We start from the raw sequence: 66,500 nt of genomic DNA, 5'->3' as shown, positions 1-66,500 counted from the left end.
TGGCTAAGGTGGCTAGGACTAGAAAGCCATCTAGATGGCAAAAGGGAGAAACTGTATGCAAACACTCATTTTCATCTATATCTGAAAGTGTGCTTGAGGCCCTAAATGATCAGTGATGAGGTCTGACCTCTAGGTGGGCAGCCAGTGCCAGGCACTATGGGTATCAGTCAGTGTGCATGGAACTGAAGAGGCTGGGGAGGGGAAGAACACGGAGGAGGAAGGACAGGCTCTTCATTAGGAAGCAAACCAGAGCAGAATATCAGGATGGAAGGAAAAGAATTAGTAAGATTTGTGAGAAGGATTCAGAATGGCAAAGAGAAATTTCCTTTTTATTCAGTGCTACTCTGGACAGCCCAAGGCCAGGTACTTTTCCTGTGCTCTTATGGTCGCATCCTGTAATGTTAGCACTGTCATCCGCCCTTTGATGGAATTAGAGAGGTTGAAGACATAGCTCAAGGTTGTATAGTGAGCAAAGCTGAGGAAAGCAGACAAAGGACTGGACCCAGGAAAGACTAAGACAGGCATAGGGGGCTGCAAGGGACACTGTCTAAAAGATATGGTGAACAGCTGGGCGGTGGTGGCGCCCGCCTTTAATCCCAGCCCTCGGGAGGCAGAGGCAGGCGGATCTCTGAGTTCGAGGCCAGCCTGGTCTATAGAGCAAGTTCCAGGACAGTCAGAGCTGCACAGAGAAACCTTGTCTCAAACAAACAAACAAAAAGGTATGGTGAGGAAAAGATCTTCATATGACATAGGTTAACAAGGAGGTTGGCCTGAAGTCATGAAGTGTTTGGGATTTAAAAAAATAAAATGACGAGTTGCTTGAGTAGAGATGCCCTTGAAGATTTCTAGTAGAAGGCAGACATGATCCACCTAGTACTCTGATGGACAAACCTGCCCCAGTAAGTGCATTATCAAAAAGAAAGCAGAGGGGAATGAGACCAAATGGGGACCCATTCAGAGGCACAGATGTGGCACGTGTCTGACCTACAACAGTGGTGGAGAGAACAGAGAGAACCTGGGCCTGATGCAAGCCCTACAACATGAGTGGAGTGGATGGAGCATGAACCCAGTTTGGGACTTTCCAAGGCTGAGGTGAGACGACACACATCCCAGACGATCTGAAGCCCCAGACGATCTGAAGCCCGGTGCTGTGAATTCAGAGGCCCAAGGATCTTTTTATAAGCAGACACTGGCAGCTCTAGTTTGGGGCTATCTTTGCTTTCACTTCTCTCAAGGCATTCCTCACCTCCTCTGTCTATGTCTTCCCTGACATACCCCTAAATCCAAGCTCCTAATAGCATTTAATCTGGCAAACCCAGGGTTTTCCCATGAGAGGAATCCTAATGAAGCAGAATGGAGAGATGCCGAGGCAGAGAACGAACTTGGAGACCCTAAGCCCATCTAAAAACCACACACAGCCCTAGTACAGGTGGGTCTCCTTTCTTTTTGTGGGTTTGTGTGTCCACATGTGTATGCACAGATATGGGTGCATAGTCCTATGGGTGTATGTGTAGAGGCAAGAGGTGTCTGGTGTCTGGTGTCTTCTGCTGTGGCTCTCTTTTTTTTTTTTTTTAATTTTTTGACTCTGTGTGTGTGTGTGTGTGTGTGTGTGTGTGTGTGTGTGTGTGTGTTGCTTGTACACATGCATGTGCACCACGTGCAGATCCCTGGAACTAGAGTTACAGACAGTTGTGAGATGCAGTGTGGGTACCAGGAATCCAACCCAGGTCCTCTGCAAAAGCAGCAAGTGCTCTTAACCATGGAGTCAAGTCTCTAGCCCTCTATCTTACTTTTGGAGAAGGGTATCTCACTGAACTGTAGCTCACTGAAAGACTAAGTTGGCTGACTAGCAAGCTCTAGGACCTTCCCATGCCCACCTCACAAGACTGCTATTAGCCGTGGCTACGGGTGCTGGAAATCCAAACTCCTATCCTCCTGTTCACACAGCCAGCACTCTGCCCACTCTGTCCACTGAGCTTTGCCCCCAACCACCCTCCTCTAAGTTAAAATAGCTTAATGCAATGTTGTAACCAAAACCGTCTAATTAGGTAAAACTGACTTCTTAGGAAAGAGAAGCATAGCATTTGAGGGCTATTTGCCTTAAGGACCTTGTATACACTTATAAGAAGCTTGGACTGCATCCTGTTGAAAACTATAGCTACTTAAAGTGTTATGTTTAAATATGCTTGGCTGAAAGTATCCTTTGAAATAAGTTCCTTTTTACAGAGGTAGCAACTGAGGTTCTTCAAAGTGAAATAACTTGTCTAAGATTATACAAGGGGCAAGTGTCTAGGCCAGGATTTGGACTAAGAAGAATAAATTGCAATATAATAAAAATTGCTCTAATGGAATTGTGGAGAGGTTGCTGAAGGGTGGTCAAATGTTCCGAGGGGCCGCACTACCAACTTTCAGGCCTGGTGACACTTGTACAGGGAATTGTTCGAGTGAGTGGAGGCAGGAAGGAGGGGGACGTTCTGAATGGGCAGAGCATCTTAAGCCATGGGTCAGCACCCACCTCAATGTCCTGATGGCTACAGCCCAGAGTATTTATAGCAGGTGATGAGAATGGGAGAGGCTGCCATGACCCAGTGTCTGAGGAACAGTGGCCAGTGTGAAGGGAGGGACAAGCACGGGACTGTGGAGCTCTTGCTCTGATACACAGTAATTCAGTTCAGCCCGACCTGTGCTTTGGAAGCACAGACAATTGAAGCAGAGGCTTATCTCAGCTGCATGGAGAAGAGTCTGAGTGGTGAAGAGCCCCCTTTAGGGGCAGAAGACTGAAACTGAGTTGTTAGCTGGTTGGGACAGGGACAAGACATCACTAGAAACAATGAAAAAGAACATCTTAGGTGAGGGAGCTTGTTCAATGATACAATTTAAGACCAAACTGGGGCCTAAGAGAAGAGCATAAGCTAAGTGGGAAGAAATAAATCACAAAAGTAGATACAAAATTGGTTCCCAGTATCAGGCAACCCAGTGTAAAAATGTGCCATTGCTAGCTCTGGAGTTGCTAAGGAGACCCTGGGAATGAAGCTTACACAAAGGGCGTCTCTGAGGGCAGCTCTCAGGCATAAGTGCAGGAGTGGCAGGAGGAAGAGCTTATGGCCTCCTAGAGGGATTGCTCAGTCATTTATTCAAGTCACTTCAGGGAGCAAGTTTCTAGCTAGGAATAGCTAAGATGTATCAAGGTTCTCCTATCAGTCAGGCATTGTTTGAAACAACCCTCTAGAATATCTACAGGAATAAGGAAATAGAGCACAAATATTTTGATGTCCCAGCACTATATAACTAGTAAGCAGCTAGGCTAGGATTTAAATCCAAGCAACATGACACTACAAATATATTCCAATGCACAAATATATATATTTGTAGTTCTTATTTGTTTGTTTGTTTAAGACAGTCTTGCTGTGTAGCCCTGGCTGGTCTAGAACTTACAGCAATCCTCCTGCCTCTGTCTCCTGAGTGCTATAATTATTGGCATGCACCACCATGCACTCCAAAGTTATTACATATTACCACTCCAAAACCAAATCATAATAGAAATAATAGCAACACTTCTGTAGGTAGTGTTTATGATGGGCCACATGCTATGGGACACCAGAAATACATTATCTTCTCAAAGACCATATAGTCCTCAGGTGGAAAAACTGTGACTCAAACTCTGACAGTTCGGGGTGCTTGAACTTGAAGGGCAATAAAGTGCAGCAGGAGCTAGAAGACATTTGTACAAAGTACAGATGTGAAGCATCAAAGTGGAGGGAACTGACCTCTCTTGATGGGAGTGGCACTGAATTGTGGACAGGCTGAGATGCTGGAAAGCCTCACAGAGAGATGACATGAGAGTCCAGTCTTAAAACTTGATTGGAGTTTGGTGATTAGGAGGCTGAGGCAGGAGGATTACCAAGAGTTCTAGGCCAGCCTAGGCTAGATGAGATGCTGCTTAATCCCTTCCCCGACAAAAAATATGGTTTACTATTTATCAGACAGGATAATAAAGCAAGGTAGTAGGGGAAAATGGAGGCTGGAAAGAACTGATCACACTAGACCATTTGTATGGCTTTTGGAATCGAGTAGGTAGCAAATCAACAAGATGAGCCAGAAAGCAGGCAACGAGGTCAAAGAGATTTCCTTGCCTTTCCACAAAATGGGAGCCATTTTTAAATAGCCCAGGAAGTCTGGTTTCCTTGAAATCTATTTTCTCCTAATAATGACTGCCTGGCTGGGCCTGTTAGTACAGGTTGTTAATCCCAGCTGCTTGGGAGGTTGAAGCAGGAGGATCCCAAGTTCAAGGCCAGTCTGGGCAACTTAGTGAAACCCTGTCCCAAAATCTCACACACACACACACACACACACACACACACACACACTGGATTTGCATTTCATTTTAAATTACCCTCAAGAAAAATGAAAATCCCAGGATGGTTTTGCCCTATGGCTTTTAAGCCTGAAACACTGACCCTACCAACTTGCTAGATGTGTGAACCTCAGTTTGAGAAATATAGGGAGTGAACTGTCAAAAAGATTTTAAGCAAGGGAGTAATAGGATCAGTTCTGCAGTCTGGAAAAATCTGGCAGCTTTTAGGTAGAGAAGCTGGAGTTTCCAGATGTGGAGGTAGGGAGACTGAATAATATCTTCACCGAGTGGCTCAGAGGCTCAACTGAGTGCAGATGGGTTAGGGGCTGGGGAGACAGACAGACAGGGCTTGGCATTGGACTGCTCATAGGGGAGGTAGCTGAGAACATGTGGGAGAAATAGTTTAGGGTGCTCCCATGTCCCTGACTTAGGTAATACCCAAGAAAACCAGAAAAAAACAAGCATGCAGCGAGAAAGATGACTGGATTTGGACACCTGGAGCCTATGGTAACTGTGGGTCAAATGGACCAGAGACATCTAAATAGCAACCTGCAATTCAGCAGAGATTTGAGCTGAAAACTAAATTTGTTTAAGTTGTGCACAAAAGAATGGTGGTCATGTGGAAGGCAGCTAGCTTAAGAGAGGGGTTAAGACCAAGCTGAGAATAACATCAGTCAAGGAGGCAGAGGGGCAGAAGTCAGGAGCTGCTGAGAACTAGCCAGCGAGGTGGGAGAGCAAGGAGAGGTGTGGCAGAAGCCAGCGAAGGAAAGAGACTTAAAGGAAATGGTCAGCGTTGCTGAGTGCTATGGAGTGGTTAAGTACCGTAAGAACAGAGCCAGAGGAAGGGCATAAGAGCCAAGAAATATTTCTACTAAGGAAGACTTCAAACATCATTAACCAGGCCGTGAAAACAGTTGTACTCCAGAGAAATTAGCATAAAGAATAAAAGATGGTCTCCATAGAGGGTGTGAGCAAAACACAGCAATCCAAAGGGCCACACATTAGGAACTAGTGTGAACAGGAGGCAGTGGAGAGGCAAAGTAGAAAGGGACCCACTCAGGCTGCTTTGTATTTGGTTCAGGAGGTAGTTACTGCCATATGGGGAGGTGGCTGGGAATGTGTAAGAAAATGGTTTAGGATGCTCCCATATTCCTGGCTTACATTATCTCCAGGAAAACTAAAAAACAGGTATGAAAGGAAGCATGACTGAGTCTAGACATCCAAAGCCTGTGGTAACTATGGGCTAAATAGGCAGGGATATCAAAATTACACAAAGTATAATTTTCTGGACTGAAAAAATCTCTCCATACATTTATCTCGTCCAGAGGAGACAGACGTTTGAGAGTGGGAGGTTAACTTCAACTCCACAGCCACCTCACCACCTCATTTGTTTGTTTGTAGACATGGTCTCACTATGTAGCTCTGGCTATCCTAGAACTCACTCTGTAGACCAGGCTGGCCTCAAACTCAGAGATCCACCTGCCTCTGCCTACCGGGTGCTGGGATTATTAAAAGCATGAGTCACCACACCGGCTACCTCACCCTCTTTGATCCATATTCATGAGAAAGGCAGCAAAGCTAGAAAACAGTACCAGGGACATGGTCTAGAGCAGCAGTTCTTAACTTATGGGTCAAGACCTCTTTGGGGGTCAAACAATCCTTTCATGGGGGCCACCTAAGACCATTAGAAAACACAGATATTTACATGGTTCTTCATAGTAGCAAAATTACAGTTATGAAGTAGCAACAAAAATAATTTTATGGTTGGAAGTCACCACCACATGAGGAACTGTATTAAAGGGTCAGAGCATTAGGAAGGTTGAGAACCATTGTTCTAGATGAAGGTTCATGACAGAGAATGTTAGGAGCTGTTAGGGATTTTCAGCATTTGGGAAATCTGCCCTATTCAAGTAATAGAGCTATGCAGTAAGGAAAACAAAAAAGAATGCCCTTGGGAGTCAATGTCAGACTGCCAGGCTGGAAAGGTCACTGGGGTCATTCAGGTGAGTTAAGGGAGGCCCAAGGAACTCAACAGCCTTGGTCTATGCCATGTTTAGGAAGTAGAAGTGTCCAAGCAGTGGTTCACATTCTCAGGGTATGTGACTCTTAACAAGAGACCACATTAGAGGAACCCAGGCTCTGCCTCAGTGACACATGGGATCCAGGATCAAGAGAGGCAGATTGTTAAAGAAGTTTGTCCTGTGGAACAGAGCACGTGTTGATGTCCATGTGACATGAGGAGCACCATGGCCTACCAGGCAAGTCACTCCCTGTCCCTATCATTTTCCAAGCGCTAGCCCCTGCGCATTCCAGACTTTGAAGATAGAATCACATTAAACCTCTACAAGTTGGTGCTTAACGCTCAGGGCAGACCAGAAAAGGAAGCACAAATCCTGGTCATACTACTGGCCAGTGACAAGCCACAGAAGGCTCTGCTGCCCCTCCAGTCTGGAGCACACAGGAACAAATGTCTAACCCTTAGTAGTTCCACTGGACATCAATCGGGGCTGAGCAGGGTGGGCGTTTGGAAGGCTTCAGCCTCTGTCCAGCCTAGTGCTGGGATCAGCGCACACGGCTCCTGTGTCCACAGGACACAGAGAATACATTGTCCATAAGGAGGATTATTCTGTACAAGAAACTCAGACAAAGGGAGAGGCTGTTTCCAGCTGCTTGGGGGAGGGGGGTAGGGGGTGGAGAAGGGCTCGACCTCACATTGGGCATTCTTGCCGAGTTCAGCTTCTTCCCTTCAGCAGCAGGGTAAAAGATGGGCAACCACATCCTCTCTAGCCTGTACCTAGCTAGTGCTGGCAATCCACAGGGCTACAACGAACATTTGGCTACAACTGACCTACCTTAGCCATTGTCCCCCAAAGGCACAGTTGAGTGTGGTGAGCCAGCTAAGTAGGACAGCAGTTCACACTGGAAGAAGAGAAGGAACAGGTGACCAAGGCAATCAGCAATGGCTGAATCCCAGCCTCAGGGCAGAACCAGAGAGAGAGGTCTTAGGCAACCCTGCTGGGCTTGACGTTGATTCCATAAGCTCCCACCTTCAGTGGGATGAACCGCTGTGGGAAGACTTCAAGTGTCACACTGCTGCTGCTTTCTCTATCCCAGAACCCGGGAGACAAGGGAGCAGACCTCTGTCCACCTGATCCCCTTGTGCAAGGGCCCCAAATGCAGCGGAAAGGACAATCCCCAAGCAGAAAATGATCAGAAACAGGAATGGTGAAGTAGTGCTGTCACCTACAAACCCCAAATCTAAGGAGTAAACAGTTGTCTTTTTCACAGGCAACTCCACACACATTGCTCCTGAAAGATGAAGCAGTAGGGGTTCCAGACATCCTTGCTATCGTGGGGTGAATTGGTGTATGAGCCCCCGAGAGGGAGATCAGCAGATGTGTATGCTGAGATGTCTGGCGCTCTGGAGGGAGGAGGTGCTAGAAATGACAGCATGTGCTACCTGAGCAACTAACAGAGGTGTGGGTGCCTTCACCACTCAAGTGTTTGCTTAAGGGCATGAAATGCAGGTGAGGGCCTGAATGCTCCTCCTGCAGCAGGAAGATATTCCTGTTCTTGGAGGACAAGGAAGCCATTTCAATAGCGTGGTGGCAGTGAAGTCAGTTCATCTGGGACAGCGAAGACTTGGGGTTGGTTACAGGTGGAGTAAAGGACAGCAATCACCGAAAGATACTCTGAGAGTCCGCAAAAGTCCAGCTAGAGCTCTAGTCAATACCCAAGTTAGCGTTGACATTTAGTGGGAAGGGAGGAGATGAGAAGATAAACAACACCTGGATGGGCTAATGGGCCAGCCCTTTTAAGTGGGGGAAAGGTTTGCCATTGCCTCAGAGCAGATGACAGGACTCCCCTGGTGCAGTGTGTTGTGGTCAATTAGCTTGTCAACACCACTCCCGGCTCCACAGACCAGCAACAGAGGACCACTTTTCCAGGCCTTTGCTGCCCCAGCCTGGTAGAATGCTGTTTAACAAGGACCAAAGACCAAAGCACTAGTGTGTGACAGAAGAGAACTCACATAGTGTAGCCAGAAGGAAGTCTTCGGGTTTTTAAATAAAGGAAAAATTAAAGATAAGGAAATACTTTAAGGAGAACAGATTAAAATTGCCTTGTACACTGTTCATAAATTTCAATCAGACAACCCTGAGCCAGTGAACATCAATTTAAATAACTTTATTGAACAAAGAAACCCTTTGGCCCACTTCTGCTGACTCAATCCCTGCCCTTGCCCACAAAAGAACGCTGAGAAAGGCAACATGGCTGCCTGTCCACAAATTCAGTTCTTCAACTCTACGAAAGCAGGAAAGGAGAATGGGGCTGTTGCCCTTCCCACTTTCAATCTGGATCTTACCTGAGCCACATTGTTTAGTGAGATGGAAGAGGGCAGAAACAGGGAGTAGTTACTGTGAGGACAAATAAGGCCCGTGAGTGACAACGTGAAGCCTAACTCCTCTCCAAGGAGGAAGACGTACTTTATCTGTGCTATTGCCTGACAGGGCCTATCCTAAGCAATCTCCCACCAGCTGCTCCCTAGACATCTTCATAACAGTAGGGTAAAGATGGGTACTGTTACCTATTTCCCAGGTAAAAGCTGAACTGCTTTCATCAGACCTGTAGGTGGACAGTGTCCCAGCCTAGAAACCTCTTCGCCTGTAGCTTGGATGGAGCCAGCAAGATGGAACCTGGGCAGAAGAGCCTACAGAAACAATACACTGCCAAGACATACAGGCTGCCATGGTTCCTGGATTACTTGATCCCGTATCCATTAGCTCACCACTGTCATGGAGCTTTACCAATCACAGTAAGTTCTGGGTGCCGGACAGCGAATAGCAGGGTGGAAAAGTAAGAAACTATCATTTATTCAAGACCCAGTATTTCATATACCATGCTAAGTGTTTTACATTCGTTTTCTCATTTTAATCCTCACAACAACCTTATGAGGTAGGTATTATCACCATTTACAAATAAGAACCCAGGCTCAGAAAAATGAGGTCACTTTCCCAAGGTCGCACAGCTATTCACAGCGGAGCTGAGATTTGTCTGTTGCTGAAAGCCTGTGTTCTTTTCATTGTCCCCATCTATGTAAGCCTTGAGCAAAAGACACTTTCACTGCCCAACTCAGCACAGGTCACCTGAGAGTGGGGGCTGCTGTCCACACTCACCGCTGGTAGGGATGCATTGAAGCTGACTTGATGTTGGTTTTTATTCCACTTGGCATTTTCCCTAAAAGGAACACAAAGAAAGGCATCTGATCAATTTTCACAATAAAGGAGAAATGCAGCTCTCAGATTCCTGTCATCTCCTGGCCCTCAGAACCTCTGTGGCTTCTGACTCTGGGTAGCAGAGGTCACAGGTGCGCTGCTGCCTCACTCGGCTCCCTCACGGAAGGTATCTAGGAGGAAAGGGTGTTCTAGAAAGAGAAGAGGGGTCTGAACAGTCCCCGCAATGGACTTCTGCTCATCTACCTCTGGAAGACAGGCATATGGCTTATGTGGCCCTGTTTAGTGTCACAGGTAAAGAGTAGTGTGTTCTCTGTTGTTTTATTTGTCCTTTTCCCTAAACAGCCTGAAGAGATACCCATGCAGCTGCCCCTGTGAACGCCTCCAGACTGCTCTCACAGGAAGTAAAAATGAGCCTGAGAAAGGGCAGGAAGCCAAGACTAAGGGACAGGGTGAGAGGAAAGAATCCAGGCAGACCCAAAAAACTACCAGCTTGTTGATTATCCACCGAATGGTCTTGATTATCTACCAAATGGTCTTGATCAAGGTTCACTCACTTATTTCTCTACCTAAGAGACACACAGTACCATCCAGAATAACAGGACAGTGGAGACAAAAGTCTGAGACGAATGTAAAAGATAACAACAGCTCCTGCTAGTCAAGGGCCTTCTCTGGTACCTGTTGCGGGGCTTCTGACTGTCTTTTGAGTGACCATGCAAAGGAGGAAAATCTCCAGGTCTGGGGTTGATGGGGGCTTAATCTAGCTCATTCTCACACTCCTGCAGTCAGTCCATGTCACCCTACCTGGCTGACCTGCTTGAGCCATCTGGACTCCACTGAGCATTGTCTGCGGCTGGTTTGGAGCACCCGCCATCTGAACTTGCTGTAATCCTGAGGTTCCTGCAAGGATTGTACCAGCTCCTGGCTGGCCAGGTTGGCCAGGACCACTGCTACCTGAAGGTCTCCAATTAGACAGCCCCTTCCCAAAGGCAACAGCTGCCACTAAAGCATTAGTGTCTGCAGGGTTGAAAGTCTGCTTGTTTGACCGGAGACCTGGAAAAAAGAAAAAAAAAAAAAAAAAAAAAAAAAAAAGCAAGAACACTGAAGTGTGTGTTCAATTCTAGACTAAACCCAGCAGTCGGGAGGCCAGTGATGACCACCAGGCTTACAGTTCTGATTGCAGAAACATCTAGAACCTCTCCAGCCCCATCAAAGAGCTCGAAGTCCCCAAACCTGTCTTTAATTTTCACTTTGTCCATTTCCTGCATTTGCTTTCAGGCTAGTCTTAAACACAGAGCACTAACAGGATACAGACCTCTCCTTGCCAGTTCACGCTTCTTTTCTAAAACCACACTGACTTATTTTGTGTGTGGTGGTCAGAGGACAGCCTTTTGGTTCTTCCCTCCACCACAGAGGTCACAGGGATCAAACTTAGGTCAGGCCTGGCAGCAGGTGCCTTTGCCCACGGAGCCATCTTGGCAGCCCCAGCAGCTCCTTCTTAGGTCCTCACTTCACTATCAGGCAGACTACCGTTCCCGCTCTAGCCATCTCATACAGCTCTCCTGTTTGCCAACCTCCCCTCCTTACCTCCACTCTCTGACTCTCGTTCCTCTTTGCTGATTTTCTCCAAAAGGTTTGAGCACATTTTATTCAAGCTCTGGATCTGCTTCTGTAACACACATGAATCGATGTAGTGATTAGTAATGACTCTCGTGAAGCATCTTTCTTATGCTCTTCCAGAGGCAGCCCAGCTTAACCAACTCCCACTACACAGGCTTGGTAAAGTCTTGCTTCTTATGAAGGGATGGGGATGGGGCAGCAGGGCAGTGACTCAGTCCAACCTGAGCTGCATCAGCACCAATTCTGGCAGCATCTGTTGTCAGCTGCTTCTCTTGCTCTTCAACTTCAGGGTCAGGCTTGGTTCTCAAATGGTCAGGGACAACCTCATGGCTGAAAACAGGCACTCGTCCCTCAGTCTGACGCTGCAACACAGAGAGTATTGATCCTATTGTGCGATCCAACTAAGTTGATTCTAACCCAGTTTCCTTTCCACAGGCAACTGCATTTTCAGAGACAACACAACCTGAGGCACAAATGTAGCTTTCTGTGGCACTGTCTTTTCACACACACACTCCATCAGCACTAGGGCAAATTAAATTCCACCCTCCACAGCCACATTGTAATTTTCTTTTTGTTGTTGTTTCTGTTTTGTTTGGGATTTTTTTTTATTCCTCACCCCCACCCCATTCTGGGGACCAAACCAGGACTTTGCTCTACCACTGAGCTAAATTCCCAACCCCACATTTTAAAGACTGATCAGACAAAGTCACAGGCAGACAGAACTGACTTTTTTTGGGGGGGGGGGGTAGAAAGGTCATGGACTTGGTGATATGGGCCTTGGTAATCACAGCATTATTTAAGTGTGACTCCAGCCTCCAGAAGGATGAAAAAGCAAGTCTTCCAGATGGCAGCCCTTACTTTTCATTGCTATACAGAGGATCCAATCAACAACTGTGCTCTAGACTTTCATTTAAGGACTTGATTTCCCAAGTTCAATCCTTTCTTCTTACCATGAGGTCTTCATCTCGATCTGGGGACAGCACCAGGGGGATGATGACCTGGTTACGGAACAGTGGTGTCTTCTCATGCTTTAAGACCTTGTTCAGAGTGTTCAACTGTCCAGACAGCAGTGCAAAGCTGTCCAGGACAGAAGGCCTGGGGGTGGTAAGAAGTCATCAGAACTATTTTTCCCTATAAGTAATCTCTGTAAGTCCCCAATGCTGGAACACCCAGACTCACCCCCAGAAGACTCACAGCCCTATGGCTAGCCTAGGCAAGAACCAAATTTGCTAGCAGAGAGGATGGAGTTGGGAAAGAGGAACACACTTTCAATTTCTGACACAGACATAGAAAAAAAAAAAGCAACTCATTGCTTGAATGGGATTGGGAGTAGTGGAAAACAGAGACTGTGGTTATACTATGGTAATCTTAAAGTGGATAAAAGCCTCCTTTCTAGTCTAGTAACAGAATCCATCATTCCAAAGTAGGTTGTATCTTAGGTTGAGCCCCATCTGTGGAAGGAGATCCGGTATGAATGTAGCTATAATTGTCCTCCACTGGGGGAATACCTCCTCACCAAAGAAGTCAAGCGTAAGAATTAAAACCTAGAAACAACCAGGGTTGGGAAACTGGGTACTTCTCTACTTCCTTGCCATGGAGGCTTTAAGCCAAACTATACTTGTCAGTGTTGGGCAACCTAGTTCTTTCCAAACCAAAAAGAATATTTGCAAACTGATAAATAGTTACATCACTGGAGATGTCCTGTCAGCCAGGGGGCTTGGCCCCACCACCCATGGATCCCTCTCCAGCTTGTCCTGGCAATCCTTACCAGGTCAGCCGGTCATACTCGTTTTCCAACTTGTAAATGAAACTCCCCAGCGAATTCTTCAGATCAGCCACTTGATTCAGCAGGGCATCTAATGATGCCTCAAGCTGCTTCTCCTCCCTCTGCATCAGTAGGATGTTTGGTTACTCAGATACAAGTGAGTGTGACACATACGGAAAAGCTCAATTGTTTTCTGTCTTGGTATTTGGGTTACAGACAGCATCAACCCTTAGACCTTTCAACCTGTTCACCTGGCCTAAAGTCCTCCTACTAACTGATTCCTTTTATCATCCTCCTACACCACGGTACTTCAACAGGAACATTGCACCAGACCTAATTCCCTTCTGCTTATGACTTCATGGTTTTTTTTTGTCTTCATAACAAAACTGGCTTAGAGCTGTATCATTTCTCCTCCCAGCTCAAAAGGTTTGCCTCTCTTAAAAGCCCACCTTCTCTTAGATCTGCAGCAGGGTTAACAAGACCATGCTCAAGCCGGAGCACAGGCTTCTTTGTAAGTCTAGCCCTTTTCTGGAAAATAGACATAGCCTGCCTACCACCCTCCTGCCTGCTGTCATGACTCTGCTTCCCTTGGGCATATGGAGAATCCTTGGATTGTGTCACTCTGTGGGGTTGGTGTTGCCCCATTTCTTTCAGAAAGTTCAGTACATTTTAGAAAGGTTTGCCATGATAGCAGGGGTGCTGTCAGCACTTAAGGCCAGAAGGAATTCCTGAAGTTCATTATCTCACGGGTACCTCTGTAGTACATATGCGTACATCATGATCCTCTGCCTTGTGAGCGCAGCTACTGTCAACAACACAGTCTGGAGAATCTCACATTTTGCCTTTATGTGTGAGGCTTTCTCTGAATACCAGCTCTGCGGTCCCCATCCCCAACTGGTCGTTTATCCTTGGCATTTGCTGAGTCAATGTGTACTCATGGATCTCTCTCTGCCAGTATTCCAGTCTCTTTTGTAAGCTCGGGTGACCCATAAACACTCGCTGTAGGACTACCAGGTGCAACAGACTAAATGAGTAATGAATGACAAAGGCGAGGAAACCAACATTGTTTCTGAACGTTAGACAATTCTAAATGCTGAGTCTGCAGAGGGTTTCCGCTTGACCATCTGTGCTCTATTTACTCCACTTCTCCGCCCTTAGCAACTGGGTACAAGCCGGGAAGAATGTTACAAAGTTGATTTGCAAACCCGACACTGACTGATGGGGTTAAATACTAGGTTCCGCCCACACCTCGGATTACAAACAGCTTAGTTTTCGCCCTTGGCAGCCCACAATCCCTTCAGACTTCTGAAGCCTTGTTATGCCTGTGTCCAAGAGCCTGGTGCCAGCCCACTACTTTCTCGAGCCTTCCCAAATGCCAACTCGATCCTTTCACACAATCAAGCAAGTCGGCCGTGCCTCCCCGCAGGCCTCTGACCCGGTCGCGTTAGCGGGCTCAATCCCCGCGCCTCCCGGAGCTGTCCTCGTCTCTCCCCGGTTCGCCGCCTTTCCCCCAAACTGCCGAGGCCTCTGCCCTCTCCTCACATCCCTAACTTCCCAGAGTCCTCCGCCCGCCCACCCTCCGGCCGGCGGCTAGAGGATGGAAGGCCCAGGCCGCTTCTCACCTGCATTGCCACGGCCCGGCTGGCGCAACCACTTCCTCTTCCGGTTTCTCGCTCCGCCAGCTGTGCTCACCAATCAGAAAGCGCAGAACGCGGCCATCCCCACGACTTCCGGTTCCTGCCGGTGCCGAGCTAGCTGGGTCAGAGGTCAGGAGTGGAGCAGCCTTCCTGGCCCGGGCCGGCGCGGGAGGGCTGTGTGATGGCCTCGGAGCGCCCGGAGCCAGAGGTGAGGGGCGGGCGGGTGCGGGGCCCAGGCCCGAGGGCAGGCGTGTGGCGGCCTCCAGCCTCCGGAGCCTCGAGGAGTCTGTAGCTGTTTTGTTTACTCAGATGCCATCCTGGTCCTCGTCTCCCACCCACAGACCTAGATACAGTGGTGCTGACAAAACTCGTGTTTGGGCTATTAGTTGGCGGTTTTCATCGGGCTACGCCGAAGCTGACCGACGTGGCGGGTTTTTGCATCTCATCTACTGGAATGTGATCAGTAGCATGAGTTGATTTCGCTTTAGCAGTCCATGCTTTTGGAAAAGCCCTGCAACCGTTCTAGCAGTCTTAACTTCCCAGATCCAGTTTCCTTCTTTATAAAAATGTTTGTTCTGTGGTGTGGCTTGGGGATCAAGTCAGATGAGGCACCCCTTCGATGCGAAGAACTCGTGTAGGGAATCTGGCAGTATTTATTCTCAGGTACAGAGCAGAAAACTGAAAAGTCAGAGCAGGTGAGGTGCCTGATCATGCTAAGATACCCGAGGACTGCTCATTCTAGCCGAATGAGAGGATCTGAGAAAGAAACAGAACCTTAGATTTGGCTAGAATGGCCGTGGCCACAGAAGAATACTTAGGAGGGAAGGGCGATGGATGAGTGTAATGATAAAACAGTAATGGCAAACTTGCTGAGTTCTCACTGCTTCCAGCCACCATCCTGAGCACTTTACCGTTACCAGTTCTTTCAGCCCTGTGAGGGAAACACCATTATCACCCCCCTTTTCAGGAAACTGAGGTACAGCTATTAAGAGAAATACAGTTGCACAGCCAGTATTGGGGCTAGAATTCCCAAATAGGTAGGTCCAGCTCTAGACCTACAAGCTGTCCTCTGACCTGCACATGTACGCTATGACACATCGTGTGCTTGTGTGCGTACACACACAAAGTACTTATACATACGTGTGTGTCTGCGTGACTCTGATAGGGAAACTACACATAGAAAAACTCAATGAGTAGTGTAGAAACAGAATACCAAGAAGAAAAAGTGATGTTTAGGGATGTTAGGCTCCCGAGGAGAAAAATGAGTAGTGCTCTAGACCCAAAGTTGTGCTGCGTGTTAGGGTGGATGCAGACTGATGCACGCCTTAGCTTTGGGGAGGAAATGAACATTGACTTATACTAGGTGTTTCAGAAGAACAAATGAGGATGTTTAAGGTTTAGTGGGGCATTTAACCTTCCTCTATAAGCGGTTAGGTGGAGCTCAGGAAATGTAAGTTCTCTGAGTATCTAATACAGGTACAGTCCTCATGAAGTAGTCACTCTTGTTATCCCTGTTCACAAATGAGAAACCTCGCAGAGTCAGCTGTGGTCCAAGGTGCTCTTACTCGAATGCCTGCTTTTACTGTAGTGGTGGGCGAGGGGACTGAGACCTTGAGGCCATGCTAGAAGTTCAGGTTTATAATGGCGAGAGGCTTCCCATAGGAGGGAGGGAGGTATCCATGTTATTTTGTGGGAAGACAGCACATGGTTTGTCTTAGAAAAGGCTCGGAGAATAATTTAGCCCTTAATCTCAAACCCAGAAAAAAAGAAGCACAGTGCCTGGAAGCAGATATTCAGCTTGGCATAAATGGTATGTAGGCCTCGATGACTATTCTAAACAGTGACAGCCTTCCTCCGGCGTTGTTCTTCCTCCCATTTAATTGCAATATCCCCACAGAGATATTGTTATCTAGATATTACAGTAAAGAGATTGAAGCCTGGAAAACTTTTCAGTCGCCTGTATGATCACATGCATAGCATGTAATAGAATACTTCAGAATCCAGGTCTCTGATTCCCAAAGCCTGCTTTGTCTTGTTTATTGGACTACATCAAAAGTTAGGCACCATCAGACTCAAGGGATGTTAGTATTGAGGTCTTGAAGTTCCATATGAATGTGAATGCTATGAAACATAACTAATTAAAAAAATTCTCAAACAGTAATATGGAAAAATCCCCAGGGGAGCTAGTTAAAATGTAGATTCTTGGTATCTGTCAGCTCTTCATTCAGCTGGTCTCTGATGGTACCCAGGCATCAAATGTGCATTTTAATAAACAACTCAGGTGATTCTGGTGCAGCTGGTGCGTGAATCCCACTTTGAAAAACATTCCAGCTGCTTAAATTCTATTAAGCCAGCCTTCTGGTTCTGATAAAGTACATCTTGAATGTCTGACAACTTAGGAGATTTTGGAAATGTTTGAATCAAAGGATCACAGATAAAGGGGAATTTTCCCAGAAAGCTAGGCAAACATGCCTGGTTTTAGATGGATTCTGTAAGAACTGACAGATGAAAGCAGACTTCAGGTTGGCCTTGGAGAAATCAGTCATTCCAAAGAGCGTTGAAAGCAAGAGAAAGGTAAAGCAGTGGAAGCTGTGCATTGTGAAACTGCGTGCTCAGATGCGAGTTCAGTGATGCAGTGGCCGGTCTCTGCCCTCCATCTGGGCCATCTCCTGTAGAGAGCTCTGCTGGACCTTCGTCATCCCATCCTCCCAGGACCCTGGACAGGATCAGGCTACTCTGTTTCTTGCTGTCATAAAACCACATTCTTACCCGTTAGCATGCTTATTCAGTGTGTAATGATACAATAACTAGGGTGAAGGGTGATTATTCCGTTTTTGTGAATGATAGGTAAGTTGGTCTGCTGGGAGTACCGGGGGGGGGGGGGGGGGGGGGGGTGGATCAGAAAGGCTGCTTGCTGACCAAAAAGTCAAGCCTATTAAGTAAGATTTACCACTTTGACAAAATGATAGGTTTCTTCCTGTGAGAGTACAGCTGCCATAGTATATGTGTGTGGACAGAGGATAATATGTCCTGAGTCATCTTTGCCAGGTAGAAAATTTGCTTTGTATGGTAGAAAAATAAGGATGCTGTTGAACTGACCACCCCTGAAGGCTCAGGGGAAAGAAACTAAAGCACTGACAGTTGATAGGCATGTGAGTGGAGAGTGTGACCCACAGGAACTTGATATGAGATAACACCTAGGAGGCTTCATGTGCTCAGCAATCTTAAACGTACTCGGTGAAGGTTTCTTTAGTGTCGGCTGTGGGTAAGACCGAGACGGTTACTGACAAAGTGTTCATGTAGCAGATTGGATACTGACTGGGTCTCGTGAATCAGTGTGCCAAGCACAGGGGCACACAAACAGGACAAAGCCTCTCTCCTACCTTTGGGAGCTTATGGTTTATAAGAGAAAGACGTAAGCGTTTGTGGAAACACGCTACAAGAAGCTAAGTTTCCTGCATCTGTGTGGGGTCGTTGGGAGCACTCCTCGTGACAGCAAGGATAGACGTCACCTCTGCTGCCGTTCCTCTCACTGTGCGGGCTCCTGGGCAAGCTGCTTGCATGGGATGTGTATATACTGGGAACTCAGTGTCCTCTTGGTCTTCTGTCTCTCTCATTAGGTAGAAGAAGCTGGCCAGGTGTTTCTGTTAATGAAAAAAGATTATCGAATCTCCCGAAATGTTCGCCTGGCTTGGTTCCTTAATCATCTGCATCAGACTGTTCAGGCCACACCCCAAGAATTCCTGGTATGTCCTAGTGACAGGTGGGAGGTGAGGGCATGGCCCAGAAGGATCTCTTTTTTTTCTTAGAGCTCTAAGGCTGGGAGGGGCGGTGGCTTTACCTGCAAAGTGCTTCCTTACAGAAAATGTGTTCATACTTTTTCTAGCTAGTGAGGCAGAGGATCTGTGGTTGGTTTATTGAAAGTGGAGCCAGTGGAGGGTCATTTTGGATATAGGATGCAGGTCTAGGGAGCACTTCATATCGAGGATCCCCTTGGACTGCATAGCAGTACTGTAGGTTGCTGTTAGGATTGTGTTCGGTTTCCAGATGAGGACACTGATGTTAAAGAGGTTGAGTACTTTTTCTGTAGCCTCACAGCTACGACGTGGCCAAACTGGGAGTCAGAGAAGAAAGGGAATTCTTCTCAACCTTCTTTTTTTTTTAGTATGTCTATGTCTGAGTGTGTGTCACATGTGTGTCTGTGTGCGAAGTGTATGTCACATGTGTGTAAGTGCCTGTAGAGACTAGCAGAGGGCATCGGATGCCCTGGAGCTGGAGTTACAGGTGGTTGTGAGCCACCTGACGTGGGGTCCTCTTTGAGGGCACAAGTTTTCTTAGTCACTGAGCTGTCATGTCTCCTGCCCACGACCCCTTCTTTCTCCTCCATCTTGTCAGCTTCAGTCTGAGCAGGAGCTGGAAGTTCTCAGTGTTTTGCCCCCTGGATGGCAGCCAGATGAACCAGTGGTCCCAAGGCCCTTCCTTCTTGTCCCTTCCACACGGGTCACCTTCCTGGCTTGGCAGTATCGTTTTGTTATTGAGCTGGACCTCAGCCCATCCACTGGCATTGTGGTAAGTGGTTTGAGAGGAACAGTAACAACGATGGAATGGGAATGAGAAGCAGGGAGAGTGGGAAATGAAAACAGCCTCAGCCTTATGGGAAAAGACAAGCCTGTGAATGCATGGTGGGTGTTCAGAAACAGAGCCTACTCCGTGTCGATCATAAGAATGGGGTCCTGCTGGTCCCGGAAGCCTGCTTGTTTCTATATTCTGCTTAGAGCTGCTTTGGACACTCTTATGAGATCTCTCTCTCTCTTCATTGCCCTTAGGATGACTCCACGGGGGAGATCTTGTTTGATGAAGTTTTCCACGCTCTGTCCCGTTGTCTGGGCGGGCTGCTTCGGCCCTTCCGAGTGCCTGGATCCTGTATTGACTTCCAGCCTGAGATCTATGTAACAATCCAGGCCTATTCGTCCATTATTGGCCTGCAATCCCACCAGGTAGTGTATCTTTTCTCCACGCTTGTACCTGCAGACTCAATCTCTGATAGAACCTGTTAAGACAAAGCCCTTTTCCTGTCTCCACTGTTTGTACCCAGGTACCAGGTCCGTAGGTTTTCGGTCCTTCCCCGCATCCTTCTCATTACACTTAGTGTGTCCGTGTGTCTGTGTCTGTGTCTATGTGTCTGTGTGACTACACCTTGTTGGTGAAAGTCAGAGGACAGCTTACGGGAGTCAGTTCTCTCCTTCTACAAGCATGGAACTCAGGTCATCAGACTTGGTGGCAAGTGTTTACCTGCTGAGCCACCTCGCTCTCTGTCTCCCCCACCCGCTTGGCAGAGTCCCGTGTGGCTCAGGCTAACTTTGAGTTTGCTGTGTAGCCGAAGATGACCTTGAACTTCTGATTACTGCTTCCACTTCTCCGATGCTGGGGCTTGGAGGGTGTGGGCCACCCAGGGCTTCACGCATGCTCAAAGGTACTCTATCGATGGCGCTTCCGGCCCAGCCTCTGCTGGCTTCTTGAACGTGCATCGTAATTACTCCTGCACGTCTCCCCTTGGTTGGCTGCTCAGGTCGTAGAAGAGCTTTCCTCTGGTTAGTTGGCATTGGTTAGTTAGACACATACTTCTCTACCCATCCTGTAAACATCTTGGTGTCTGGCCCTTGACTGTTTTCTTTGCTCTCACCCCCCCCCACACACACACACCTGGTGAGGACCCCAACCCTCACCACCCCCACCGACTCCTTTAGTTCTGTGAAATGGTTTCTGTTGTGCTGACTCCTGTGAGGAGCCCAGGACACAATCTTTTAGGATACTTTCGCAAATTCGGAGCTGTTACAAGCCCCAGAAACATAATTCATTGTAACGACAGAAAAGGGTTCTTTTCTGAGGGCCCCGTGCGCAGTCAGGTGTCAGGCTGACTGCACAAGTCATGGAACGGTTTCCGATAGCAGCGCAGCCTATCAGAAAGCACTCCTTCTGGAAAATGTCCAGATCTGTTACTGAAATACTTGTTTTGGGCTTTGATAAGCATTGGCCCAGTTTCCCCTCGTCTGCTCTTTACCACCCGCAGCTCCCGGAAACCGTCCCTTATGGCTATACTGTCACCCTCAGCAGTCAGATTTTTCTCTGAGTGTTAGATGCCAAGAACAGCACCTAAAGGTCTGAAGTGTTTAGAGAACAGTTGGTACTTGCCAGGTCTCAAGGCAGGACTGCCAGCCCTCTGCCCGAGTTCCAGGTGTCTCCTAGCACTAACATTAACTGGTGCTTGTAGGTTGTATCTCCCGACGGAGGCCTGGCTTTGCAGACTCCCATAGCCATCAGGAAGAGCGTGGCTGTTAGGTCATCCTTCACATACTATTCCTCTTGACTGGAGCCTGAGCCACACCATGTCTAGGCTAAGTCCGGGGGGGGGGGGGGGAGGGGGGCTCAGATAAACCAGATACTGTCTGTCCTGATGGGGCAGTTAAGAGCTTAGGAGGGAGACATATTAAAGGAGATAATTTCAACTGAGTATGATAAGGGCACTGATAGGTTTTGACATAGATACTGTGAGAACACCAGTAGGGAACATCCAACAAAGCCCAGTTTTTTAGACAAAGGCACCTTGAAACTGAGCCTTTTTTTTTTTTTGAGACAGGATCTTGCTAAATAAACCTGGCTGGCCTGGCACTCTTATTTTCTGCTTCAGCTTTCCAAATGCTAAGATTACAGACATGTACCATCATACCTGGCTCTTGTGTGTGTGTGTGTGTGTGTGTGTGTGTGTGTGTGTGTGTGTGTGTGTGTACACTAAGAATTGAACCTATGGCCTCATGCACGCTGAATAAATGCTCTACCCTTGAGTTATATCTCCAGTTCTCTATTTATTCTTTGTATTTTGTAATAGGATCTGACTAGATTTTCTATGCTTTGAAGTCACTGTATACCTTTGACCTAATGTATGATCCTTCTGCCTCAGTCTTCCAAATAGCTGGGACTGTAAGCCTGTACCACAAGTCCTGGAGCATGAACTGAGGCATGAGGAAAAAAAATAATCATCTGAAGAAGGGGTAGTGGGCTTTTCAGTCAGAGGGACCATGGTTAGAACGATTAAGCCATAGGTAGAAGGGAACCACAAAAGTTCTGATTTGTACAAAGGGAAAAGTCACTTGTTTGTGGCCAGTATAGAAGATAGATTAGGGGAGAGCCTTCAAGATAATTAAAGTGTGGGAAAGAGGGTGAGGCCCGGACATGGACAGCAACTGTGGGCAAAGAGGATTTTTCTCTCTGTAGTTGCTGCAAACAGCATCCTACTCCAAAAGAAAAAACAGTAAGGGCCAGTGAGGTGGCTCTGCTTAAATGATGCTTGCCACCATGCCTGAAGACCTTTGATCCCCAGGACCCACAGGCTAGGAGAGGACCAGCTTCTGCAAACCACCCCCACCCTCCCCACTCCCCTTGCAAAAAAAGTTAAATACATAAACTTAAAAAAAAAACTTTTCAAAAAAGGTAAATCACATTTTTAATATATGTCCACTGAAGGAGATTTGAGCGCTACCTTAAAATATAAAGAAATAACAAAACCTACCCATAATGTGATACTCAAAAGGTATTATTAATGTTTCTTTGTAGTCTTTGCAGTTTCTTTGTAGTCTAACTGGGTTAATCCTCCCTTACCATATCTCTTCATCCAAAAGAGGAGGAAAAGCCGTCATGTACCTTCCAAATAGATGGCTCGTGTCCTGTGTCTTTATAATAAGAACATTGTCCCATGTCAAAAAAAAAAAAAATTAGGATTTTTAATAACAACTTTATTTACTTATTTTTGGTAGGGTATCTTTTGAGCAAGATCTTAGCCCAAGGTGGCACAACATATAGTTGTACTCAACATGTAGCCCAGGCTGGCCTCAAACTCTTGATCATCTTGCCTTGTCTTCCTGCTGGGATTATAGGTGTATACTGCTGCTTCCAGCTGTGAAAACTTAGGGTTTTATGCAGATGTATTTCAGTCTCCTGTGGTCCTAAACAGTAGGAGCACATTCTCATATTTCTGTGGTTCCAGATCCTGACATTTCTCCTTCTGTTTGCTATCGCACAGACCCGGAGAACAGTCGTCCCTAGTCCCTTCCCCAGTCAAAAGCAGGGACAAAGAAGCAGAAGTGGCTGTTTGGCAGGAGGACAGGGAAGGATGAGGGCAAAGGGATCCTGAGGCCCGCCTAGGGACTGCAGGCCCATATGCAGGCGGCACTTACTCAGGGTGGAACTAAAAAGAAAAGGGCCACAGAGAATGCGTGAGACATGAAAGGTGCAAGGTGATAAGATTGGCTTCGGGGGGAAAAAGAGGAGGAAGAGAGAGGAGCCTTCTCTTCAGAGCCTTGAGGAAAGAACATGGGCGGGGTTGCACCTGTAGCCGCCTTCAAGGGCGACCGTCAGAGCATGCAGAGTGGTGCATCCTCTAGGTCAGTGGGCTCCTGGTGACTGACTCACTTGCTCCCCAGAGAAGAGTGGGAATTATCTGCTAAGGGGAAGAAAGGAAAGGATTTTCCTTGAGGGGGAATAAAGAGTTTGAACTTTAAGCAGAGAAAGGATCCAAAATAGCTTGTATGTGAAGTATATTTAAGGAGAAAAAGGAATAAAAGGGCATGGGTTGGAATAAGAAAGACTTTGCCAAGCAGGGAAGTACAGGTTTACTGATAGCATTCCATAGCCCAACATGGAAGGCACTAGAAGGTCCTAGGGCTGCCTTAAAGGAAGGGTGGCAAGTGAGAAGCCCAGACTATAGGACTACGGACATAGTGACATTGTGACCCTAAGTTAAGGTGGATAGTGACCTGAGCGCCTGAGCAGGATTGCAGTGTTTCTGGGTTGAGGATGCTGGAGTAGACTGAGGATATGAAGTTAGACTTCGGGTGCCTGGAGAGCGAGAAGTCAGAACTCCCTGAGGGGATATGTGCAGAAGAATAGAGGTGTCATGCCCAGTGCTCTGCCCACCCCATCTCAGCCTGTCCCTTGTGCTTCTCAGGTTCTGGTGCAGGGTTGCCTTTTGGACCCTTCCCAGCGGGAGGCGTTCCTGCAGCAGGTGTATGAACAGCTCTGCCTCTTTGAGGATAAGGTGGCCACCATGCTGCAACAGCAGTATGAGCCCCAGAGCCAGGTAAGTGAGGAAGAAAGGGGCCGAGGCCATTCAGAGAAGAGCTAAGGACAGAGGGTGAAGAGGAGCCTTAAGTCCACTAGACAGGGAGAGCAGAGAGGATTAAGACAAAGGATAAAGTGACAGAGGCAGCTCGGGTGGAATCCCCCACACCGCAGACTCGTGCTGGGAGAAAGGATGAAGGCCGTTGGCCTGTGCGGTTTTTGTTCAGTTGGTTGTTGTTTTTTTTTTTTTTTTTTTTTTTTTTTTTCTCTTTTTCCTTCTCCAGTCCTGGATCTGAAGTGATCAAGGGCAGCTTTGATCTCTATTTAGCATTTTGCACAATCAGGGCAAAGCTGTTTGGCTTGCTGGTATGTTCTGCCTCATTACTTTGGAGACTGGAGAAGAGATTGTACACAGAGGATCTGATGACTGCCCTGTGTTTGGCTGGTTGGGAAATACTTGAGAACAGTGATGGGGAAATAGGGGAAGGGACCTCTCTTGGTGGAAGGTGGAGTCTGACACTTGAAATGGTTGGTGCTTTGCTCCCTTCAAGCTGTCTGAGGTTCAGGACACAGAGAGCTCCGCTGCAGAGTCCAGAACGTGGGGTACTTAGGATTACACCTGTCTGACCTGAATACTACTGGGCTCTGAGTTTCAGTTTGAGGGCTCAGTGTCAACTCAATGGTAGACCACGTGCTTGGCACATGTGAGGCCCTAGGTTCAGTCTCCCGTACCAAACAAGAGAGACAGGGAGGAAAGTCTGGTTTTGCTCTAGGAGGGGTAGCAGTACTGACTGTCTCATTTCTTCTTTTCTGTAATTTTGGGCCAGGCCGAAGACCAGTCCCCAGAACCAGGGGAGTCCCTGGGCCGGAAGATAGGAGTCTCCATGGTGACAGCTGATCTTGGGCTGGTCAGTATGATTCGTCAGGGCATCTTGGCGCTGCAGTTACTGCCCTCAAATTCTAGTGCAGGTCAGTAGAAGATATACTGGTGTAAGTGGGACATGGGTTCCGAAAGAGTAGAAGGTTGTTGCCAACGACTGAGGTTTCCCCAGAAGGAATGAGCCCCTTGTTTGCAAACTGCAAGTCCTTCCCAATGGTTTTCCCAGGACCCTCAGCTCTAGCAGAGACCTGATGGGAAAGCCATGGTCTAGGAAACCTGTGGGGAGGAGCACCTAAGGGAGAGCAGGGGGAAAGGGGAAGAAGAAAGGTGCTGTGGGCAGACACAGGGCTTCGGGGCACTGTCGCTTGGGCTCCCTGTGGCTGAAGGAGCCACCATCCCCAAGGCTGTCTTCTTTCCTGTCTCAGGTATCATCGTGATCACAGATGGAGTCACCAGTGTCCCGGATGTCGCCGTGTGTGAGACCCTACTGAACCAGCTCCGCAGTGGCACTGTGGCGTGCTCCTTTGTGCAGGTGAGGACTGCGGGGAAGGAGGAGTGGGAAGCAGGGTCTCTCACAAAGTCAGGAATGGCCGGTTACTTTTTTACAGGCGAGATTGCCCAAGTGAAGATGATGACATGGTTTCCGGGGGAGAAGGTGCCAGGTCTAGAGCAGGGTAGGTGACAGTGGTGGGAGAGGACTCTCATTGTTGTCGGTTTTCTCAGGATTTGTCCCCTTTTCTTAACGTTGTGGGGAAAAGAGTGGAAACTTTGAAATCATCAGTTCTAATCCCACCTGCCCACGTAGTTCCCGCTTTAGTTGCATGGGTCAGAAAACCCAGCTCAGACTAGCTTAACCAAAGTAGGAAGGGGAGCCCTATTCAGGACCTACCACTAATTTGGATGGGTGGACTTGTAGGGCAGGGAGCAAGAGCGATAGGAAGCAAGGTCTGAGGGTAGACATAACCAGGGCGTGAAACACCTATCCTGCTGTGTAAAGAAGCTTAAGTATACTTCACTGAGTGATGAAGGATTGTGGAAGGAAGTTGAGCTCCTGTTTTACACGGACTTTTTTACTGCTTGGTGGAGTAAAGACAAGATAGCATTCAGATCTGTGCATCTGTCAGTCATGCCTGTAGTTCAGTTCTGCATAACAGTGAGGCACGTTGTCTTTAGAGTTAAGCTTGCCGGGTTGAACCTTGGCATTGCTTATTAGCTCTGTGACGTTGGGCACATCGCTCTCTCTCTAGGTGGGATTCCTCTGTCAAAGGAGATTGTAAGAGTGCCTACCTGATGGGCGAGCTCATGCATTTAAAGTACACAGGGTGTGCAAACTTGGGTCATAAAAGGCGGCTCTTTGTGGCAGTTGGATACACAGCTCCTGATACTGAGGAACTAGCAGGAGTTGAGAGGTAGAGGTTTCAGATTTGTCAGGGTGCACGTGCTGATTGAGAAGAGAGGAAGGTCTCGGAAGAGCCCCAGGGAACACCAGCAAGGAATGAGGGCACTGGTCTGGAGAGTGTGATGTCAGAGAGGTCAGAGGTTTGGAAGGAAGGGGCGGTTAACTTAGTGAGGGGCAGCAGAAAGATCAAGTGGAGTGAGGAATGAGAAGTGCCCTTTGGACCTGTTGATTAGGTTGTTCTCGAACATTTCAGTAAAGAGGTGGTGCGGGAAGTGTGGATTGCAGCGGACACAAGAGGAAGAGATAAAGACAGAGGCCGATGTGAGAAATTTGGCTGAAGTGAGGAATAAGAGAGATGAGTAGCCAAAAGGAAATAAAAGGTGGACCAGGGTGTGTTTTTTTCTGTTTGGTTTAGTTTGCTTTTTAAGGTAGACACTTAAACATGGTTCTTTTATCTAATTGCCATATAGTCACTGCATAGTGATAGATTTCACAGACATTGTCCTACAAGTCGGTATTTCATATGCCTTGGCCACATTCACTCCTGGCCCCCCACTTCCTCCCACTTCTCACTTACCCTTTGTTCCCTCACTGCCCTTTCTCCTTGATGTCATCATATGCGGCGCGCTCCTCGGCCAGCGAGGAAGAACGACCACCATGCGAGGATCCTTCTCAGAACACACTTTATTGGAGCGCCTCTTGGTTAAGGGAGAGCGGGAGGTGAGGGGCCCCGAGGACTAAACTGCAGCTGCTTATATAGGGAATCAGGCAAACGTGCCGTACGGTGATTGGGTCCCGCCAGAATGCTAGCACGGGGAGCCACGGGATAGGCTGAGGACATAAGGCCAGTTACCATACTCGTGCATCATAGCCAAATATGGAGTTGTTTACAGCTAGGCTACCAGGAAGCCAGCGCCATCTTTGAATAGCGGCTCCCTACAATCATAGATATGCAAATGATTTATTTATCTGCATAAACTCTAGAATCCACAAACGAGAGAAATGCAATATTTGCCTTTCTGACTCTGGCTTTTATTTCACTTAATGTGATTACCTTCAGGTAGGTCAGTGTTCCTCTCATAAGCGACATAATTTAGTTCATCACTGAATAAAGCTCCATTGTAGGGACTGGAGAGATGGCTCAGTGATTAAGAGGACCCAGGTTCAATTCCCAGCACCCACATGGCAGCTCACAACTGTCTATAACTCCAGTTCCAGGGGTCTGACACCCTCACACAGACATAAGTGTAGGCAAGACACCAATGCACATTAAACAAACAAACAAAAAATTCCATTGTGTATGTAGACCTCATTTTCTTATTGATCTTTCATCGGACACCTAGACTAATCGTCTAACTCGGCTTTTGTTAATATGGCTGCAGTGACTGTAGAAATACGGCTGTCTCTGTGGTGTGTTGACTTAATTAGAGTTCTTGGGGCACATACCTGGGAGTTGTCAAGCTGGGTCATATGGAAGTTATACTTTGAGTTTTTTGAAGCCCTTCCATGCTGATTTCCATAGTGGCTGAACTAATTTACATTTGTGCCAGCAGCATGTGAGGGTCCCCTTCTCCCAGCATCCTTACTGGCATTTGAGGTTTTCTTGATGATAGCCATTCTAACTGAGAGAGATAGAATCTCTATTATTTTAATTTGTTTTTTTGTTTGCTTGTTCATAATTCTAAGGGATCATGGTGTCTGAGAAGGGTTTAAAAATTAGGGGAAAAAAAAAAACCAGAAAAGGGATCTAATAGTCCCTAAACTGACTGGAAAACATTGAGTCTAGAAACAGATGGGACAATTCTTTTTTTTTTTTTTTTTTTCACTTTTTTTGTTGGTTTGGTTTGGTTTGGTTTTTCGAGACAGAGTTTCTCTGTGTAGCCTTGCACCTTTCCTGGAACTCACTCTGTAGCCCAGGCTGACCTCAGACTCACAGAGATCTGCCTGGCTCTGGCTCCTGAGTGCTGGGATTAACGGTGTGCACCACCACCGCCCAGCAATGGGACAATTCTTTATGAGCAAGTGTCATTTTTTTTCTTTGAGACTAAAATTTAGAAGTTAAAATGCATATAAATTCTACCAAGGGTCTCTGCTTCCTCTCAGAAGTAGAAGGTGACCATAAATACATAAAGAGGGAAAGCCAGCTTTGGGAAGAGGGAGCTGTTTTGAGGACAGCCCTGAAGAAGTAGCTGGTGGGGTGTTGTGTTTTGATGGGAGCAGCCTACACAGTTTCCTTCACTAAGACAGCAGTGTAGACGTGTGATCCTGGCTGGGGTTTTGCGGGAAGAACAGAAGAAAATAGAGAGTCAGGTATTTGACAGTGATGCTTTCAGAATTGCTTGCTCGTGGTGTCTGGACTGGGAAATGAGGGTCAGGAGGATTCGGATAGGCCTGGAGAGAGCAGAGGCCAAATACCTGGCAGACAGTCTCAATGAGGTCAAAGCGCAGCAGGAAGAGGGTGGAAGGGAGCTCCAGGGCTGTTGTACCGTGGGATGTGGCAATGTGGAATTGCAAAGATGAATTCATTCCAAGTGAAGCCAAGGGCCGGTGTGTAGACAGCTGCGGATGCGTGGAGAGCCATGCAGGTTAGGAATCGAATGGGCAGGAAATCCAATGAGTCACGTAGAGCTGGTCCGCAAACATTTCCTGCAGAGGTCAGGCAGTAAATAGTTAAGCTTTGCAGGTCTCTGTTTCATAGCTGCTTGGCTTTGCTGTGTAGTGTGGAAGCAGCCACAAAATGCAAAATGAATAGGTATGGCTGTTGACAAAACCTCACAAAAAATAGGTTGATTTGGCCTATAGATTTGAAGTGGTTTGATCAACAGCTGTTGGTATTCCCGAAGCTTATTGTCAGTGCAGGCTCACAGGCCTTACACCAGACATACGCTTTGACAGAATCTCCAAGGCTTTCGGATGCACCTCAAAGTTTAAGAAACACTTTGTTAGAAGTATAGTGACAAGAGGCCAGTGGAGCAGTTGCCAAGATCTGTAGAGAAGGGGCAAGGGTTTGGCCTGGAGGAACAGAGCAGAGGACGGTACGGCAGCCGCTATGGGTTTTAGATAGAAGGGCTGGGCTGGGCGGCGGTGGCGCATGCCTTTAATCCCAGCACTTGGGAGGCAGAGCCAGGAGGATCTCTGTGAGTTCGAGGCCAGCCTGGGCTACAGAGCAAGATCCAGGACAGGCACCAAAATTACACAGAGAAACCCTGTCTGGGGAAAAAAAAAAAAAAAAAGATGGTCTGGAGATAGGTGTAGGGTGGTGGTCCTCCTGGGAGCATTGTGGCCGGCCCGCTGTCCCTCAGTGTCTGGGATCCAGGAGCAGTAGTTTGTCTCTCCTGTTCTTTCTTGGTCCTCTGGTGGAACGGGGTCTTTACTTACTCACTCTCTCCAGGTGGGAGGAGTTTACTCTTACGATTGTAGTTTTGGCCATGTGCCCAATGTGGAATTGATGAAGTTCATTGCAATGGCGACATTTGGCTCCTACCTGTCCACTTGTCCTGAGCCTGAGCCAGGCAACCTGGGTCTGACTGTCTACCACCGGGCATTTCTGCTCTACTCCTTCCTGCGTAGTGGGGAAGCCCTGAACCCCGAGTACTACTGTGGTAAGAGCAGACCCTGTGGGTGTGGGAAGGGTGGGGGTAGAAGGGCCTTGGAGACGGTGTGACCCTGGCTCTGGGAGGGCTGGGGTCTCACTGGGGCTGGCTTCTCTGGAACTCCCTCTCTCAGTGATTTCAGGGTAGCCCTCCCCTGTGTGCCCATCAGCTGACAGGCCCCTTCCTCCTCCCCCATCTCATGGACCCTCCAGGCTCTCAGCACCGCTTGTTTAACGAGCACCTGGTCTCGGCAAGCAGCAACCCCGCCCTGGCCTTGCGCAGGAAGAAGCACACTGAGAAGGAGGTGCCGGCCGACTTGGTCAGCACTGTGTCTGTTCGCCTGCGAGAGGGCTACAGTGTCCGAGAGGTGACGCTAGCCAAAGGTAAGGGTCACTCGACCCTACCACCGTTTCACAGATCGCTGGTAACTTGTGTGTGTGCAGACCTGCCAGATAAAAGGGGACACCCGCCTGCCGCTCACCTAAGTGTCCCCGTGAGAGACAGTGGGCTCTGAGGTGCTTTCAAGGCTGGGTTCTCCTAGCATGTCGTTCCCAGTTCCATCTCCTGCCCAAGGTAAACAGCCGAGGGGTGTGGTGTCCTGGACTTGGTTTGTTTTCACATCCCTCCTGTGAGCTTCCCTCTGCGTTAGTTGGTAGGCTGTGGTTCTGAGTGTATGGAACTGGCTGTGGAACTTTGGCCAGGCTCGAGTTCCATGAGATAGGTGAGGCTTTGAGTAGGACTCGGGCCTGGAGTCCTGCTTCTTCTAACCCTCGCTTACCCTCCTGCCCCTTGCAGGAGGGTCCCAGCTGGAGGTGAAGCTTGTGCTGCTATGGAAACACAATATGCGCATCGAGTATGTGGCTGTGGCACCCTGGCCCCTGGAGCCTGAGGGCCCTCGAGTGACACGGGTAGAAGTGACAATGGAAGGCGGCTATGACATTTTACATGATGTGTCCTGTGCACTGAGACAACCTATTCGCTCACTCTATCGGACTCATGTTATCCGCCGTTTCTGGAACACACTACAGAGGTAGTCTCACTTGTGTAGAAAGACGGATTTGTGAGTCTGGGAGCTGGCGGGGAGGGACCCAGTGTACCAGCTCCATGTCCAGGGTTCTTGGACGCCCTGAAGTTCCCTTCATCTGCCCAGCAGTTGGCTGTGGCTCAGGCTTGGCCCTTGCTCTACAGCATTAACCAGACAGATCAGATGCTTGCCCATCTTCAGTCCTTCTCCTCAGTGCCGGAACATTTCACACTTCCAGACAGCACCAAGAGTGGGGTGCCGCTCTTCTACATTCCTCCTGGCTCCACCACCCCGGTAAGTGGTCCTGAGACTCGGTAGCCCCTTTCATGCCTTCTAGCCTGGAGGCTGGAACCACCGCTCTTCCTTCTCTCTTGAGTCTGAGGCACCCAAACCAGCGTTAGCCTTGAAAGCATCTCTCCTCTTCCTGCATCCTAAGGCCCTAGGAGAGCTATTAATAGAAAAAGAGGACCTGAACAGAGCATCCTGGTAGATTGACATTCTGCGGGGTGTTTAGGTGATGGTACCCAGCAGGCTGCCATTGCGCTTGCCCATATCCATGTGGCATACTTGGGGCTCCCCTATCTACCCATTCATTACCTGTTCTCCAACCACCAGCAGCCATGTGAACAGCTTCAGTTCTGGGCTCTGTCCACTCGGCCTCCAGGTGATGGCCTGCTGCAGTGAGCACATGGACCTCATCATTAGATCTTGCCAGCTCTCAGCAGTTTCCTCTGAATTCAGCCATAGAAACTAGGCAGGGTCCGCTTTAAAGGTCTCTGCAGTCCCTTCCTGCTCAGTCACCCTAACATAGCCTTCTTGCCTTTGTCCCAGGCTGGCCTGTGTCTCTTAACCACAGCCCAATGCTGACCCCCCTGAACTGAGTTGACCTTAACTATTTGCTACTCAGAGGTTGTGTTCTGCTTCTCCGCAAAGGTTTTCCACGGGCTGGCCTTTCTGTCCCCAGGTGCTTTCCCTTCAGCATAGTGGTTCCGACTCATCCCATGCCCAGTTTGCTGCCTACTGGAAGCCAGTGCTTTCCATGGATGCTAATTCATGGCAGAGATGGCTACACATGCATCGCCTGGTGCTAATCCTGGAGCATGACACGTGGGTACCCTCAGGCTCGGGCCATGGCTCTGATGGAGGAAGAAGCTGGGGAGTGAGGGCTGGTGGGAAGTGCCAACTATGGCCGAGCCTTCCTGCTCATCAGCTTCCATGACCTCAGGGTCTAGAAGAGATTGGGGCTGGCAGCTCTGACCTCAGTCTCCCACCCTGTCCCTAGACCACTCCCTAAGCACTTGCACACCCCGGGCAGCAATGGGCGTTATAGCACTATCCAGTGCAGAATCTCACACTCCTCACTGACCTCTCTGCTTCGAGACTGGAGCAGCTTTGTGCTGGTTGAGGGCTATTCCTACGTCAAGCTGCTCTCCAGGTAGGCAAAAATGGTATTTGCTCACCCTTCTCCACACCTCATCCCAGTCTCTCCCTCTACCCTCAGACCTCATCCTTCCTCCTGAAGCCCGTTTACTGCCAGCTCAGGACTGCTCACTTGGTTCCATTTCTCCCCAGTGGTCCAGACCAACCCCCATCCTCCTTCTACATGGTCCGCATCATTTCCAAGACCCCATGCATGGTTCTCCGTCTGGGGTTTCCAATTGGCACACCAGCCCAGGCCCGGCACAAGGTAAGCTGGACTCTGACTGCCTTGATTGACTAACTGAGGAGTTCTGGGGTGTAGATGAACTGTTTCCTTGGCCCTCCTGGCTCAGTAAGGAGAGGTGCCCTCAGACCGAGTAAGTCTTGAAGAACATGAAAGGGAAGGTTTCTCCTTGGCTGTGGATCCCTCATCCCAGACCTGGAAGGGTTGGGAGTTGGGGAGTCTGACTACATTCCCCCCACAGATTGTGTCAGGCCTGCAAGAAGAGATCCTGCGCCTTCGTTTTCCTCACCGGGTGCAAAGCAAGGAGCCGACTCCCAAGGTGAAACGAAAAGGGCTAGGGGGCATTGGTGGGGGCAACTCTCCATCCAAGTCCCCTCCTACACTGGGGCCACAGCAGGCCCTGTCTGACCGGCCCTGCCTCGTGGTTCTTCATAAGCCGCTGGACAAGCTCCTCATCAGGTCGGTATAGAGGATAGGGCGGAGGCTTCGGGGCACGAGAGAAGGCTATGAGCAGAAATCAACTGGGGAGCTGCCCTATTTCCCAGGTATGAGAAGCTGCCCCTGGACTACAGGGCACCCTTCTTGCTGACTCTGGAACCACCAGGACCATTGCCCCTGGTGTCAGGCCGCTCGGCCTCATCTAGCCTCGCATCGCTCTCCCGCTACCTCTACCATCATCGCTGGCTGTGGAGTGTCCCATCAGGCCTGGCCCCAACGCTGCCCCTCAGTGCCATCGCCCAGCTCCTCTCTGTTCTCACTGAGTACGTCTGCAAGCCAGGGGGCAGCTAGAGCCTGGAGAGGACAAGTGTAGGCTCTGGATTTGGACAGTGGCCTTCCCACTCTGTACTCCCCCAGCTCTGCTAATTTTGGCCTCTGGTCCTACTTAGACCTGTACGCTCCAGGGAACTGCTGAGCCGCACAGGCCTCCAGGGGACTTAGGTTGCATGGCAGCTCCCGGGAGGTGGGCAGTTGGAGCACTGAACTGAATTTCCTCCCTCATCTTTCTGTTCTGTCCTGTCTCTTTGGGGCCCCAGGGTCCGGCTCTCTGAAGGGTTCCACTTTGCCTGTAGCGGGGAAGGAATCATCAACATGGTTTTGGAGCTTCCCATTCAGGTGTGTGCCATCCCTCCTGAAACTAACCCCAAGGAGCATCACAAGCTCGGGACACTTCCCTCTCAGCCGGGTGGTGACCACCAGACATTGCCTCACTAGATCTAGGGACCAAGGCTTCAGGCCAGAATCAATGGGAAGCAAGCCAGGCCTCTTGACTGCCAGGGTTTTTTGCCCAGGATCTCCCATTTCTCCGCAGAATGAACCCCTGGGGCAGGCTGCAGCCGAAGAGAAGCACACATGTGTTGTCCAGTACATCCTCTTCCCCCCGCACTCTACCTCCACTAAAGACAGGTGAGACTCTGACCTCTGGGAACCACTGCGTAGTCCCCTCCCCCAGTCACCTTAATGTCTGGCTACCATACTCTAATATGACCTCCATCCCAAGCCAGAGCAGAGGGTTGCTGGTTTCAGATGACCCAGGCTGAGTAGTGCTCATCTACGTGGGCCACGCAGCCATCCTCAGTGCCTGCCTTCGCATCCCTCCTGCCGCCAGCTGCCACTGGACTTCTTCCAGGCTTAGAGCCCCTTCTCTTCTAGCTTCTCAACAGATGATGACAATGATGTGGAGGTGGAGGCCCTCGAGGGGGACTCGGAGCTCAATCTGGTCACCGAGGTGTGGGTGGAGCCTCAGTATGGCCGAGTGGGACCTGGCCCTGAAAGCTGGAAACACCTGCGGGACTTGACTTACTCTGAGATCCCTCGCGCTGTGAGTGACCCCCCCCCCACTGTTCCCCACCTCCTCCCAGATCGCGCCTTGCTGGAGACTGTAGCCTGTGCACTTCCCTGAGACCAGAGGTGGGAGCTGGAATGGAATGACTCCTGTCACCTGCTGTTTCTCCCCCAGCTCCACCCACGGGATGCTGCCTGCATAGGCTCCCTGCTGACCTTCGAATACCTGATACAGCTGTGCCAGAGCAAGGAGTGGAGTCCTGTGCCCCCAGAGGCACGGGTCTCAGATGGTCAGTGGAGAGGGTGTAGCAGGGTAGTAAGATGGGAGAAGGCAGCCACAGATAGGTCAACTGCATCTCACCGTGCCCTATTCTTTCCTCCCAGGACTGGACCAAGGAGGAGACAGCTGTGTCCATGAGATCCCGTTCCATTTTGACCTGCTAGGGTTGCTGCCACGGTGCCAGCAGCTGCAGATGTTCTTCCTTCTGCTCTCCAGAGGTGGGTACACTTGGGAGCTTCTCACCCTCCCCTAAGGGGCCAGCAGACCCGGGCACCTCAGAGGACAGAAAGCAGGCCGTCCAGTACGGCGAGTGAGCGACCAGGCAGGTGCGGCTGAGGCTGAAGGAAGGGCTCTGCTGGTCAGGGTGGAGCCGGGGGCATTGGCAGCGTTGCTGAGCGGAGTGTGTGTCGGGCAGAGCCAGAGGGTGTGTCTCTCGCCGAGGGGCCCTGTCCCACCAACGACATGGTGCTGTGCCTGCTGCACAGCTGCCTGGGGCAGGAGCTGAGTGACCGGGAGATCCCGCTGACCCCCGCTGACCAGGCTGCCTTCTTGAATGAGGTCCTGCAGCGGAGCTGCCGGGATGCAGGTGAGCTCCCCACGGCTTTCCTGATACCCCACTCCAGCCCTGCCCTGCCCTACCCAGGGTGCCTCCCATCCTTGAGTTCTAGCCTCCTCTTCCCTACCCTTTCACCCCAGAGTCCTGCCTCTGGGCTGGTCCTGCCCTCCTCCACCATCTCTACCCCGTTGTAGGTCCAGAAGGTCCTCTAGTCGGGCGCCACACCTACACGGTCCCAAAGGATCAAGCAGGCGGCAGCTCCCAGGCCCCTGGAGACTCCACCCTTCCTGCCCTGGTCAGCACCGCTGCTTTTCCCTGCTCCATCCCCACCACGCCACACCCTTCTGTCTGTCGTCATCACGCACCTCTGCCCGGGGTCCCACGTCCTTGACAGGGTGCTGTCGTCTCCCTCTGATCTGGACCTTTCACGCTAAACCTAAGAGGAGCCGGGTCGGGGAGGAAGGGACCGGGACCTGGAATGTTCCTGGTAGATTGTTCTTCTTTTCTGTGTGTCTCTTACAGAGGGTAGGGATCCCTGGACTCCTCGGGCCTTCCACTTCTGCCCAGCCCCCTCAGTGGCACTGCTACGCGAGGCTTCTGAGCCCCCAGCACGTGTTTCTGATTTTTCTCCCGGCCACCTTCTCAGGTATCAGTGGCTGACCTTCCTCACTAACCCCACTGATAGAAATCCTTGGGCTCCCTCCCCAGCCCACCAGAGAGCGCTAATAGGAACCCCTCTTTTCCTCTTCAGATGTTCAACATCTGTCTGCTTATGGCCTGGAGGCTTCCTTTCAGGAAGAAACAAAACCGAAGTTTGGGGATTGGAGTGGCGCTCCCAGCCTGAAAGACCTGGGAGGAGCTGGGGCTAAGGCCACCAAGTCCCAAGTCCCCATCCTCAGTGTCACGCTCGCTAGTGGTAAGGCTGCCGCCCGGAGTCGTTTAAGAAAATGGGGTTGGGAAGCCAAGAGAGGGTGTGAAGACCATGAACACCTCTCCTCACAGACAGGACCCAGGACCCAGGAGAGCCAAGCCCACCCTCCTGCCGAGACTTACCAGCGTACAGTGGGCGCCAGGCTCCCCAGACCGAGGGTGCAGACGGGCCCCGGGCCCGGTGTCCTGTCTACATCTACAGCTGCTCCCTGGAAGCACTGAGGGAGCAAATGGTTGGCTTGCAGCCTCCTCAGGCACCCCGAGATCTCATATTCCGGTGAGTGTACTCCATTTGGACTCTTGGCTTCCTCCAGCCAAGGCTTGGGTACACACTCAGGTGGGGACAGACAGGCTGTTGACAGTCAGGAGCTCAGCTTCTTAGCTGTGTCCCCCAACCCATCATCAGACACCCTAATCATGAATGCATTTGCTAAGGGTCTCTACATTCCTCTGGAGTGCGAGTGACTGATGAGGCCAAGGTGTCACTTAGGGAAGTCTGCCGGGCTCTGTTTTCCCTCACATTCCAGGACTCAGTACCTGGACCACCCCTCCTCGTCCTCAGTCTGGATGGAGCCCAGATACAAAGAGGTAGCCACCCACTGTGCCTTGCTGCAGGAGCATGCCCAGCGATGCTATGTCCGCGGTGAGCAGGAATGTCCTACAAGGAAGGAGTGTGGCTCTGAGGGCGGAACCAAGGGGTCACAGGGCTGGGGACCGGAAGGACAGTGACAGAGCTGACCCTGTGGTCCATTCCACTTCCGTTAGGGCTGTTCCGGAGCTTGCAACAGGCACAGAGCGTGACCTGCCAGGATTTGCTGACAGCTGTAGACGCCTGTGAGGAGCTCCTACAAGAAGTAGACATCACCTCTTTTCTGCTTGCACTGTGTGGCCATACTTGGGGTTTGCCTCATGCACCCCCAAGCCCTGGTCCTCTCAGTCCAGGACCCTTCAGCAGTAGCATCGAAGAAGGACCAGAGCCCCGGGAACGAGCTCTTTTAGTTTCTGAGTCCAGGTTAGGACTGTTCTTGAAGGTTGTTGAGCAGGGTTGTAGGAGACACATTGACCAAGTCCCTCCAAGCAAGACCTTCCACCCGAGAAGCAGCGGTACCTTGTCACTGGCTTCGTTTCCAGTGCATCCGCTTTGTCCACTTGGCTCTGACAGCGGTCCCCCACTCAGGCATACCCCATCTCTCCTGATCTCCTGTGTTCTGATTAGCTGAGTTAGGGCTAACCCGTTCCCAGAAGTGAAAACAGAAATTTTCTGCTCTCTTCCATATTAATCATAACGATTTCCCCAGCTCATGTGAGTGTATCAGTTTAGCACAAAACTATCTGTTGATTACTGAGGCCCACAGTGGGCCTCCACAGGTCCTTGCTGAAGGGAGGCTAGAGGGAAGGACAGAGGCAGGAAGGCTGGTGCCCCGTTAGCTTCTACAGTGTGTTGCTTTTGAGGAAAAATAACTAGAATACTGAGGGTGCCAAGGACTCCACCCCAGTAAGTGCTCCGGAGCCGCAGACCCCTACTTTCCATGACCTCCTTTAAGTGAACACTTGGTTCCAGCATGCTTTGCTCCTCCTGGTCTCCATTTACACCAAATGATGCCACCCTCCACAAGTGATGCGAGTTGTTGGTGGGGGGCACCCTTAGTCTAAGAAAGGTGGAGGTTAGAGCCCAAGGGAGAGGCTTGATTCCCTCATCACCTCCCAAGCCATTGTTCTGACATGCTGTAGAGAGACAGATGTGTGCTGCTCTAGCACTCGCTGGTTCTTAACAGTCATGTGCCCCCTCCAACCCCAGTGTAGAGACTGAGGACCTAAGTGAGCCTGAGTTTCCGAGCACCCGTGTCCCCGGAAATCCAGACCCTGGTCCGGAGATTTCTCTGACGGATGTCTGCCAGCTTAGAGGAGAGGCACACGATGCTCTTCATGGCCTCATCCAGGTGGGAACTTGGAAGAGAGCAGAAGCAGGTGGCGTCCTGCTTCTGCGGCCCTCAGATTCTTCCCGGGATTGAGGATGGGCGTGTGTCCTGGTCTAGTGAAGGGAGTAGTGTCCTTTAAGGGGTGGCTGACATCATAGCCTCCTTCTAAACCCACAACAGGAGAAGTTCCTGGAGATCAGTCGTCTCCATTTCCGCACAGTGCCCTCCAATCCCCATTACTTCTTCTATTGCCCCCCATCCAGTCGGCGAGAGGTGAGCAGCTTTCCTCCTTGCCTTCCTCATGCCCCAGCCCAGAGCCCCAGAGGAACCCCTTCCCCTCTGAGTCCTTTTGAGTAGTAGATGTCCTGCTTTGATTACCTGCCTTTTCCCCTCCCCAGGATGAGGGACCCCGAGACACTGTGGACAGAAAAGTCAGTGACCTGGAGTTTTCAGAGGCTGAGCTCGTGGGAGAGGAAGGTGTGTGAGCAAGCGGGTCAGAAGAGCATGGCTGTCTCAAGCCGCGATTCAGTGGTTCTCCACTGCTGTCCTCTCCTGCTGACCACGTGTCTTTCGCTGCTAGGGGACACATCCGCCTGCTGTGTGGTCACTGAAAGTGATCCGGAGCTGGAGGTGGAATACCGTGAGAGCCGCGAACCAGACCTAGGGCCTGCTGGGCTGGACTCCGCGTCACTGTCAGATGCAGACACCGTGAACCCCGATGAAGACTCCTTCAGTATCTTAGGGGGTGACTCACCCACCGGGCCTGACAGCCTCATGCATGACCTGCCACCCCTCTTCCTACATCTCACGTGCTCCGTGCGGTTGCGTGGGCAGCACAGCTCAGTGCCTGTGTGCACCCTGCCCACCTGCCTGGGTGAGTTTGGGGGAGCCAAGAGGAAGGCCAAAGGTCCCCATATGGCCTGTTTGCCTGCCTGCCCTTGAGGACCGGGGAGATGGAGAACCTAGGAGACTCACTTGGTATCACTTAGAACTTGGGAAGCTATACTTTTTCCAGGACACCCAGGAGCCCCTAATTTTACCTTTCTCACAGCCCAGGTGCTTTCCAGTCTAGAGGGACCCCCAGTTGGAGGCCGAGTCCCCTTGAGGGACCTCAGTATCACTCTGGATGTCTTCGTGTTGACCTTGCCCCTAGAAGTGGAACTCCCCCAAACCTCGGACCCCCAACACCACCGGTAAGGCTTGGCGGCTCCTGGGGCTTCGGGGAATAAGACCACGGGGACCCTGGGAGGAGAGCAACTCCTGACCTTTGATTTTCACTCCCACCCTGTTTAGGTCAACGTCTGAGAGCAGTGCTTCTTTCCCGCGGTCCCCAGGGCAGCCATCATCTTTAAGGTCAGATGATGGCCTAGGGCCCCCACTACCACCCCCAGAAGAAGAGAGGTACATCCTTATCTCCCTCTCAGTTTCTCACTCCCCCTCAGTTTCATTCTTGGGAAACTAGTTTATAAACCTTTCTTCCACTTAGGCACCCAGGACTGTCCAATTTGGCCAGGCCCCACAGACTGGCTGTGGAGAGCACTATGAACGAGGTGAGAGCCTTCTTTCCTTCAATGTGGGCAACAGCGCTGTGCCTGACACCCTTTCAGTCAGGTAAATGAGATGAGGTGCTGCTTTATCCTAGGACTGAGGCAGGCTTCTCTCAGTCAGTAAGGCAGACTATCTTCTGGTATCTCTTGGTTTGGGGTTGAGGTGGTGTCCCAGTAAGGGCTTGGCCCTGCCTTCTGGCTGTAGATCCGCTGGTTGTTAGAAGATGAGATGGTAGGGGCACTCCGAAGAGGGGGCATCCCCCGGAGCTCTGCCCTACACCGAGCAGCCGCCCACATCCATAGCTCTTCGGGACGCTCCACCTGCCTTCGCCAGGCTCCTCCTCTGAGCTTTGTGTTTGGGCCAGAACGCTCCCTCACACAATTCAAGGAGGTAAGCTGCTCTCGGACCACTCGATGGTTCCCCGGGGGCTCATCCTTCCTTGAACCCCAGAAAGAGGCCTTCTCTTAGTTTGAGTCCACAGAATTTTCCCTCCTGCATCTCCCTCTGCCGTGGGCCTGATAGCCCAGGTTTGTGGACTGTTCCCCCACTTCCCACCTTGGTACTGGGCCTGCTGGACTAGGGAGGTGACTTAACCTTTTCTCACCCCAGCAGTGGGGATGCTACCATCTGCTTCTGTGGTAGCCAGAGTGTCAAGGGAGAAGTCCTGCCTAACATGGGATCTCGGCTCCTTCCCCAGGAGTTCCGACGCCTTCACCTCCCTGGCCATGTTCTCCTGGAGGATCCTGACAGTGGCTTCTTCTTTGTGGCGGCTGGCCAACAACCAGGGGAACTCCATGGGGAGCCCCCTTCAGCAGCCTGGGCTTGGCAAAGCCATGAAGAGAGGGCTGAAGAGGCCGAAGGGGAGGTAAGTCTGCCCTGAGCGAGCACCAAGAGGTGTGGCGGTTGGCATGTAGCTGTGTCTCAGTGCTGATTCCTATTCTTCAGGTCCTGATAGCCAGCCCCCAAGTCCCTGGCTCCCTAGAGGATTCTGAAGGCACCCCCCTCATCAGCCTGCCCAGCTTGTCACAGGGAGGTAAGAAGATGGGCAATGTAGTCTAGGGGCCGTAGCTGTCTCTCCTAGCTTCTTCCGTTTCTACTGGCCGATCCTCAGCAGGATCCAGAGACATATCAGACATTTCTCTTCTCTATACAGGCAGTCAGCCGGGGCCTAGCCGGGGCCTGAGCCTTATGTCCAGTCAAGGCAGTGTGGACTCAGACCACCTAGGTAAGCTCGGAGTAGGGGTGGAGGACCCCAGGTTGGTGGCAGCTGGGCTTAGGGATGCATAGGGAAAGGCCTAGGTGAGGGTGTCAGGGGACTTTCTTCAAGAGACTCTCAAGCCTGATGCTCTTGAGATTCAGATGACGAGGGCTCAGCTAAGGATGGGATAAATGTGAGCACATTTGACACAGGTTATGACGGCGGCAGCAGTGGCTCAGACAGTGAGGGTCCCGGTGAGACCCTTGGGGAGAAAGCCCCCTTCACACTTCGGACTCCACCTGGACCAGCGCCTCCGCAGCCTTCGCTGTCAGGCCTTCCTGGGCCCTCCCTGCCCGATTTCTGGCTCATCGTCAGGATACTGCAGGATCGTGTGGAAGTGTATGCACATGCACGGTATGTAGAAGCCATGGCCTGCACCGCAAAGCTATCGGCTTCTTGTGCATATTCACACAGTACCTCTCTCCAGGGTTAATAAAAGTACCTAAGGCCGGGCATGGTGGCGCACACCTTTAATCCCAGCACCGGGAAAACAGTTAGGTAGATCTCTAGGAGTTTCAGGTCAACATGGTCTACATTGTGTTTCAGGTCACCAGGGCTACAGTGAAACCCTGTCTAGAGGTGTGGGGTGGCCGGGATTGGGGGTTCGGGGGTAGGGTAGGGGGGCTTGAGAACTTTGGTAAGGGTCGTCTGAGGTCCACTCCTGATCTTTCTACATCTAGGAAAAGAACATCACTCTTAAATTTATATTATTTCTTTATTCATTTATTTTTGAGCTAGAACTGGCCTGGAACTTATATAGACCATGCTGGCTTCGAATTCATAGAGATCCACCTGCCTCTGCCTCCTGAACGCTGAGAATAGAGTGTGTGCCACCGTGCCTGGCACGCTTGACTTTCTCAGTGGGGTTGAAAAGCTGACGGGGATTATGACTTCTCCCTGAACCCTCAGAGCATCCATAGTTCATAAACGTTTCCGAAGTTGATATTGAAAAAATAGGAGTGGTGGCTGATGGTTAACAAGTGTGTGAACGTGTAAGTGCCTGTCCAGCATGTGCAGGGAGCTGCAGAACAACTCATAATCTACAGAACAACTCCACATAGCATTGCCCGAACAGTGTGGATGAGGAAACTCAGTACAGAGAATTGAATACTTGCCCAGGTCACAGTCAGTGACAGAGCCAGGACTCACTTAAATACAGGCATCTGCTTAAATACCTGTTCTCAGAGGTGGTACAAGAGAAGGCCACCATTTTGACCAAGCTTTGAGAATAAGCAAGGGGCATGCTGGATGATGGGAGCCTCAGTTTAGTTCCATGAGGGAGCTGGGAAGGCAAGCATAGAGCCTAGGGCTCCAGAACTGCTGGAAATGCCCGTTTCCCCTTCCCAGGAAGTTCACTTCCTTTGTCCATGTTTCCCTCCTTCATACAGTGTCCTTTGGCTCCCTGCACCATGACCCCGCCCCCTTAGGACAGACACCTAAAGCTTCCTCCCTCTGTCATATCTGTCCTCCCTGCCCAGGAGCCTGATTCGGGAGGATGGCGGGCCTGGCACTGAGTGTCGCCACCTGCAGCAACTCCTGGTGAGGCGAGTTGGGGAGATCTGCAGAGAGGTCAACCAGGTAAGTCAGCCAGGGGCAGGACTCAGGCACTGAGGCAGAGCAGAAGAGGAAGGAGCTTCTAGGAACCAAACTTACAGAGCCTGATAGTCTGTATCAGACTTAACAATGACGGAGACCTTTTCTTTGGCACCTATATGTGTTTCTCCACTTTTCATAGTTCTCAATGGAAGTCATTCTCTTTTTTTTTTTTTTTTAAGATTTTTTTTTTTATTATTATGTATACAGTGGTCTGTCTGCATGTTTGCCTGCAGGCCAGAAGAGGGCACCAAATCTCATTACAGATGGTTGTGAGCCACCATGTGGTTGCTGGGAATTGAACTCAGGACCTCTGGAAGAGCAGTCAATGCTCTTAACCTCTGAGCCATCTCTCCAACCTCCGGAAGTCATTCTCAATGGAAGCATCTATGTTATTTTAGTCAACCACCAAAGAGAAAGAGAATGTGAGGGTCCTTAACGGTCCTTACGGCTTCTGAATAACCCCTGTGCTGAACCTCCATTTGAAATGCCCAGCTGGCTCTGCTGGGTGTAGCAGGTTCATTCAATCACATTCCCATATCTATACTAAAGTCCTTCATGATGCTGCTCTGAATGAATGCATGGGAAGAGAAGCTTCAGTTTGTTCTGCCTCTGAGAGCCAATAGTGCTCTTTATCTTGGCTCTGCTATACAACAGGGAATGCGGTTTCCCAAGTTCTGGGAAGCTGTTCCTCTCCCAGTTCCCTACAAACGGGAAGGTTTTCATTCCCTGCCAGTGACATTTCCTGCCCTTAGGCTGTGCTATCATTAGGAAGTCAGTGAAAACCAGACACAGGGACCCTGAGTCCGGTGCTTGTGTAGAAGAGGCCAGATGGGCTTGAACAACTAAAGTACACGGATGACTTCAGTGTCAGCTGTGAAGAATTCTGTAGGAAAAGCAGCAGCTGCCAGGAGAGCACGTGACAGGGCTCTGACCTGAGTATCTGGGAGGGCCTCTTGGATAAAGCAGTTTTGTTTTGTTTTTTAAATAACTTTTTAAAAAATTTATTTTACATACCGACCACAGCTTCCCCTCCTTCCTCTCCTCCCAGTTACCCCCCTTTCCCACTCTTCCTTCCCCTCCACTCCAGTTTTAAGTTGAGAACTGAAAGGTGGTGAACAGATTCTCAGGAGGGACAACTGCTTGCTGCGTTTGCTCTCAGAGCCCTGAGCTCTGTTACAGTAGGATGCTGTTCTCTGACTCCCACTCCCTCATCACTGGTACCCTTCATCACTGGTACCCTTCATTGGTGGTACAGCTTTTTGTTTTATTTTGAGTGGTTCTTCATTTTGTTTTTTTTTTTCACTTTTAGAAATTCAAAATGTTATTTCTGACTCCCCAGGCTTCCCGCCCCTGGCCCATTGTTCTCCATGTGTTCTTCTCCTCTCCAGTCCAAACCACCTGTATCACATTTTTCTCCATGCAGATTGAACAGTGTCTGAAACCATGGGCTCTGTGTCTCCTTGATGAGAAACCTGTTTCTTGGCTTTCATTTCACAGTGCCTAGATGTAACCTTTCCATAGCACCAACATAGGCTGTTCTCCATGTTCCAGCACGCAAGGCTGATGCAATATCAAAGCAGACTGTCCTTGACTGCCTCCTAGTCCTCAGGGCATCCATGGACTTTTGTTTCTGATACCGTGTATTATAGGTAGTCCAGGCTGGACTCTTGATGCTCTTTTTGACCTTGAACCTTAGTAATAGTGGTCATTCTCTGTGGCCTTTCATCACTCCTGACCATCATCTGCTTAGAAGGTATTTTGGTTTTCTGACACCTTGCTCCTTCTCTTAGAGACTGCTCCTTCAGGACCTTCACGACAGTCACGTTTGTAACTCCCTTCTGGTGGCCGAGAGTGAAGAAGATTTGTGGCGCAGCGAGACACCTTTCCACTCCCGTCAGCGGGCAGCCCTGCCCAGTGATGGTATGGTCACAGCCGGGAACCTCCCTCACACAGCAGTGGCACTGCTGTCCTTCTCCCCAGTTCTCATGTGAGAGGCTAGAGTAGGAAGATAAGGATCCCTGCACTTGGCTGCTGCGGGCTTGTCAATGACTTTAAAGAAAGCAGTTTCCGCTGGGCGGTGGTGGCGCACGCCTTTAATCCCAGCACTCGGGAGGCAGAGCCAGGTGGATCTCTTGTGAGTTCGAGGCCAGCCTGGGCTACCAAGTGAGTTCCAGGAAAGGCGCAAAGCTACACAGAGAAACCCTGTCTCGAAAAACCAAAAAAAAAAAAAAAGAAAGCAGTTTCCCTGCAGAGATGGAATGGAAGCCAGATGGAAAGGTAGAGCGAAGACAGGCTGGAGCAGAGAGCGGTGCTTTCAAGTCGGTCAGCAGAGAGAATGGATGTAGTGATGGAAGGGAGGGTAGGCAAGCAAAGACTACGTAAAGGAGTGTGGAATTGAGCTTGCTTCTGTCTAGTAAGGGGAAAGTCATACTTGAACAATGTTGAGAATATTAGAGAAAAGAGATGGTTAGCTCCAGGCTAACCTGGCTTCATACCGCATGCCTTTGGCCTGGCCTGGCCTTGATACCCAAAATAATCATCTTAACCTGTAGTTTTTTTTACTCTTTGGGGACCCACCACCCAACTCCCAACTAAACACATGGAGACTTATTCTTACTTATGAATGCCCGGCCTTAATTTGGCTTGTTTCTAGCCAGCTTTTCTAACTTAAATTATCCCATTTCTCTTTAGTTTTGCCTCTGGACTTTTTACCTTTCTTTACTCTGTATATCTTTCCTTCTTACTCTGTGGGTGGCTAGGTGACTGACCTCCAGTGTCCTCCTCTCTTCCCTAGATTTCTCCTATTTATTCTCTGCCTACCAGCCCCACCTGTTTCTCCTGCCTAGCTGTTGGCTGTTCAGCTCTTTGTTAGACCAATCAGGTGTTTCAGGCAGGCAGAGTAACACAGCTTCACAAAGTTCAACAAAAGCAACATAAAAGAACGCAACACATCTTTGCATCATTAAACAAATGTTCCACAGCATAAATAAATATAACACATCTTAAACTAATATTCCACAACCCTAACCCAGCAGGGGGATAGACAGGTGAGGAGTGTGAGGGAGTGAGAAGTTGGCAGCCAGTTCCACAGGTAGGAGACAGAGGGGAGGAGCCTAAGACGCTATATAGCGAAGTTGGGCTTCTGATTGGCTGTCCCTCCAGACAGGCAGACACAGGGCTTCTTTGGGATTCCTGGGGTTTCTGGTCATGGGAAGGAAACACTGATCTAATGGGGATAGTGATTGGAGTCTCCAGGTTGGGCTCCCTCCTCTTGCACCATGAGCTCTCAGGCCAGCCCACAGAAGAAAAGCCAATCATGTCCTCTGCAGTTCTCCCTTCTGCTTTGAGACGCCTAATTTTTAATATTCTCAGTCATTTTTACCATTGTTCGAGAAGTATTTCTGTCAGCATATCCTGGGGTGTTTCCCTGTATGAAAGTGGAAACCCCATGATTAGCAGACTGCCATGGTGTGGAGGGCAGTTTCTGCACGTTGAGACTGAGCAAGACAACCACGCACTGCCGCGTCAGGACTTGCAGGAGCCTGGGTATAAGGCCAGTCAGCCTGGGCACAGCTCTTCTTTGTTTTCGTCTCCATGTATCCTCTGAAGCCCTTAGGAACTGCATTCTGGGCCAGAGTGAGCTGGGAAGCCTGTACATGCTGTCCCCTGACAGTAGTGTTTCTGGGAAATCCAACTGCTCCTTCATCCTTAAGAAAGTTCCCCGTTCACCTAGAAGCATGACAAGCATCAAACAGGGCATTGGGCTGTGCCCATGGCCCTTACCCCATACCAGCCTTCGGGGCATCTTTCCTTCAAAGCACAGGAAGGCTGCCCCCCACTCTGCAGCTGGTATACACAGGCAGCCATAGCTTGTTTCCTTTAATGAAGTACTGCTACAGCATTTGGTGAAGACAGTAGCTTGTGGAGCCACTGGCATGTGTTAGAACACATAACGTGTTATGATAAGCCAGAATCCTTTGGCGTCACCTTTAGGATTGATTGCTTTTGTTGACGTCTCTCCTTAACTCCTTCCAGTCTCCTGAAGACAGTCCCTGAAGCCTCTGCACCGTAGCCTAGCCTCCTCAGAATGTGCCTGTGCCTAGGAGAATGTCAGGGGTGAGGAACCAGGAATAAAAAGTCTAGGGTCAGGAGGCAGAGGCCTGGATGTCCTGTTTGTCACCATGCTGCCCCCTGCAGATTACGCTGTTGATGAGAGCTGTGCCCCCCGAGGATACCTAGCAGCCACGATGCAGTTTGTCCCTGGTCACTTCTCCTGTGATGTTGTATGGGGAACTGTGATCCGAGTCCATTCACGCCTCAAGATGGGGCCCAGCATGGGCGTCTCTCGGGGTATGTCATTGGCGTGCGAGGGCAGTGGGAGTGGGAGGTGTGGGGCAGAGCCTTTCTCACCCCGAGTCACCTTCTCCAGCTATCCAGGCCCTGCGCTCTGTGCTCAATGCCTTCTCTGTAGTGAACCGGAAAAATATGTTTGTTTATCAAGAGCGAGCAACAAAGGCTGTGTACTACCTTCGGTATGTGGCCCCTAAGAACACGGGTTAAAGCTTGAGTCAGGGATGGCATGGGAGGAGACGTGCCCAAAGACCTTGCCTTTCTTTTCTAGGCTTCTGGAGACATCCTGCAGTGACCGCCCATGGGAAGGGGATTCTCTGCCCCAATCCCTAGCTCTGTCCCGAAGCCAAGAACCCATCTACTCTGAGGATGCCATGGCACGTGTTGTTGCACCACCTGTTGCTCCCACGCCCCCCGCAAACTTAGCTTCTTGGAGCTAGACCCTGACACTGTTGTCCCTGTAGGGTCCTCGTTCTCCCCTGGACATGGCTTCCAGCCGCAGTCCTGATGCTGTTCGCCCTGTGGGCCAAGTGGACAGACACATCCAGCTGCTGGTGCATGGCGTAGGACAGGCAGGTAAGGATTCTGACAGGCATTTCTCTTGCAGCCAGCTGGTCTGCCCTGGGCTCTCTCCAGTGCCTGCCATGCTCCGGACTTGGCTGGAGGAGGAGCCAGGTGAGACGAGACAGCCTAATTGAGGTGTAGTGTGGGAAGAGGAGCCAGACAGTCACAGAATAGCTGCTGGGCCCACTGGCCTGAGACCAGAGATGGACGGGGGAAGATGCTGGGATCAGGTGGGGCTACACTGAACCTGAGGTGTCCAGGTGCTGTGGACCGGATCTCAGGCTAACACTGTCACGTACTGTCCTAGTTTCGTTTCGTTGCTGGAAGAAACTCTAATAACTTAGGAGTTGATTTCAGCTCACAGGTAACATCAATGGGAATCAGGGCAGGAGCTCAGTAGTAGCTTAAAGCTGACCCCCGGAGGAACACTGGTGCTGGCTCACTGACCCACTGGCTCATGCTTCACCAGGATCCTGTTCCCATGACCAGCTGCCCAGAGAATGGTGCTGCCCGTAGTTAATGGGTCCTGGGTCCGCCTATGTTCATTATTAATCAAGACAGTCGCCCACAGATATGTCCACACCAATCTGACCCGGCAGTCCCTCCTTGAGACTTTATTCTCAGATGACTCCAGGCTGTATCGAGCTGACAATTAAAGCTAACTAGGACACTTCTCTTTTAGTAGTTGTAATACAGCTCTGGGGTTGGTGGTGTTAAAATCACCATTTTTTGGATAAGGACTCTGAGGATCTTAGGTAAAACTTATGTGTCCAAAAGCATGTTGAGTAGTCTAACAAAAGGAGAACTTGGTGCTGGTCCCTTTTTAGCTGGCACGCATAGTTATATCCAGTCCCGTGGTTGTGGTCAGGGCTTAAGGCCTGGACTCAGGATGGCTGACTCCTCTAACGCTGTCCCCCACCTCTCCAACATGGCTCCGTCAAGGTCCTGAAATCACAGATGAGTTGGTGAGGGTTCTGCGGCGGCGTCTGGATGAGGCCACACTGGATGTCATCACAGTCATGCTGGTGCGGAACTGCAAGCTGACCCCAGCCGATGTCGAGGTCAGCTTCCTCTCTGACACCAGCATCCTTTTCAGACCCAGCCACGGGGGCTGGGATATCTAGTCTAGAATCCATCCGTGCCTTCAGCTCCGCCTCTTCTAACTGCAGTTCATCCAGCCTCCTGGAAGTCTCCCCTCAGAGGTGCTGCATCTGGCCCTACCCTCCTCCTGCAGACCCTGGCTCCCTGCCCTGGCCTGGTACCTCCGTCAGAACTTGCTCACCTTCCTGCACTCACCCAAGTACACAGACAGCAATAGCCGGAACCACTTCCAGGTAAGATCGCCCTTACCTGTTCACACTCAGTACCCTGTTCCCTGCACACCCAGACTATAACTTTTTACAGGTACTTGCATCTGTGGTTTGGCCCGTGGGCCTGTGCACACCTACCTGCCTGTGTCTTGCTGAGCTCCCACACATACCTGTACCCTCTTCCCCACTCTAGACCGCCATCTAGTGCTCATGCTCTCTCCCCAGCATCCACTGCCACCACAGGGGGGCCTCCCCGACTTGGACATCTACTTGTATAACAAACCTGGTGGACAGGGCACCGGAGGCAAAGGTAAATTGCTGGACTTAGGCCTTATACTACACCAGGTGTAAGAAAGGCTTTTTTTGGTTTTTCCAGACAGGGTTTCTCTGTGTGGCTTTGCGCCTTTCCTGGAACTCGCCTTGTAGACCAGGCTGGCCTCAAACTCACAGAGATCCGACTGGCTCTGCCTCCCGAGTGCTGGGATTAAAGGCGTGCGCCACCACTGCCTGGCTAAGAAAGGCTTTTTTTACCTTCAGGCTGCGGGCCTTGCTGCTGAGGAGGGGCCTGGGAGGGGCTGTGTGCAAGTGCCAGAGCTGAGCCTTCCTCTGGATTTCTACACAGGAGTTGCCTGCATCACTCTAGCCTTTGTGGAAGAAGGGGGAGCCCCCATCTCACTAGCGTTGTGGCCCCCCTCCTCTCCGGGGCCTCCAGACCCGCTACAAGAGGAGGAATTTGAGCAGCTGACTCAGGTCATTCGCTGCCCAAACATGTTGGACAGTTCTTCAGGTAAGACGGCCTGCTGGGGTGGAGTGTCCGTCCCATCAATGCTGTGAAGGGGAAAGTGCTGGTTAGGGTAGAATACAACCACGGGCGACCTCCGTTTCCCCTCCAGCTCCGGACGGGTCCCCACGGCTTCGACTGGATGTGTGGGAAAAGGGGAACATTAGCATTGTACAGCTGGAGGAGAAGCTCCGGGCCGCAGCTCGACAGGCCCAGGCCGACGCCATCATGGAGCTGCGGCTGCTGCCAGCTTCACTGTGTACAGAAGACTTACCTCCAGGTATGCAAATCAAGAACCCAGCTCCTATTCTGGGTCCAGAGAAAGTCAGAAAGCAAGGCAGGATCATGTGGTGGGCAAGGGTGCTGACATGAGGTTCCGAGAAAGAAGCAGAAGCCCCGTCAGAAATCCACGTTCAGTTGTGTGCCGCCTGTCTGCACATCCTCAAGGCGAGGCAATGGCAGAAGTGTATACGTTCAGCTGCACCCCCCCAACACACCCCTGAGGAGGGAGATGTCCTCAGGAACTCGTCTCGCAAGCATGTGCAGCACACACCATTGGTGTCATATGCTCACCGGTAGAGTAGGTGTTGAGACACTCATGCCAGGCTAGGGTAAGCTTTTCCATAACGGGAATCAGTGATGGGAGCCTGCGACGTTTGGTGTCCACAGGAAGTCTTAGGAGCGGATCGGTGGACACTAAGAGCCCTGCCTGCCGAGCCGGTCCCTCTCCCTCTACCCCTGTCTCCGGGGAGCCTGTGACTCCGCCCAGCAAAGCTGGCCGCCGGAGCTTCTGGGATATGCTGGTAATGAAGGAAGTGTGAAGCTGGCTTCTGCCTGCCTGCCTCCTAGGTGCCCCGACCCTCTTCCTGTGCAGCCCTTGTCGCTTGTCTTTTGAGATGAAGCTGCTCTGTCCTTTGGATAGGAGTTTGCACATGGCAAGCTCTCCTTGCTAGAGAGTCCAGCTTAGCAGCTGCCTTCCTGTTTCCAGGTGGGAGCCCTGTGAGCCATGGCACCTTCACCCACAGGGAGATGAGAGCAGGAAGTGAAGTAACCTGCCCAGGGCTGCTTAGTTACCCCAGGACTGAGCCATCGGGCCTCTGACCCCTCCCCACAGGGCTTCCCTCTCCCCTCTCCTCTTCCTAACGGCCCGTCCTCATTCCCTGCATTGTTGCTAGAGTAAAACAGAAGGTGGAGATCTGGGATCCCCAAAAACAACTGATGATATTGTCCTGGATCGGCCAGAAGATACTCGGGGTCGGAGACGTCATAAAACTGAGAACGTTCGGACTCCAGGTGGATCTGAGCGGGCACCAGGCCCAGATTCCGGAGCCCAGAGACAAAGGTATGGGTGTGGTGAGTGTGGTGTGTGTGGTGTGATGTGGTGTGGTGAGTGTGGTGTGTGGTGTGGTATGGGTGTGATGAGTGTGGTGTGGTGTGGTGTGGTGAGTGTGGTGTGGTGTGGTGAGTGTGGTGTGTGGTGTGGTGTGGTATGGTGTGCTGTGTGTGGTGTGGTGTGGTGTGTGTGGTGTGGTGTGGTATGGTGTGGTGTGGTGTGTGTGGTGTGGTGTGGTGAGTGTGGTGTGGTGTGTGTGGTGTGGTGTGGTGTGTGTGGTGTGGTGTGGTGAGTGTGGTGTGGTATGGTGTGGTGAGTGTGGTGTGGTGTGGTGTGGTGTGGTGTGTGTGGTGTGGTGTGGTGTGTGGTGTGGTGTGTGGTGTGGTGTGGTGTGGTGAGTGTGGTGTGGTGTGGTGTGGTGTGTGTGGTGTGGTGTGGTATCGTGAGGTATGTGTGGTGTGGTGTTAGGACATACCCGGGTGTAAAGTCCCTGAGTGGCACTCGGTGCCGTGTGAGTACACTTGGCACACTGAGTGTGGCATTGTAACTCTACTCTGTCTTTAGACGCCGGACAGCACAGCTGGAGGAGGGCGAGGCGGGGACCCTGCACCCTGTGTTTTCTCGTGTGGTCCAGCGCTGGATGGGATTTATGGTTCAGATCGGTGAGGCCCAGCGCCCCCCCCCCCTTTCCTCACCCTTGACCTGCTTTCCACCCTGCAGGCCTGCAGTGACTTCTGTCTTCCAGGTTGTGCCTCAGTGTCCAGAAGCTCCACCCACATGGTGTCCCGGTTCCTCCTTCCATCCATCTTGTCAGAGTTCACCTCTCTAGTCCTCTCCATGGCTGGAGATACCAGTGTCCGTGTCTTTGAGCAGCAATTGTGAGTTTGAGCTCTGGTAGGATTGAGATGGCCTTCCCCAGAGCCCTAAAAGCTGGCAACTACAGTAAGCCAACCCAGGAGGGCCTGGGCCCTGAGAGGTGGGTGCGAGGCGGGCCGGGGAATAGGACCAAGGAGTGGTTTCCTCTTACCCACTCCTTCCTCCCAGCAGAGGTTCCGAGCCAGGGGTCTTCAGCCCTTGTTCCCCGGGGCAGCTGGGCCCAGCCCCCCGCCCAGCAGCGGAGCGGCACCTGCTTCTTCTAGGAAGGAACTTCGCACAGTGGAGGAGACCAACCCAGCAGGGTGAGGGTGGGGGTGAGGAGGTGGTGGGCTCCAGTGTCTGCTGGGTAGTCGCCGGCCCTGCAGGAGGAGGGTGGGATGGGGGTCTGCCCACAGCCCCGCATTGTGCTCCTCCCTCCCCGTAGCTGCCAAAGCTGTGCAGCGCTTTGAGTCAGGGGGAGATGGGAGCTCGGGGCGAAGTGCTCCCCGGCAGAGGCTCTTGCTGCTCGAGGTCACAGACAAGAAGGTAAGTGTGTGCTCACGGGCTGGGGTGGGGGGCAGGAGTTCTGACCTCACTGACCCTGACCCCGTCTCTAGCTACAGCTGCTGACTTACAACTGGGCTCCAGACCTGGGTGCAGCGCTGGGCCGAGCTCTGATCCGCCTCGTACAGTGGCAGAATGCACGAGCCCACCTCATCTTCTGCCTGCTCAGCCAGAAGCTCGGGCTCTTCCATCACTGCGGCCAGTTGGACTTTCCTGTGCGAGACGGAAAGGTACCTACTGCCTAGCTCCCACTGCCAGGTCTGGCCACTGAGTGGCCGGTTCAAGGAAGCCGGGAAAGGGGGACAGACCAGGGACAGAGATGGTAGAAGAGGAAGCCATGATGTGGGAGGAAAGGTTCAAGGTCAAAAGGGCTTGAGCCGGATGTGATCGTCCATCCCTCTCAGGAGCCAAACCCCTTCTTGCTGCCGACCATGGAGGTGGAGACCCTCATCCGGAATGCAAGCCCTCCACTGAGTCGCGAACAGGGCCGGCTGAGTGGGTCCTCTCGTGGTGGGGGTCCCCTTCCCTTGGATACATTTCCCTTTGATGAAGCCCTAAGGGACATCACAGCTGCTCGCCCCAGCTCCACAGTTGGTCCTGTGCCCAGACCTCCAGACCCTGTCACTTACCATGGGCAGCAGTTCTTAGAGATCAAGATGGTAGAGCGGAAAGGTGAGGAGTGGGGGCCAGGCTGGGGGCCAGGCATGGGGAAGGAAAATTCTGGGGAGATTGGAAGGCAGAGGAGGTCAGCTGCAAAGGCTTCTACTGATGCCCTCCATCCCCAGAGCTGGAGCGCCAGATGAAGATGGAGAACCTCTTTGTAACTTGGCAGCAGCGTTCTGCGCCAGCCAGCATGCCCATCAGTGTGAGTAGCCACTGCCTCCACGAAGACCTCTGGCTCTCCCTTGGCCACCCCCCCCCCCCGCCCCCCGCTTACTGCCCTGTATCCCCAGGCTGGGGAGCTGGAGACCCTGAAGCAGACATCCCGCTTGGTCCATTACTGTGCGACAGCTCTGCTCTTCGACCCAGCTTCCTGGCTGCATGGACCCCCAGAGACTTCCGCACCCTCTGAGGGGCAGGTAAGCCTTAGCTTTCTCCTCAGAGACCCGTCCCCAACAGTGGCCGGCACTTCACCCCTGCAGCGTTGTCCATAAATAAGAGCCTTAATTTCCACTCCTGCAGCGGCGACATCGCCCTGAGTCAGGATCTGGAGGTCGAGAGGTTCCCACAAGTTGCGAATCCTCGGATGTGCCTCCTCCGGTAGCCCGAGAGGAGCCATGGCTGAAGGAGCTGAGCTTGACCTTCCTGCAGCAGTATGTGCAGTATCTACAGAGCATCGGCTTTGTGCTGGTACCCCTTCGGCCCCCATCACCTACCCGCAGGTGAATCTGGTCCTCCTTCCCTAACCACTTACCCACCACGAGTGAGGCCCCACAGCCTTGCTTGCTTCCTAGGGCCCCTGCTTTGACAGCTCAGGCATAGTACATGTTCATCTTAGCTCACCACACTGGCACACACATATGAAGGCCTTAGACATGTTTCATGTGGCCCTCCTGCATGCCCTACAGTTTGTAGAATTCACACGCACACGCACAGACTGTACGTTCTCACCAAGCTGTGCCCACCCACAGCTCATTTGTCCTATGTCTGCATACAGCCACACATGCAGATCTCACATACCCTCTAGACTTTTTTTTTTTTTTTTTTTTTTTTTGTTTTTCGAGACAGGGTTTCTCCGTGTAGCTTTGTGCCTTTCCTGGAACTCACTTGGTAGCCCAGGCTGGCCTCGAACTCACAGAGATCCGCCTGCCTCTGCCTCCCGAGTGCTGGGATTAAAGGCGTGCGCCACCACTGCCCGGCTCCCTCTAGGCTTTTGAATCTGGGTCTTGTTGACTCCTGTCTTGGTCTTCATGTTACCCTCTTCACCTTGGTCCGTTTTCACCAAGGCACTCTGCGCTGGTCCTGTTTGTACCCCTCACCATGGCCTGTTCTTAGCCATGCTCAACTCTGGCTAGTACTGACAGCCAGAGTCCTGGAAGAAGCTGGTTCTCTCTCACATCATGCATCAACCCTAAGCTTGTCAATTCTGTAACAACCTTTCTTGTCTTAGGCCAAATTCAGAGCCTGTATTTTTTATTTTAATTACGTGTGTGTGTGTGTGTGTGTGTGTGTGTGTGTGTGTGTGTGTAAAGATTAGCATGACCTCTTTTTGCTGTGTAGACCGTTGATAATCCATTCAAGGGTGCTTGGTCCAACTTAATGAGGCGATGTTCTTGAGTGCTGACAGAAACATTGACCACACACATTCAGCTGGTATTCAGATCAGACCATGGCGGTTTGAGCAGACACAGCAAGCGTTAGGATCCTGATGGAGCTTACTGAGTGACCTGTCTTGCTTTCATGTGGCCATTGAAGCTAATTTTTAGAAAACTGTTTCTAGAACGGCATTTAAAGTCAAGCATTCCTTTCTCACCAGTTTTAGTGATGTCAAGTCTAATAGCACTTCCTTGAGGATTAAATGGAACATTTCTTCTGTCAGAAAGCCACTTCCATGGTGAAGATACCCCGAGCAGTACCCACTGCAGGTGGTAGATAGAAACTGAACTGCCAGTGTTCTGAGTGTACTGAGTTAATGGTCCCAGATGGCATCATTAAGGTCAGGAACCTACAGAAATCCCCCGCACATTGGTTCGAGGCTGGTGGTCCCCTATCATGTGTCCCCCTTCCCTTTCTTCAAGCATTGGCACTCTTTTTACCCCACCTACCAGCACGAGCCTGGCATTTCAGCTCCTTCATGCAACAGGTGGGGCTCACCTGCTCGTTCAGGCTTTTCAGAGTCCTTCCCTGCTTCTCATCCCCTTTGGTTCTGAGTTGAGGACTAGAAGGGGCTGGAGAGATGGCACGGTGGCTGGAGTTCTTGTTGCCTTCCACAGGACCCGGGTTCAGTTCCCAGCACCACATCAGACAACTCACAACCACCTGTAACTCCAGCTCCGGGGGATCCGATGCCCTCTTCTGGCCTTCACAAGCAGGTGCAGACATGTCACATACACTCAGACAGATACACACAGACACATAAGTGAGAAAAATTTAAAGAACAAGAACAATGGGGCTGCCATTCCCCAGTTAGAAGAAGACTGCTTTGAACTGTCCTCAGGGCATGCAGCATCTCCTGATCAGATTTCAGACATGCCTCATCTTCTCCTTCCCCTCTGCAGACCTCTCTCCCAGGTAACAAAGATGTTTGGTCTACTGCTGCCTACACCCACCCTGAACACAGCTTACTGGCCAGACAGCAGCAGCTGCCCTGTAGTTTGGACCTGGATGCTAGCTAGCCCCAGCCATGCTTACTGGAGAACTCTGAGCGAGCTCTTCTTCCTCAGACCTGTAAAAGAAGTCCATGTGAAATGGCCTGGTGCCAGCACCTTCAGCCCCTGGCCCACTTCAGTCAGCCTCTCGTCTCTTCCTTCTCTGCAGCACCAGCCGGCTTCGGGCTATGGCTATCCTTGGAACAGAGGGCCGAGGCTCCTTCTCCTGCCCTAAGGCCAAGACTGAAGGGAGCCCTAAGGTAACTTATTGTCACATGATGGTGAAAGCAGCAATGGCGTGAGTTTTGTCCCCATCTAAACCCAAAGTCAGTGACCCAGACTAATGTACTGATTGGCTGACCCCAGACTATCAGTACTAAAGCCAGAAACCTAAAGGACTCTGCGGTGTTGGTTCGAGACTGGTGGGCCCCCAGCACATGTCCCCTTTTCCTTTCTCCAGAGCACGGGCAGCCTAGTCACCACCTACCACCTGCAGCGGGCACTGCCTGGGGGCATCATCCTCATGGAGCTGACATTCCAGGTAAGAATGGGAGCACTGAGTGGGAAGAGCGCTACCTTCCTCTCATACCCCTCACCTCATCTCACCCTCTCTTCAGGGCTGTTACTTCTGTGTCAAACAGTTTGCTCTGGAATGTTCCCGAATACCAATGGGACAGGCTGTCAACTCTCAGGTATGTGATGGGAACAGAGTAATATGGAGTGATATGACAGAGAGCTCAGGTACACTCGTTGCCACACCAGCGTATGGTGGGCACTATGGTTCATGCCCCAAGTAGTGGGCATCATAGCCTGGTGATGGACCATTGCTGCCTGGGCCATTCTGTCTGACCCTGGCAAATCCAAAGCTGCATTCAGCGGTAGCACAAAGGTTTCAGAGGCCCTCAGGACCACAGAGATGGTCCTGCCCCGTGCCAGCACAGTGTATGATGTGGCACACCAGTCAGTGCCATGCAAGACCTGGTCTGCTGCAAACCGGGGACAGTTGGCATAGCCAGCGAAGTCACCAACACACCAAGACTGGCACTTGATTGTTGTTACTTATGTCCTGTCAGTCTGGCTCAAGGCAGGCCCTTGGTACCCTGGAGAGGCAAGCAATCAGGAGTGTGCAGAGTTAGTCAAGGAGCAAGTGAGGTCAGCAACCTGAAGCCCTGGCTTGCTTGGTTTGGCTCTTCAGGTTGCCAGAAATGTCACAACAGGGCCTATACCTCGTGGTAAGTTCACACGTACCTCTGGAAGAGTCGGATCTAGTGGGACCCAGTGCAGTCAGAACCACCTCCTCTCCAATGTGGGGAAGCCCCATACCTGGGTGACTCAGACCCAGCCGTAGATGGTCACCTTTGCTTTGAACCTTGAGCATAAATACGTGGTCACAGTAGGTCACAGGATAAGATAAGCTAGAAAGGCATAGTGGCCTCCTGTGCAGGAACCTACCTGGACCACAGTGCTCAAAAGGGAACTGTGGTCAGACAGGTCCTCACTCACTTTCCTTTGGGATTGGAGGGCTTCTTTCCAGCTTCCTCTGCCTACCTATTACCTGATTTCCAGAGTTGCCTGGGTCTCTCTATCCCTCCTTCCCTTTTGTTTGGGTTTTGTTTTTGAGAAAGGTCTAACATAGCCCAGGCTGCCCCGGGCTCACTCTGTACTCCTTACCCTCCCATCTCCACCTCCCAAGTGCTAGGACTCCCAGGCCGGGCGGCAGGGAAGAGTGAGCCTGCACAAGTGTCTAGACTGCCTTAGGATGCCGTGTTCGGTAACTGCCCACTCCGTGTAGGAGAGAAAAGAAGTAGTTTACTCCTAGGCAGGTGGTGAGCCTGGAGGCCACAGAAATTGAGAACTTTTGTCGTGGGCGCACAGCTCGTCAGTGGCAGACTTGTTGAAATCTGGTTTCTGTACACTGAGCTCACCCTTGTCTGTTTCGGCTCATCACACGGCCCCTGACTGGGATCTGTGCATTATCTCCAAGTTAGGTCAGGACGCTGAAGCCTAGAGAGACTGGTTACCCAGGCCATACAGCGAGTCTGGCTCCTCAGGTGTTGGTTTGCTTTTCTGTTAATGCTCCCAAGGGTGGCCAGATGGAGTCCGCCGATCCAGCAGCGCACCCTGTTGTTAACACTGGTGTGGAGCGCTCCGTCAGGAAGGGCTTCTTCCTTCCTCCCGCCTCTTCCCTGTCTTCCTCCCGCCTCTGCCCTGTCTTCCTTCCGCCATCAGCCCATTCAGCCAGCTAGTCACACAGACTCAGAGGAGGCGGCCTACCCTGGCCTGGCTCCGGGTGTCCGGAGGAAGCCTTGCTGTGAAGAGCAGGAGTTATGCTCAGTGTCAGGCATTCCAGACAGAGGGCACGTAGGTACGGAGTGCAGAGAGGAGTGTCCTGTCCTTGGGAAAGGCGGGTGAAAGCTTTCCGATAGGTGGACAGCCGGCCTTCCCTGCCCTCCACCTGATCTTCTGTATTTATCTTCCGGCGCTTTGTCATTACTCATTCCGTCCACATAGTGTCTGTTGTCCCACATCCAACTTCTAGACTGTGGGCTGCTTGAAGGCAAGGGACTGTCTGCTCTCTGCATTTTCTTTTTTTTTTTTTTTTTGGTTTTTCGAGACAGGGTTTCTCTGTGTAGCTTTGCGCCTTTCCTGGATCTCACTTGGTAGCCCAGGCTGGCCTCGAACTCACAGAGATCCGCCTGGCTCTGCCTCCCGAGTGCTGGGATTAAAGGCGTGCGCCACCAACGCCCGGCTATGCTCTCTGCATTTTCGAATGGTCACTGGTAAATACATAGGAGACAGTCAGCCAGTCTCTGCTCATTGCTGACTCGGTGCCAGACTCAACTCAGCTGCCCAAGTGGCCCCAGTTCCATAGAAGCAGGGAGGTACCGCACAGTATCACCAGGTGGAAGGGGAGGCTTCCCCATAGACCCTGGCTGGCCGAGGGAGTTCCCACAGCAACAGGAAGCGCTGCCGAACTTCCTCTCTGCCCAGGATGGATTGGGCGGCCTGTATCCCCACACCCTCAGCCCACCTCTGCTGTTCCTCCACAGCTGTCCATGCTGTTCACGGAGGAGTGTGACAAGGTCCGTGACCTGATGCACGTGCACTCCTTCAGCTACGACTTCCACCTGCGCCTGGTGCACCAGCACGTGCTCGGTGCCCACCTGGCACTGCGGCATGGATACCACCTCACTACCTTCCTGCAGCATTTCCTGGCCCACCACCCTGATGGACCCCACTTTGGCCGCAATCACATTTACCAAGGTCAGTGCCCAAGGGCAAGCCAGTCAGGCTAAAATAAAACTGCCACAGGGCCAGGCCTGGTCTGCTAAGACCATGGATTGCTCATTTTCCGTGTACCATGCGCATGCTTTCGGTCTTTGGCTGTCTCTTAAGTGTTTCACGGTTGGTTTCATACCAGAACGAAGGCCCTCGATCCTGTGTTCCCCTGCCCTCTGTTCTAGGCATTTGATCCCATCTCCACAGCATTCCACAGGAGCTTGGGAGCTCCCCAGGGAAGCCAGGGAAGCAGAACCTTAGTATTCCCGTCCCCTGCCCAGCAGCCCAGACTGCCTGGCCCAGACTGTGTCCGTTTTTCCGGAACTTGCCCTCAGGGACCCTGGAGCTGCCCACCCCGCTCATTGCTGCCCACCAACTGTACAACTACGTGGCCGACCACGCCAGTTCTTACCACATGAAGCCACTGCGAATGGCCCGGCCCGGCGGCCCAGAACATAACGAATATGCCCTGGTGTCAGCGTGGCACAGGTAAGTAAGGCTGGGAGGCAGCTTCCAACATGCCCCTGCTAGGCCTAGGTTGGGGCCATACTTGGAGTAGGAAGATGGATGTTTTCTTGGGCATAAGGCTTGGGACTGGTTTCGTCAGAGCCTCGGAGTTGACATCTCTCCCACCCCAACTACACAGCTCTGGCTCCTATCTGGACTCTGAGGGACTTCGCCATCAGGATGACTTTGATGTGTCTCTGCTTGTCTGTCACTCTGCTGCACCCTTTGAGGAGCAAGGAGAAGCTGAGCGACATGTTCTGAGGTCAGATCTCTTGCTGCGAATGTACCCATTTCTCAGATTGCCCTCTACTCCTACCCATAAGTCTGTTGCTGTGACACTCTCCCACTCTTGTGCCCCTTCCCTTCCCCAGGCTTCAGTTCTTCGTGGTGCTTACCAGCCAACGAGAACTCTTCCCAAGACTCACTGCTGACATGCGCAGATTCCGGAAACCATCCAGGCTTCCTCCTGAGCCAGAGGCTCCTGGGAGCTTGGTTGGTAGCCCTGGGGAAGCATCAGGGATTATGTTGGCCCCAGGGCCGGCTCCTCTCTTCCCACCACTGGCCACAGAAGTGGGTATGGCCCGGGCACGGCTGGCTCAGCTGGTTAGGTTGGCTGGTGGGCACTGCCGGCGGGATACCCTCTGGAAGCGCCTCTTCTTGCTGGAGCCACCAGGCCCTGACCGGCTAAGGCTAGGGGGCCGCCTGGCCCTGGCAGAGCTGGAGGAGCTCCTGGAGGCAGTTCACGCCAAGTCCATTGCGGACATTGACCCCCAGCTGGTAAGAGACCTGACCCCACGAGGGCCAGCACTGCTTCCAGCGGCTCCCGAGGTGGCTGGGTGGGAGGGACGCATCGTGGGTGACTCTGGAGTGGTAGGCTCAGGGTTGTGGCCCCCCTCAGGACTGCTTCCTGTCTATGACGGTCTCCTGGTACCAGAGCCTCATCAAGGTTCTCCTGAGCCGATTCCCCCAAAGCTGCCGCCATTTTCAGAGCCCAGACTTGGGAACCCAGTACCTGGTGAGTCCCATTGGCCCCACTCTAAAAGGAAAACCAGCATTAATCCCCACTTGACACTACAGAACCATTCAGGAGCCCAAGCTTACCAAACAAACTCTGCCTTACACTGATGTCTTGCTGGAGTTTGGCCACACTGATGGCCGGCCTGTAAAGCCTTTGAGCAGTGGGTAGCGAGCCTGAATGTATGATTGCTGGGAAGTGCCATGCCTTGGCTTGAGATCCTGGACAAGACTCTGGGTTGATGTCTACTCCAGTGTGGCACTCGGCAGATGCTCGCCCTCCACCACTGTCTTGGGGTCTGTGTCTTAGCACCATCCCCAGGTCTGTGCACGCTGACGTGAAGGCACAGCTGTGACGGACAGGAAGCTGAGAATGTGCGTGGGAAACTAGAGTAGAGATGGGCACAGTGGGTAGGAGACCGCGAGTGAGAGGAGGAGTGAGCCCGGAACAAGATGTGTCTGGTCGACCACAGGTCAGCCAGAGAAGCCAGGCTGCAGCAGGGCATCAAAGAGGCAGGGGGTACCAGTGATGGGAGCGCTGGAGCTGGAGCGGGACAGAGGAGGGTGATGAGCTCTTGGGGCAGGCTGAGTCTCCTCCGTGAGGAATGTGGGCATCTGGGATCAAGAGAGATTAGTAGGTGGTACGGAAGCCCCAGGAGAAATCACGCAGTGGTAGATCCAGAGCTGAGTGCTCGGGAGCAGCTGACGTCAGGAGGCGATAGGAGACCCGGAACTGACTGGAGGGTCACGCCAAGGTCTAGAACTGCCCTTCCTTGACTGGCCTCCCTGCCGTGTCCTCTACAAGACTGTGACAAGGCACTGACAGACAGGTTGAGGCCCAGTGTGGCAACACCATCCTGAGTGACCCAGGCTCACAGATAGGATCAGCTGTGACAGAAGGAGGCCTCACCCTCTGCCTCTGTGAGAAGGCCTGCAGGAGGGTGCACACCCACGCGCCTGAGACCGGCCTCACTCCCTCTTCTCTTCTATCTGTTGCTTCAGGTTGTGCTGAATCAGAAGTTCACTGACTGTTTTGTGTTAGTGTTTCTGGACTCACACTTGGGAAAGACGGTGAGGACAAAGGGCGAGGGACTTCCTGGAGACTGTACCCAGTGCTCCCCTCAGCCTTTTCGGAGTGGGCCGCCGCCCTCCTGCGGCCAGCTCTCTGTCCTTCCCACGCACCCTCTCACCTGCCTTCTCCCCACAGTCTCTGACGGTGGTCTTCCGAGAGCCCTTCCCGGTGCAGCCCCAGGACAGCGAGAGCCCCCCGGCCCAGCTGGTCTCCACCTACCACCACTTGGAGTCTGTCATCAACACCGCCTGTTTCACCCTCTGGACCCGCCTCCTCTGAGAAAGTGGACCACGGACTTCATTGGTTGAATTGTGGACCTATAAGCTTGCCCATTTGAGGCACTTATGAACCCCAAGTCCTCAGACACAGAGTGACGCCAGGGATTTGAATGTGTCTGGGGAACTGCTGCTACGGTCTGGAACAGGGACTGCCCTCCCCGAACACAGCTGCTGAACAGCCTGGACTCACTTTAGGCCCCTGGGCCCATCCAGAAGAAGAGGCCTCCTTCCCGCCCAGCTGGTGGAGTCCCAGGGAGCCTCAGGTGAACTGGCGGCACTGGCCCCTTAGAGCTCTGCTAGTGACCTGACTCACAGTTTGTCACCGTATGCCACCTGCATCCTTGGCCCTCTGGTCTTTGCTCCCACTTGGCTATCACTGTTGGACATTACTCTTGCAACACTGGTTCTAATCTTGGCCCTGCCTCTCAAGCGTCTGTCACCAGTGTTTGCCTCCCCACCCCCACGGGACCTTTGGTTCCTGTCTGTAGATAAAAAGGAGGCTCAGAAGCTCTCTGTAGCCACAGTAACCCTGGCACCAACTGGAGGATCTGAGCTTGAGCTGTGTGTCCCTTCTCCGTAGGAGGGAATTAACTCAGAGACATTGAAGCATTAGACACTGTGTGTCCCCCACCCTGTAATATACACATATGAAAACACTCAGTGTGTCTTTAATTCAGAGGAGCCTCAGGACACTCGTCCGCTGCCCCAGGGCAGCATCCAGGTGCTCTGTAGAACCTTACTGGCCAGTCCGTGGGTGGCCCTTTCTGTCCCAGTATGAACGTAGCCAACTCAGACCCTCCACCGTGTCTCCTGCAGTAAAAGAGAGACAATGCCATCTCAACCCATAAGGGAAAGGACAGCCCCTGCCAACCTCCGCCCCTCCAATGTCCCCTTCCCCAAGCCTCACCTCGAGGCCGATACTCGCAGCCCACAAATCCTTGGTAGCCTTCATCTTCTAGCAGCTGGAACAGGTAAGAAAAGTCCAGCTCTCCAGAGCTGCCTGGCTCCCCTCGGTCCGGGACCTGTGCCACCTGCACATGCCCTGGGGACAGATGAGGAGAGACATGGGACAGGGGTGGAAAGGGAAGCAAGCACAAGACACAGCATCAGCCCGGGAGGAGCTTGGGAGGGGAGCCCTCACCAACAATGGGCAGGAACTCCCTGATGTTTCCTGTCAGATTCCCATCCATGATCTGCCAGTGGAATACGTCCTAGGGAAGAGAACGCCAGTCAGAACCCTTGGGTGTCCTCCACAGTTCTCCCCAGACTGGAAGACGTGACCCGAAGAAGCACCCATCTTCACTCACCATCTGCAATTGAAGATTTGGTCTCCCAACCTTCTGCAAGATGGCTGCCGCTGTGGGGGAAGCCAGGGAGAAAGCCATGAGGCCTTGGAACATGTGAATTAAAGAGGGAGAGGAGGTGGCGTAGGACTCGAGTCCTACCCTGCTGGGGTGTATCCAGGAAGTACTGGGGGTCCGTGATGCGGGTGTTAATGGGCTCCAGCAGTCCCACGAGGTTCTCCTAGAACCATGTTGGAGGCCGTCAGGGTTCCCCCCCACATCTGTCCCAGTCGGTCACTGGTCAGCAACCTCATCTGTTCCTCTGACCTGTGCTCTTGCTCAGCTTTGTCCCTCATCTACTGTCCCCACTATGTACCCCCTCGCTCCCCAACACGTCAGCTATGTGTTTCCACCTCTTACCTGAGCCAAAACCCCAGCTGCATGCCTCAGGTTCTCCAGAAAAACTGTTTCCATCTCACCCTTGACTGCAGCTCGGTCAGCGCCCTGGGGCACTCGGCCAGCCATCAGGTGGATCCTGTAGAGAAGGTGGTGGGGAGGGCTCAGGCCCTCAATCCCCTGCACATCTTCTAGATGCCCTCGGACTATGCCAGCCTCACCCCAGCTCCCCAGATCTTCTGTTCAGACCATCTGAGGCATGATGCCCAGGCATCCCAGCAGCCTCCCACACTTGTGTGTCAGCCCACGGCAAGTCGCCATCAGGGCCCCTGCCTATCAAAGGAGAGGACTCTGAACCTCTCCTGTCCCTGTTCCTGCTCAACTCATAAGCATGCTTGAGGCTCGCTTTTTTTTTTCTTCAGATTTTAAAAATGTATTTGTGTGTGAGTGTTTTGCCTGCAGGTGTCTATGTGTACCAGTGTGTGCCTGGTGCCCCTGGGGGTCAGAAGGTGTTACTGGATTACTGTTGCTGCATTTGCAGATGGTTGTGAGCTGCCATGTGGGTACTGGCAACCCAGCCCAGGTCCTCTGCAAGAGCAACAAGTGCTCTTAACTGCTGAGCCATCTCTCCAGCCCTGAGGCTCACCTTTTAAAAGTGATTCTGACCCTTGCCCTTTCTAGACAGTCCATGTTGCTTAACACTGCTTCTTCTCCTTACCTCTTAACCTCTTCCCAAATGCTTTCTGCCCCTACTGCTGATCTTGCCACTGGTTGCTTCCCAGCACTAACTGACCTCTGGGATTGACTCCTGTTCCCTTAATCCCACTTTGAGACTGCAGCACAGCACCTCATCTCAGCAACATCCAAATTCCCGCAGGCCCTGCAGGCGTTCAGACCCTTGGAACTCAGTTCACCACCCCTCTCCCCATTAACTCAACTGGACACAACCTTCCTCTGGCCCAGCCAGCCTCCTTGCCTGAATAGCGTAGCTCTCCCTATAAAGTGGATGTGTGGGCCTGCCAGATTCAGTTCCTGCATCACTATCTGCAAACAGCTTTCTTCTAGTCAGGGTTAGGTGCCCGCCCTGCCCGCCTCCCACTCCCACCCAGCTCCCAGCTTTCTCGTCCTTGTTAAAATCCCTCATCAGACCCTAACACCCATCATGGGATCCCTGTATGAGATGAGACTGGAAACATGGCATACAGAACGACACTAACAGAAGAAATACAAAAAGCTGTCTCAAAAGACGGTAGCCCACAGCGGTGTCTCCGCTCCGAGCTTCTGTCGACCCGGCCCCACGGTCAAGGGAGGGCAGGGCAGGGTACCTGGGGCATCCCAGAGCCTTGGCGTACAGCACAGCCTGCTCCAGCCCCTCTCGGAAGGCCGCCTGTCTCCCGGGGACGGCCCCCAGCCCCATCTCCCCCTTCTCTTGGTCTCCTGCGGAGAGAACCAGCGTCAGCACGGGCATGGCTCGCCGGAGCCCTGCCGCTCCCCGCCCCGGTGCGCACCCCGCGGCGTGTTGATGAGCACCAGCCGCAGCCCCACGGCCCGGGCGGCGCTCGCCAGCGCCTCGGGCGGCTCGGCGTACGGCCAGGCCACCTCGGCCGCCTCGAAGCCCGCACGGCCCGCGGCCTGCAGCCGCTCGGGGAGCCCGGGGAGCTCCGGGAACAGCCAGGAAACGTTGGCCGAGAAGCGCAGCGGAGCCATGTGGGCGGAAGGCGGTGGCGAGGGCGCGGCCTCGGGTCAGGAAGCGGGGACCGGCGAGGGGCGGAGCGAGGCCGCCCCGGCCGGGTTCAAAGAGAGGGGGAGCTCTGAACGAGTCGCCTGGTGAAAAGGAGGCAGCTTTGCATCAAGTAACGCCCGAAAGCTGTGAGCAAATCGCTTTGAGTCAGAGTCTCACAATGTCACAAATGCTGGCCCAGGACTCCCGCCCCATCCTCCTGCCTCAGCCTCAGTATATATGGGATTACAGGCCTACCCCGACCACTCTCAGATCTTGATACCAGCAGCTACCACACCGCCAGCCCATTGGTTTTCCCTTACAGACTAAACACAGTATGAGCAATTTTTTTCTCAGAAAATTCGGATCATGTTGTATATCGTTTTATAGCCTATCTTTTTTCAAACGACGTCTATTAGCATCCCCCGTGTTCTTCAATACTCTTCATGCCAATCGCTGCTTCTTGTTGCACTGCACACTTAGACAACCCATAATTATCATCATGTCGCTGTGGATGGGGGGGAGGTGCGTGCGCGCGCGGACTGTAGGAGCATTTTAAAGCACCTCTGGGTCCCCATCTTTTTCTTAGATTCCCTTTTTAACGATGTCCATCACAGTGCTTGCCAGTCCTGGATGTTTGTCCATAAAAGTAACTGCTGTACCAGGGTAACGGCGGCCAGCAGCTGGGGGCGGGGCGGTCTCCGCCCCCGCTGATTGGAGGATCTCCAAGGGCAGCCAACCTGGCCAATCAAGATCCCCTTATCTGGACTTGGGTTTGCCAGAAGACTGGGTATGTGGAAACTTAATTTTTAAAAAAAAAATTTTTTTTTAATTAAGTGAAACAGAGACCAGAAGAGTGTAACGGAGCCCTTAAGTAAAGGCACCGGGAAAGCGAGCCGTCCTGGGACAGCTGCTCCACAGCTGGGGCCTTTCCCTGGCTGGGATGCTACCTCACCTGCAAAGCCTCCCGTGTTTCTTGAAACAATTTGAACAAATCTCCTTTCATCACCAAAAACCCAACTTACTGGCCACATAGAATTATATAGTCCATAAATGGAAACACGCTTAAATTCTTTTTTTTTAATTTATTTTATGTGTGTGGGTGTTTTGCCTATTTGTATATCTGTGCACTACATTCATGCAGTACCGACGGAAGCCAGAAGAGGGCATCGGGCCTCCTGGAATTAGCTGATAATTAGGTGCTGGGAACTAGACTTGGGTCCCCTGGAAGTGCACATCTGCCCCAACCCCCTTTAAATTCTTTTTTCTTTTTTAAAGATTTATTTGTTTACTATGTATACAGTGTTCTGCCTGTATGTGTCCCTGCAGGCCAGAAGAGGGCACCAGATCTCATTACAGATGTTTGTGAGCCACCATGTGGTTGCTGGGAATTTAATTCAGGACTTCTAAAAGAGCAGCCAGTGCTCTAACCTCTGAGTCATCTCTCCAGCCCCACCTTGAATTCTTGATAGTTACTCTAGAGTGCTTTCTGAAAGGGTAAATTCATAAGGATCGTGTGCACCTGTAATCCCCAATACTTGGGAGACTGGCTCAGGGTGCACTGTGAGTTCAAAGCCAGCCTGAGCAACATAGCAAGACCTTGTCTGAGAGAAAGAAAGTAGTTTTAAAACATAATTTTATACCACACATTCCCCCATAAGTAGAATTCATCTCAGCCTCCTTTCTGAGAGCTCCAAGTGCACCCAGCCAGCTCCCACTGTCCCGTTCAGCCTCATC

General features: G+C 51.6%; 3 protein-coding genes across 8 annotated transcripts; 1 reads left to right on the top strand and 2 right to left on the bottom strand.

Moving 5' to 3' along the window:
• Positions 1 to 8,524: 8,524 nt before the first annotated feature.
• Positions 8,525 to 14,654, bottom strand: Med8 (mediator complex subunit 8). 2 transcript variants are annotated; one of them, XM_028893158.1, is made up of 7 exons: positions 14,593 to 14,654; positions 12,974 to 13,092; positions 12,156 to 12,300; positions 11,427 to 11,567; positions 11,173 to 11,254; positions 10,390 to 10,638; positions 8,525 to 9,589 (listed from the first exon to the last, which is right to left on the bottom strand). In XM_028893158.1, the coding sequence occupies exons 1-7, from the start codon at positions 14,596 to 14,598 to the stop codon at positions 9,525 to 9,527; spliced, it is 807 nt and encodes a 268-aa protein (XP_028748991.1). In that variant the 5' UTR covers positions 14,599 to 14,654; the 3' UTR covers positions 8,525 to 9,524. The 2 variants fall into 2 exon arrangements, with proteins under 2 accessions (XP_028748991.1, XP_028748992.1); XM_028893159.2 differs by lacking the exon at positions 14,593 to 14,654 and having other exon boundaries at positions 10,399 to 10,638; positions 12,974 to 14,586.
• Positions 14,655 to 14,709: 55 nt separating this feature from the next.
• Positions 14,710 to 62,020, top strand: Szt2 (SZT2 subunit of KICSTOR complex). 5 transcript variants are annotated; one of them, XM_028893162.2, is made up of 72 exons: positions 14,710 to 14,815; positions 18,228 to 18,353; positions 19,003 to 19,176; positions 19,434 to 19,604; positions 23,609 to 23,740; positions 24,549 to 24,690; positions 25,027 to 25,133; positions 29,392 to 29,602; positions 29,806 to 29,976; positions 30,389 to 30,623; positions 30,782 to 30,911; positions 31,582 to 31,724; positions 31,900 to 32,052; positions 32,190 to 32,304; positions 32,522 to 32,739; positions 32,826 to 33,041; positions 33,315 to 33,393; positions 33,590 to 33,684; positions 33,931 to 34,099; positions 34,238 to 34,352; positions 34,447 to 34,560; positions 34,758 to 34,928; positions 35,093 to 35,193; positions 35,421 to 35,544; positions 35,650 to 35,814; positions 35,901 to 36,105; positions 36,356 to 36,471; positions 36,594 to 36,840; positions 37,627 to 37,768; positions 37,928 to 38,020; positions 38,146 to 38,224; positions 38,328 to 38,621; positions 38,799 to 38,940; positions 39,041 to 39,148; positions 39,234 to 39,297; positions 39,500 to 39,685; positions 39,993 to 40,160; positions 40,241 to 40,328; positions 40,449 to 40,520; positions 40,706 to 40,907; positions 42,032 to 42,131; positions 43,940 to 44,069; positions 46,347 to 46,499; positions 46,579 to 46,681; positions 46,771 to 46,876; positions 46,964 to 47,075; positions 48,006 to 48,124; positions 48,233 to 48,397; positions 48,599 to 48,683; positions 48,996 to 49,160; positions 49,267 to 49,434; positions 49,824 to 49,957; positions 50,330 to 50,496; positions 51,052 to 51,149; positions 51,233 to 51,365; positions 51,532 to 51,665; positions 51,788 to 51,888; positions 51,960 to 52,136; positions 52,311 to 52,578; positions 52,692 to 52,771; positions 52,860 to 52,985; positions 53,089 to 53,288; positions 55,384 to 55,474; positions 55,675 to 55,755; positions 55,832 to 55,906; positions 58,265 to 58,478; positions 58,829 to 58,982; positions 59,140 to 59,262; positions 59,372 to 59,777; positions 59,899 to 60,015; positions 61,017 to 61,085; positions 61,222 to 62,020. In XM_028893162.2, the coding sequence occupies exons 1-72, from the start codon at positions 14,789 to 14,791 to the stop codon at positions 61,363 to 61,365; spliced, it is 10,308 nt and encodes a 3,435-aa protein (XP_028748995.1). In that variant the 5' UTR covers positions 14,710 to 14,788; the 3' UTR covers positions 61,366 to 62,020. The 5 variants fall into 5 exon arrangements, with proteins under 5 accessions (XP_028748995.1, XP_028748996.1, XP_037058771.1 ...); XM_028893163.2 differs by having other exon boundaries at positions 51,535 to 51,665; positions 61,222 to 61,365; XM_037202876.1 differs by lacking the exon at positions 59,899 to 60,015.
• Positions 62,013 to 64,809, bottom strand: Hyi (hydroxypyruvate isomerase (putative)). The gene is made up of 8 exons (XM_028893164.1): positions 64,552 to 64,809; positions 64,369 to 64,480; positions 63,068 to 63,182; positions 62,810 to 62,888; positions 62,672 to 62,721; positions 62,506 to 62,575; positions 62,272 to 62,406; positions 62,013 to 62,174 (listed from the first exon to the last, which is right to left on the bottom strand). Exons 1-8 carry the CDS (start codon positions 64,748 to 64,750, stop codon positions 62,101 to 62,103), a joined length of 834 nt encoding a protein of 277 aa, XP_028748997.1. The 5' UTR covers positions 64,751 to 64,809; the 3' UTR covers positions 62,013 to 62,100.
• Between the last annotated feature and the right edge of the window lie 1,691 nt (positions 64,810 to 66,500).

The sequence above is a fragment of the Peromyscus leucopus genome, chromosome 2 (genome assembly GCF_004664715.2).
Source record: "Peromyscus leucopus breed LL Stock chromosome 2, UCI_PerLeu_2.1, whole genome shotgun sequence".
Classification (NCBI taxonomy): domain Eukaryota; kingdom Metazoa; phylum Chordata; class Mammalia; order Rodentia; family Cricetidae; genus Peromyscus; species Peromyscus leucopus.
Note: the sequence above shows the minus strand (reverse complement) of the source record. Positions and strands in the feature narration are given on the sequence as shown.

What these genes read in the sequence shown, in the direction of transcription:
- Med8 (XM_028893158.1), bottom strand. An exon ending in ACGAGAGTCAGAGAGTGGAG is followed by an intron (nt 10,639 to 11,172) that starts GTAAGGAGGGGA and finishes TCTTTTTTCCAG; the next exon opens with GTCTCCGGTCAAACAAGCAG. An exon ending in GGCTCAAGCAGGTCAGCCAG is followed by an intron (nt 9,590 to 10,389) that starts GTAGGGTGACAT and finishes TGTTCCTTTTAG; the next exon opens with GGAAAATGCCAAGTGGAATA.
- Hyi (XM_028893164.1), bottom strand. Translation starts at nt 64,750, where the DNA reads ATGGCTCCGCTGCGCTTCTCGGCCAACGTTTCCTGGCTGTTCCCGGAG. An exon ending in GCTCATCAACACGCCGCGGG is followed by an intron (nt 64,481 to 64,551) that starts GTGCGCACCGGG and finishes TTCTCTCCGCAG; the next exon opens with GAGACCAAGAGAAGGGGGAG. An exon ending in GGAGTTCCTGCCCATTGTTG is followed by an intron (nt 62,407 to 62,505) that starts GTGAGGGCTCCC and finishes ATCTGTCCCCAG; the next exon opens with GGCATGTGCAGGTGGCACAG.
- Szt2 (XM_028893162.2), top strand. Translation starts at nt 14,789, where the DNA reads ATGGCCTCGGAGCGCCCGGAGCCAGAG. An exon ending in GCGGAGCTGCCGGGATGCAG is followed by an intron (nt 34,929 to 35,092) that starts GTGAGCTCCCCA and finishes ACCCCGTTGTAG; the next exon opens with GTCCAGAAGGTCCTCTAGTC. An exon ending in CTGAAGAGGCCGAAGGGGAG is followed by an intron (nt 40,161 to 40,240) that starts GTAAGTCTGCCC and finishes CCTATTCTTCAG; the next exon opens with GTCCTGATAGCCAGCCCCCA.